Consider the following 70000-nt stretch of genomic DNA (forward strand, 5'->3'; position numbering starts at 1 on the left):
GGATGGGCAGGAGCCAGCCATCAATAAATGTATAATAATAAGAAAAAAAGAAAAATTAGATAAAAGGTGTGTCAGTCGGATGGGAGGGCGGGAAAAAGCCGGCATGCCGGATGTGAGGGTGGGCAAGAGCCAGCCGGCAATAAATGAATAATAAATACATAAAACCAAAGGCTTTTTCCCCTTTACACGGGAAGTAGCCAAAAGACAAAGGCAAAGAAACCACTCTCACCCATTCCATCCCCTACATACTCCACTCCCCTCCCTCTTATCTTGGCACCTCCTGGATGACGGGTCATCCCTGCATCTTGTCCACTGCCCTGGGTCAGAAGCGGGTAAGATCCAGCTGGTAATAAATTAATAATGATAATAAGAAGAAGAAAAATAAAATGAAATATGGGCCACTCGGATGGGAGGGCAGGAAATAGCCGACCTGCCGGATGGGAGGGTAGGCAAGAGCCAGCCGGCAATAAACGAATAATAATAATGAAAATAAATAAATAAAAGGCGGGCCAGTTGGATGGGAGGGCGGGCAAGAGCCGACCAGCTAAAATTAAATAAGTAAATAAGTTACTAGTAATAATAATAATAGAAAAAAAACGTAGGCTGGCCGGATGGGAGGGTGGTCAAAGCCCTGCTGTCCAATGATGATTAATAATATAAAAAAAAAAAATGTAGGCTTGCCAGATGGAAGGGCGGGAAAGAGCCGGTCGGCTAGGAAAAAATATATACGTATAAAAAAAAAGTAGGCAGGCTGGATGGGAATGCGGGAAAGTGCCGGCTGGCCAAAAAAAAATATAATAACAATAATAATAATAATAATAATAATAATAATAATAATAATAATAATAATAATAATAATAATAATAATAATAATGATAATAATAATAATAATAATAATAATAATAATAATAATAATAATAATAATAATAATATAATAATAATAATAATAATAATAATGATAACAATAATAATAATAATAATAATAACAAATATAATGATAATAATGATAATAATAATAATAATAATAATAATAATAATAATAATAATAATAATAATAATAATAATAATAATAATAATAATAATAATAATAATAATAATAATAATAAATAAATAAATATATAGATATATATATATATATATATATGTGTGTATATATATATATATATATATATTATACACATGTATATACAAATACATATATATACATACACATATATATATATATATATATATATATGTATATATATATGTATACATATGCACAACACTAAATGGGTCCCAGTGAACTGATATACATTTTTATCAACCTCAATACATTGTAATTCTAAGCCATCAACATCGAGAGACTCGATGAGGCCAACATGCAGAAATTGAAACGTGGTACAACCAAGGACTCGAACCTGCGCTATCACGTGACAAGTGTTAGTGACTTATCGATTGCGTCATCAAAAGAGATATAAGTTCAGCGCAACTTTTCATGTGTCCAAACTATCCCAATACTCTTTCATCAAACCTATCTCCCAACTCTCTTTCCACCCCCGTTCTCCTCCTCACCTCCTCATTTCTCACTCTATCGAGCCTAGTAACCCCTATCATACTTCTCAGACACCTCATCTCAAACACATTCAAACTCCTTATCTCTTCCTCTCTTATGTTCCATGTTTCTGCCCTGTACAGTGCTGTCGGCACAAACACTCTATTCATACAATCTCCTTTTAGCATCCATTCCCAAATGTCTATTTCTCATTACACTTTTTAATATCCCAAGGCATTTACTCGCTTCTCTCAATCTACATTCTACCTTCACCCCCACTCCTCCCTAGCCTACTACATTTGCACCTAAGTATCTAAAACTATCCACTTCCACTAATTCTCACTCCCAGCCTTCTGCCACTTTATCCCCTTGTACATCTCATCACCTTACTTTTACCCACATTTACCTTCAACTTCCTTCTTTCGCACACCTTCCCAAACTTTGTCACTAACTTCTTCAATCCCTCCTCTAATCCTGCTACAAGCGCAGTGTCGTCAGCAAACAGCAACTGGCTTATCTCCTACTTTTCTCCATTTTCTTTACAACCATCTCCACTACCCTTGCCTTCCCCTCTCGCACCACCCCATCCATGTATAAATTGAATAGCCAGGGCGACATAACACATCCCTGACGAACTCCCACCTTTACCTAATAAATAAATAAATAAATAAAATAAAATATAATTACATCAGCGCACTATCATCTGCTGACAGTCAACTTGAATATTCAAATGAAGGAATATGTGATATTTTGAATAACTATTTTAGCTCAGTATTTTAAACGAAACACCTCAAAGTGAACTCCAAACTGAAACCTGTGAAAAGTCTAGGGTGAAAGTACTCACCACACTAAATATAACAAAAGAAAAAATTAAGAAGTGTATAGAAAAACTCAAAGTTAATAAAATACCAGGGCCTGACGGTTGGCATCCAAGAACCTTAAAGGAAATAAAAAATGAGAACGTTGTTCCATTAGAAATTATTTTCAAGAAATTCATAACATCCGGAGATGTCCCAAGAGAATGGAAGCTAGCTAGTGTTACTCCCATATTAAAAAAAGGTGACAAAAAGAAACCAAATAACTACAGGCCTATAAGCTTGAATTCAATCGTAGGAAAAATTATGGAAACTATCACCAGAGACGCTATCGAATATCATTTAGAAAGTAACTGTTTAACAAAAGATAACCAGCATGGATTCAAACGGAAATATTCTTGCGTGATTAACTTGCTTGAACTCCACAACACAGTGTAGTGGTCACTTCAATTATCCTTGGTGGAAGCAGCTAGGATATTTAAAGTTAATCCCATGACTAGTTTCTGTTTATTAGTTAGAGGGCAGGAGAGATAAGATGAGGAAGAGGGAGGGAGGGGGGATTTAGGGATTTAGTGGAAGGAAAGAATGAAATGGAAGGAAGTAAGAGTCATGATAGATGTAGGGCAGACCCACTTGCTCGGTTAGTTTATAGTCTTTTGGACTTTTATTGAAAATGACGATGATACTTTGTACTAAAATGGTGACGAAAGTCTGGATTCCTTACGTTAAGTATACAATAATTTAAGATATTTTTACATATGAGAGGTACAAAGAAAAGAAATGAGAAGTAAAGCAAAAGGTAAAGGTTGCAAAGAGGAGAGCAGATGTGAAATGGGGTAAGAGTTTGACAGAAAATTTTGAAAGTAATAAAAAGATGTTTTGGAAAGAAATTAAGAGAGGAAGAGGAGGCGAATCAAATAGAGAAGAAAAGGTAAAAGGTGAAGATGGAGAGATGATAATGGAAGAGAAGGCAGTAAGGGGAAGATGGGCAGAATATTTTAGGGAGTTGCTAAATGTGAAGGAGGATAGGGAAGGAAAGATTGCTGCAGTGGGAAGTGCGAAGAAAATGAGAGTGATGAATAAGGAGAATGGAGGAGAAATAAGGAAGGATGAGGTGAAGGCAGTTGTTAAGATGATGAAAGCAGGTAAGGCACCTGGTCTGGATGGATGCCATGCGGAATGTCTGAAAAAGGGAGGTACAGTGATGGTGGACTGGTTGGTGAGGTTATTTAATGTTTGTTGGAGAGAGGGTAGAGTGCCGGAGGACTGGAGGAGTGCCTGTATAGTTCCTCTTTACAAGGGAAAAGGGGACAAGTGTGAATGTAGTAGTTTCAGAGGGATTAGCTTGTTGAGTGTAGTTGGGAAGGCGTATGGGAGGATCTTGATTGAGAGGATTAGGAGAGGAACAGAAGGAGTAATTGGTGAGGAGCAGTGTGGATTTAGGACAGGTAGGGGTTGTGTAGATCAGATCTTTGTGGTAAGACAGATATGTGAGAAAGCTATAGGAAAGGGGAAGGATGTTTTTTGGGCTTTTATGGATCTGGAAAAGGCTTATGATAGGGTAGACAGGAAGGCACTGTGGGAGGTTATGCAGATATACGGGATAGGAGGAAAGCTTCTGGGAGCTGTCAAGAGTTTTTATGAGAATAGTAGAGCTTGTGTCAGGATTGGAAATGGAGAGAGTGAGTGGTTCGAGGTAAAGGTGGGACTTCGTCAAGGATGCGTTATGTCACCCTGGCTGTTCAACTTATACATGGATGGGGTGGTGCGAGAGGTAAATGCAAGGGTAGTGGGCAAGGGATTGGAGATGGTTAAAGAAAATGGAGAAAAGTGGGAGGTGAGCCAGCTGTTGTTTGCGGACGATACTGCGCTTGTGGCAGGATCGGAGGAGGGATTGAGGAAGTTGGTGGCAGAGTTTGGGAGAGTATGTGATAGAAGAAAGCTAAAGATAAATGTGGGTAAAAGTAAGGTGATGAGATGTACAAGGGGTGAAAGTGGCAGTAGACTGGAAGTGAGCATTAAGGGAGAGCGACTGGAGGAAGTGGATAGTTTTAGATACTTGGGTGCAAATGTGGCAGGGAAAGGTGGAGTGAAAGTGGAAGTAGAATGTAGATTGAGAGAAGCGAGCAAATGCCTTGGTGGATTAAAGAGTGTAATGAGGAATAGACATTTGGGAATGGATGCTAATAGACTGTATGAAGGAGTGATTGTGCCAACAGCACTGTATGGGGCAGAAACATGGAACATAAGAGAAGAAGAGAGAAGGAGTTTGAATGTGTTTGAGATGAGGTGTCTGAGAAGTATGATGGGGGTTACTAGGCTAGATAAAGTGAGAAATGAGGAGGTGAGGAGGAGAACAGGGGTGGAAAAGGAGCTGGGAGATAGGGTTGATGAAAGAATATTAGGATGGTTTGGACACATGGATATAATGAGTGAAGAAAGACTAGTAAAAGAGGTGTGGAAGGCAGATGTGGAGGGAATGAACATGAGGGGACGTCCTAGGATGAGGTGGATGGATGGGGTGAAGGGGGCTTTGGGGAAGAGGGGGATGTCTGTTGAGGAAGGACGGGAGAGGACAGAAGACAGGGGTGAATGGAGAATGGTTGTATATGGATGATGTTGTGATAGCATGAGGTGGAATGGGCGGGTGGACGGGGGGTGAGGTAGTATGTGTGAGCAAAATTTGACGCAGCCCGAAGGGATTTCTCCCCGTCCTCTCATTTTATGCAATGGGGGGACGGAGAGGGGGGTCGCCGATTTAATGAAGCGGCCTTGCTGTGGATGTGCTGTGTCTTGCGACACTGCTTCTGACCCAGGGCAGTGGACAAGGTGCAGGGATGACCCGTCATTCAGGAGGTGCTAAGATAAGAGGGAGGGTGGAGGGTTGTGGAGTGTATTCAGGGGTGGAATGGGTGGGATTGATTTTGTGCCTTTTTCTTTTTGGCTACCCCCCTTGTAAGGGGGAAAAAGCCTTGGTATATGTATGATGTATGTATGTATGTATTTTTACAATACATAAATATCCTCTTTACAGGATGCAGAGGGATATGTTTTATTTTATTTACAAAATAAATGAAGTTGCTATAATGAACATTGTTATTTATATTAATTAAAATTAGTCGAACGCATGTTCTAAGGGGTGACTATAGTTTATCCTGTGCTCGGCGGTCACGACGGTCACGAGTCTTACAGGGGTAACTACACGTGTTGGCTACAGAACACTACAGAACTCTCCCCCTAGTGACGAGGTAGGAGGAACGATATCTGTTTTTTCTTTGTAGTGCGCTTGTGGTTTGTAGCTCGTGTGTCCGGAGATGTTCTTCCTTGAGGGACGTGCTTATGTATGCGTGTGTGCGCGCGTGCGTGCGTGTGCGTGCGTGCGTGCGCGTGTGTGTGCAGTGACATCAGTGGCTGCACTGGCTGTGGCTACGGCTGTAGCTGTGGTGGCTGCGGTGGCTGCGGTTGCAGCGGCGGCAGCGGTGGTGTCCGAAAACATCCTGTGGTTGATTGTCCGTCATGCTTACGTGGTTAGCGTGTAAGCAATGTTCGTGGGCAGCTGGGTTGGCCAGAGCAGTCCGGGTTGGCGGGGCTGGGATGAGCATGGCGGTGAAACGATGGGCTGGGCTGGGAAACCAAGCCGGGACGGTGGGGCGGGGCTGGGCACGCTGGTGCGGTGGGCTGGCCGGGGCTGACTGGGTCGGCGGGGCCGGGCTGGACGGGCAGGCAGGGGCGGTAGGGCTGGGCGAGCAGGCTGGGGGCGGCGGGGATCCGTGGCTGGCGGGCAGGCTGGGGCGGCGAGGATCCAGGGCTGGCGGGCAGGGGCGGCGAGAGTCCAGGGCTGGCAGTCACTCCAGGGTCACCAATTGTAGTGGTCATTACAATTGCCCTTGGTGGAAGCAGCTAGGATATTAGAAGTCAAATTCATGACTGATCTCTGTTTATTGTAAATGACGATGATACTTTGTGCAAAAATAGTGGTGAAAGTCTGGATTCCTTATTTAATATATTTTTACAATACATAAATATCCTCTTTACAGAATGCAGAGGGATTTGTTTTATTTTATTTACAAAATAAATGAAGTTGTTATAATGAACATTGTTATTTATATTAATTAAAATTAGTCGAACGTATGTTCTAAGGGGTGACTATAGTTTATCCTGTGCTCGGCGGTCACGACGGTCACGAGTCTTACAGGGGTAACTACACGTGTTGGCTACAGAACACTACAACAGTCATCTCGAATTATGACAAAAGAAACAATATATATTTAATATATCTAGACTTTGCAAAAGCTTTTGATACCGTCCCCCACGAAAAACTACTTACTAAATTAGCTTCACACGAAATAAGTGGTAGCCTATTAAGTTGGACTAGTAATTGGCTGAATGATCGAAAACAGAGAGTTGTTTTAAATGGAAAAACTTCTGGATTGAAAAATGTTACGGGTGGAGTTCCTAAGGGTTCCGTTCTTGGGCCACTTCTATTCATAGTATATATAAATGATATAGACCACGGACTAAAATTTATGGTTTCCAAATTTACTGATGATGCAAAACTGTGGGGAATGGCAAATGATTATTTAAAACAATTAGATATTCAAGAAGATTTAGATAAATTGTAGCAAGGTCCGAAAAGTGGCTAATGGAAGTTAACATAAGTAAGTGCAAGGTTATGCACATAAGTAAAAATAACAGTAGGTACGATTACAAGTTATTTGGAAATTCGTTAACAAAAGTGGATAGTGAAAAGGATCTCGACGTAATTAACAATAACGATCTCAAATCATCTAAGCAGTGTATTTCAGCCTCTGAGAAAACAAATAAGATTGTATGACTGATTGCATGATCTTCTGACTTCAAAATTCCATCTCTCATCAAGCTATTTAAACCGTTAGTTCGTTCACATTTGGAATATGCTGTTTCCGTATGGTCGCCTAATCTCATTAAAGACATTGACAGATTGGAAAAAGTACAACGGCGAGCCACAAAACTGATTCCAAATATCAGAAATAAATCATACGAAAATCAACTAAAACATATGAATCTGTTCTCTCTCTCTCTCTCTCTCTCTCTCTCTCTCTCTCTCTCTCTCTCTCTCTCTCTCTCTCTCTCTCTCTCTCTCTCTCTCTCTCTCTCTCTCTCTCTCTCTCTCTCTCTCTCTCTCTCTCTCTCTCTCAAAAAAAAAAAAAAAAAAAAAAAAAAAAAAAAAAAAAAAAAAAAAAAAAGGCGCAGACTCCGAGGTGACTTGATACAGGTTTTTAGGATTCTAAAGGGAATTGACAGCATCTATGAATGACAATCAGACAAGAAACAAGGGTCTCAAACTGTCAGCAAATAGATTTAATTTGAAAGTGGGTAGAAACAACTTCGCCAACCATGTAGTTAATGAATGGAATAAGGTTCTTGCAGAGGCAGTGCAATGTAGTTCAGTTCGAAGCTTTAAGAATCATTTAGATAAACGCATAAGCAAGATGCTGTAATGAATGTCATTAATTTCATATTATTTGTTTATTTGTTTCGTTATTATTTATCTATTTGTTTATTACTATTTGTTTGATTTTCATTTATTATCAGTTATCTGTCAATTTATAATCATTTACTATTTACCTGTTTGTTTATTATTTAACTATACATATACATACATACATATATATATATATATATATATATATATATATATATATATATATATATATATATATATATATATATATATATATATATATATATATATATATATACCAAAGGCTTTTCCCCCCTTATAAGAGAGGTGGCCAAAAAAACAAAGGCATAAAAACCACTCCCCCACCCCCATTCCATCCCTATCACACTCCACCCCCCCTTCACCCTTTTCCCTCCCTCTTATATTGGCACCTCCTGGATGACGGATCATCCCTGCATCTTGACCACTGCCCTGTGTCAGAAGCAGTGTCGTAAGACACAGCACATTACAGCAAGGCCGCTTCATTAAATCGGCGACCCCCCTCTCCATTCCCTCATGCAGAAAAGGAGAAGACGGGGAGAAATACCTTCGGGTTGCGTCAAATTTTTCTCACACACACTCCCTCTCCCCCCATCCCCCACCCATTCCACCTCATGCATCACAACATAAACCATATACAACCGTTTTCCATTCACCCCTATCTTCTGTCCTCTCCCATTCTTCCTCAACAGACATTCCCCTCTTCCCCAAAGCCCCCTTCACCCCATCCATCAATCTCATTCTAGGTCGCCCCCTCATGTTCACTCCTTCCACATCTGCCTTCCACACCTCTTTTACTAGTCTTTCTTCACTCATTCTTTTTATGTGTCCAAACCATCCTAATATTCTTTCATCCACCCTATCCCCGAACTCCCTTCCATCCCGTTCTCCTCCTCACCTCCTCATTTCTCGCTCTATCCAGCCTATTAACCCCCATCATACTTCTCAGACACCTCATCTCAAACACATTCAAACTCCTTATCTCTTCCTCTCTTATGTTCCATGTTTCTGCCCCCATACAGTGCTGTCGGCACAATCACTCCTTCATACAATCTCCTTTTAGCATCCATTCCCAAATGTCTATTTCTCATTAAAAAATTTAATCCCCAAGGCATTCACTCGCTTCTCTCAATCTACATTCTACCTCCACCTCCACTCCTCCCTTTCCTGCTACATTCGCACCCAAGTATCTAAACCTATCCACTCTCTCCTGTCTCTCTCCCTTAATACTCACTTCCAGTCTGCTGCGACTTAACACATCCTTGACGAAGTCCCACCTTCACCTCGAACCATTTACTCTCTCCACTTCCAATCCTGACACACGCTCTACTACTCTTGTAAAAATTCCTGACAGCTCCTAAATGCTTTCCTCCTATCCCGTATATCTGCAATACCTCCCACAGTGCCTTCCTGTCTATCCTGTCATAAGTCTTTTCTAACTCCATAAAAGCCCAAAAAACATCCTTACCTTTTCCTATATCTTTCTTACATATCTGTCTTACCACAAAAATCTGATCTACACAACCCCTACCTGTCCTAAACCCACACTGTTCCTCACCAATTACTCCCTCTGTTCCTCTCCTAATCCTCTCAATCAAGACCCTCCCATAAGCCTTCCCAACTACACTTAACAAGCTAATCCCTCTGAAACTACCACACTCACACTTGTCCCCTTTTCCCTTGTAAAGTGGAACTATACAGGTACTCTTCCAGTCCTCCGGCACTCTACCTTCTCTTAAACAAATATTGAATAACCTCACCAACCAGTCCACCACCACTGTACCTCCTTTTTTTTAGACATTCTGCATGACATCCATCCATACCAGGTGTCTTACCTGCTTTCATCATCTTAATAACTGCCTTCACTTCATCTTTCCTTATTTCTCCTCCATTTTCCTCACTCATCACGGTCATTTTCTTAGCACTTCCCACTGCAACTACATTTCCCTCCCTATTCTCCTTCACATTTAGCGACTCCCTAAAATAATCTGCCCATCTTCCCCTTACTGCCTCCTCTTCTATTATCATCTCTCCGTTTTACCTTTTCTCCTCTATTTGATTCGCCTCCTCTTCCTCTCTTAATTTCTTTCCAAAATATATTTTTAATACTCTCCTCTTTGCCTCCTTTATCTTATGCTTTACTTCTCTTCTCTTTTCTTTGTACCTCTCATATGATTCCCTCGTCCTATTTTGTAACCAATCTGTGAAAGCTCACTTCTTCTCTTCTACAACCATCTTTGCTTCCTCATCCCACCACTCACTACCCTTCCATTTCCTCCTGTCCTCCTTGCTCCACACACCATCTTTGCACACCATGTGACTCCCTCCTTGAACCATCCCCATTCCTCCTCCACTCCTAGTTCTACTCTATCCATCACTCCCTCCCACTTCTCTCTCAGCTTCTTTTTGTACTCCTTCTCCTTTTCTTTCTCATTTAAGCAGTTTACTCTAAGCACCTCCCTAACTTTTGTCTATTTCCTCTTTCTCCATCTATCCTCTACTCTCAATTTACATTCCACCAGAAAATGATCTGATATTCCCCACTCTCTCCCCTTTGAACATGTACATCCTTAAATCTTCCAATTATACTCCTATCTACCACTACACAGTCCATTAATGCTCTATCTACTACCCTTCCATCCACCACCCTCTCCCATGTGTGCTTATGCTTGACTTTCTTCCTTAACACTGTATTTGCTATCATCAACTCTCTCGACACATCTCCACCATCAACTACGACTCTTTCCTGGAATTCCACATTTCCCAACAACTCCGTTTATTGGTTCATTTCCTACCCTAGCATCAAGGTCTCCCAATACTACTACATTGACATTTCTCCCTCATCCCTCTATGCACTCATTTAAATTTATCCAAAAAGACTCCCTTTCCCCTTCACTCTTCTCACTACCAGGCCCATATGCGCTTACAAAAACCTACATCTCCTTTCCCAGTTTCACCTTCATCTACATTAACCTTGAAGAAACCTCCTTCCACTCCACTATTTAACTATACCTATTTATCTATTTACTTTATTTATATTATTATATCTTTTATTTATTTGTTTATGTATCATTATTAATATTTTCTCGTCCGACCTAGTTATGGACCAAAAGGTCTCCTGTCGGCATGCTCCGCCTTTGTAATCCTTTGTAAACTGTAGGCCACCCGAATGGGAGGTTGGGAAAGAGCAGGCCGGCCTTTGCATGTGCGACTGCGTGAACGGCAAGAGAAAGTCAGTTTTGTTATACAAATCGTTCTTAAGCCCTTCATACCATGCAGTATCAAATGCCATCTGCGCATCCTTACAATCCAAAAATGGCCTTGGCAGGACAACCGCCGTCTGGTGGTTTTTGAACCCACGGAGTGATCATGGAAGAGTGGTTCTGGGCTGTCTAAAAAAGAACACCTGATTTAGCAGAATCACATTTTTTTTTTGGGGGGGGGAGGTGAAGAACGCTCTGGTAAGAAACGAGAGTGGCATGAAAAAAAGGCTATTGCCAATAAGTGCTATGGTTACGGTTCAGGATATCTAGGGGTAGTCAGGGAGGCCCACATCGGTTCTTTTTTAGAGATATTTCTTTAACGAAAATCTCAACCAACAAAGCTAAGAAAGGGGTCGAAAGTTGAGTCGTTGGGACAGTCAGAAAGACGGAAACATTTTTAATGGCAGGGAAACTGAAATGAGAAGATGCAGTAGGAGAGAAAGAAATGAAATGAACTTCAGCAGGAGAGAGAAAGCGTATGTAGGTGTTCGTGCGTGTAGTGGTTTCTTGTTTGTGATACGTTTGTGTATGCGTGTGTCACGGAGGGAGAGTTACTGCCTCTATGCGGGTGTACTTATAACAGATTATGTTATAATGTACGAGTCATAGCCTGTTACTTGCCGACTAAACAGACCTTCTGAAGAAGCGGAGCTGTTTTGATGGCAAGAAGAAGACAAGTGTACCTAGAGCGGGTCACATGAAGAATTGTCACCCCAGAACGCCCACATGAAGAATCGTCACTTCATGAGATCCCACCTGAAGAATTGTCACCCCCAGAACGCCAACATGAAGAATCGTTAACCCATGAGATCCCACCTGAAGAATTGTCACCTCAGTACACCGAATATCAACAGTGGAATAAAGATTAGGTTAGGTTAGGTTGATCTAGAGCATGCAAAGTGAATGAGTCAATGCATTCAGCGAGGACTGATGCCTGTTACTTTTCTCCACGATTGCCGCTGGTTCCAGACGGTCTCATGTCCGTGGTACTCAGACAGGACTCGACACATTACAGCACGTTTGGTCACTGACCACACCTGCTGAAGCGGTTAATGTCACTCAGGCTTTCGTGGTTCTTTTTTCAGGAGGGAGTGACCGATATGACACTGGAATGACTACTAGTGGGCTGAAGAATCCGAATTTAACCTTCTTACAATTAACTTGGAACTATTGTAATTTCTTATGTGAAACGACTTCGATAAGTGATTGAGTTTGGATTTATTTAGTCTTGTTTTGTTACTTATCTATTCTATTCATCATTTTATAATTCTTCATTCATAACAATGCTAAACGACCTGAATTTCGAGATTATCTAAATTATTGCATTGATGTTTTCTTTTGAAATTACACTGTAACAATATATTTCTATTTTTTAGTTTTATAAATCAAAGGTCCTTTTATTTTGATAATCTAAATCTAATATGTCAAAGTATTGAGTTCAATGCGTATCGAAATGCAGTTCGAAGCAGCTTCGTCGATCTAATGCGGACAAAATCAAAACAAATCTAAGTAGCAAGTTCTCGAATGGTTCCAAGAAATGTGCCTGTGATGATTATAAACAAATTTTGCCATGACGCACGAATTGATAACTCTGCAAGTTGGACATTATGCCAATTTTGTTGGTACACACTGGTGGAACTTGCAAGTAAGGGATAATTGGTGACATTATGATAATGCTTGAATAATTAATTGATAGACCACAAGTCAAGAGATGTTGATAAGGTGCTGCAGATAATATTCTAATGATACTTTGATTTCAAATTATACTCACTGTTTTCATAACTAGAAATAGCAAAAAATGGATGTATAGGTAAGACAGATGACTAGAATAGCTAGTTCATACATAGAATTGTAGACTATAAGGTAACAAGTGCACTTGTAGAACAATGACCAATGTTATGTACATGTAGTGTGTTGACTGTTGCAGATTAAAAGTGATTTTATATTTGATTTTGACTTTACAAAGGAAATGCAAACAGCAACAGACCTAATGGTCCTCATGGGGCTGCTTGCAGAATGAAAGGGGTGTTAAGAGTGTAAACAGAACCACAGACTAAATATGAATGTATGAGATCAATGTTAGGGAATAAGTTGTACTCACGATTTCATAAACTCACCTGGTACAGCCACCGATCATTGACACATTTGGTACTGGATTATTATTCCAGCTTAAGAATTTGACATGCTGGTAAAATTCAAGAATCATGCAAACATGGATATTTGAAGTGAAATTTACATTCAACATTGTCCAGTGTATCCAAAGCTAATATATCCTAACCTAACCTAACTAATGTAACAAATCCATACAACAAATAGGTCTGTGAAATATAAAATGAAAGAAGTGAATAATGTGCATCTGTGATACTGGAATAATATTGACATACCAGCCAAATATTAGGGATAGAATTTTGGCAGTTTGACTTGGTCTTGGGGCTGGTAGTAGATCACTATGGCTGTGAGGACTGACCTCGGAACTTCTCCAAGTAAACCAAGGAAGTGTGTGTCAGATATAAAATCTTGACTCCATGTTGTATCATGGTTCTGTTATTTTTTATTTATTTATTTTTTTTTTTTTTTGTGAGTTTGGCTCAGGGAATAATAAATGTGTCATAGAGGATATTTATAAGTAGTGTCTAGAATTTTGCAAAAGAAGGGGCTTCAATGAAGTGAGGAGGTAAAGAGTTCTAAGTAAAGATGACTCGGCAGAAGAAGAACCTCCTGCGAGGTTCTGTATAAGTGTGGGACACAAATATTATATATTTGTGTCCCGTCCCATGGTATCTTGGGTTGTCGCCAAGGTGAATAGGTCATGTGGTTTCACGGAAGAGATGAAATATTTTGTAGTACTGGATAAGGTCTGTTCTTAGCATCCTGCCTTTGAGAAAAGATCCAACTGTGGTAGTCTGGCAGGGTATGGGAGATATGACACATATATAATTGGCTTTGTCCAATGCAGTTGAACTGATGCTAGTAATGCCTGGTCCCCAATGAAGTCTGTATTTCAAACAGAAGAGGCAAAATTAAGAATTGGTTTTATGTCAGTTGTGAAAATTGAGAACATGAAAGATGGTGAATGGCATATTGTCGGTCTAAGTAAATTTGTTGCAACATCTCTAGCTTTATGGGCAGTGTCAACCACATGAACTTGGAACCTCGGCTTACAATCTACTATCACTCCAAGGTCCATATGGGAAGAACATATTTTAGGTGCCAAGATAAGAGGGAGGGAGGAGGGTGGAAGGGAGTGGAATATATAGGAAAAGGAATGGGTGGGAGTGGTCTCCATGCCTTTTTCTTTTTGGCTACCCCCTGTGTAGGGGAAAAAGCCTTTAGTATATGTATGTACCATTTAGAGAGTATGTTCCAGTTTGCTGTTCTAAGCCTTGTTTAAATCTGGTTCTTAACCATTTCCACAGTTGACACCATCTTTCAATTCACAAGCAGCCCCATAAGGATCAATAGGTGTGTTGATGTTTACATCTGTGTAATTATTGGGTGTAGCGAAACATAAAGGAGAATTAGAAGTAGATGAAGAATGTCAATCATTCAATATGTTGCTCTGGTGTTCTCATAAGTGTGGCCCCCAGATAACTAGCCATTACCATCTTCTTCTTCTTCTTCTTCTTTGTCCTCGTCTTCATCTTCTTCCTCTTCTTCTTTTTCTTCTTCTTCTTCTTCCTCTTTTTCTTCTGTAAATGAGTAAAGGACAGTGTAGCATCATATTAGGTACTTTGTCTTCTATGTGGTGGCTACATCTTCAGCATTTGGTGACTATTACCAGGCTGATTCTGTGTTGGTACTCTTTTAGTGTAGGATGATGACCTGAACGTAGGTGTCCCAGTGCAGTTTTTGTCAGTCTTCATAGTGATTTCTCAATTGGTTTGATGTCTGCTGGAGTTGAACAGAATATAAAGTGTAGCACTTTGCTATGGAGTGTTTGTGTTGTGATCTGTATGTGTATTTACTTAATTGTATTTATCTTATTGTAGTATACAGGAAAGGAACAACACGTGCTTTTGTATGTGTTGGTATTGAATTTTATCTTAGTTTTTTGTGTTACCAATGTTATAATGTTTATATAGTATCGGTCAATCTTTGCTTAAAAATTTTACCATGGGAGCTACCAGGTCCATAGTCCCTCCCATAAAAACTTTCATGAAGAATTGTTGAACAGCTGTCTGTATTGTGTGACTGTAATTCCTTTTCTGTTGTTGGCAAGTTGGAAGAGAGAGAAATTATTTGTGGTTACCTCACCTTCTGTGAAAAGATTGTGGGAAAATAACAGTGAAGGAGTTTCACCAGCCAAGTGACTCTTTTTGTAGTATCTATGTCTAAGAGCCTATTGTAATTGTCGTAAACATTGATTGAATCTATACATCTTACTCATTATTTATTTTTGTTTTTCTAGGAAGCAAGCTTTGTGTATAGTCCATGTGAAACCACAGAACTCAATCATGACTATCTTTTTAAGGATGGCCTCACACAATATGTAAGTACATGCCATATGCTTATTTCTATTACAGGGATTTCTCGATTTATGTGTGTTTAGATTATGCGATTTTGGTATAACATGAGGTAAAAAACCTAGTCATTTTTCCATATTACATGGATTATTTAGAATAACATGATGTAAAAAGTCAAGTAAGCAGTAGTAAAACTTCACTGTTCATTGTATGTGATTTTTACATTATGCAATCACTTCAGGAACATATCCCTTGCATAGATTGAGAAATCCCTGTATTTATTTTATTATTATTATTATTTCAAAAGACAAAATTGACAAAGAAAAATCTTGTTTAGGGTATCATGAAAACAATTTGTAAAAGACCATATTTGTGAAGAATATACAGAAATACAGTTTTCTGTATAGATGCATAAACTACTGGAATAATGTCAATATTTTCTAAGCTGAAACCATAACTAGAATAAAGGCTATGCATCATATATGAAGAATAAGAGATAGGACCTACACAAATGAAGCTCTTTTCTTTTGTACCGTACCACAATTAGGTCAATGAGAGTGAGAACAAACAACTAGAAAACAAAATGGGGTTTAGGGATATCTGGATTTCAGTTAGAATTTTCAGTTTTGTATTCCACTTTTGTAGAATATTTTGTCATTAAAACCATATCCATAAAAGAAATGTAGGATATTATATTCAGTGTACACATACTTCTTTATGTGATTTTATTTCATTCGTATTCTCATCTGCAGAGGCAAGAGACATATACACCAAGACTTCTTTGCATCGATGCTAAGGATTGTCTTAACACACTGTCCAAGAATAGCATCTTGTACAACCCTCACAAGCCTGACATCAGCACGAGTGATGCTCTTTGGGAAGGTAATGTGGAATTGATCAAACAGGATCCAGCAGCAGAAAAGAATGAATACTTGAAGGACCTAGAGGAGGAAGACTTTGGGTATTATGAGGCCAGAGATGAAGACAAGGACATATGCACTGGTAAGTTTAGAAGTATGTTTGGAGGTATTATATAACTGTTCCTAGTTACCTGAAGGCTGTAGGTTTCTTGCAAAAGAGACCAAGGGCACTGGATTGATTGATATAAATATTCTCCTTCACAAAGTGAATAGCTGGCATTGGTAGATATAAGGTAGTGGGCAGGAGACAAGGAAGACCCTTCATCCACAAGGAGCTAAGATAGAAGAGAAACAAGTGGGTGATGGATGGGAATGGGATGGGTGAGGATGTGCTCATGTCTTGGCCGGCTACCTCTGCTATAAGAGGGAAGAGGTCTGTGGTAAATAGGTAGTATTCACATAGATATGACAAGGATTTTGCTGAAGATAGTTGCTTGACTTTTTATGTATGTAAGGGTTAAACTGTATTTGAATTGGCCCAGCAGTGTAGTACCCAATTTATTAACAGCTCCAGAACCTGAAGAAAATGCACAGCATTGCTAATTAATAGTAGCAAAAAAATCAATAAATAAAAATTAAAGAAAACTTTCAGTATGAGTGCCCTTCCCCAAACACAATGGTTTTGTGCCAATCAGAACAGTGCTTTACAGGCAGAGTTGGTTCACGCCTACTGCTGCACTATATAGCATGAAAACTGTATTTAGTCAAAGTTTTCTTTCCAGATGATTCATCTCAAAGTGGCAACCCATCTCCATGTGTACCAGCTTCTTTCCAAAAGGTTTATGATCTCACTAAAAAGATTAATGTCTGGTCCGACTTTTTGCGCCCACATCTTCATACAAAAGCCATATATGAGCTAGAAGGGATATGGCATGACAGCATTGCATCTGAGGGGTCCCAGGTGCGCTGGGGGTTTCAGGCTGGAGTCGAAGACTCAAAGAAAGATGATGTTGCTGAAGATATTGCAGACAGGATAAGGATACTGGCAGAAGGTTGTGGAAACTTGCAGGTAACTTGCTAAGGCTAGATGACTTAGATATAATATCAGAGGTTGAATTTGATAGTAAAGCTCACCCAATTAGTTTTTGAATATGATGGAGGACATAGATAACTTGTTTTTACCCAAATTGTTAATTACAGTCTCTGACAAGTTAGCTTGGCAAAAAGGTAACCTTCAAAAACTAGCTGCAAATAAGTTTATTTGTTGCTTCTGAGCCATTGCGTGCCTCTATGAACATCAGACAAATATACTCAATGACTCGTACCTCTGACAGTGATGTCTACCACAGCATTTCCATGGTAACTAGTCATCTGATAGTTGTCAAATAGGACGTACACAGTTGTTTTGTTTGACCTATTCCTGCTGGAATTTTTTTTTTTTTTTTTTTTTTTTTTCTGTTAATTACACCCAAGATGTCTAGCTCTAGAGAAGAGCTTCGATATGTCTGATGAAAGTTCGTCTGATAATTATTCTTCAAGTGAGGATAGAGAAGAGGAAGAGGAGGAGGAAGCAAGATCTTGGTGTCACCATATGTTGTCGTACACATGCCTCCACCCCCTCCACATCTCCTATTCATGGGAAATCTAGGGATTCCTCATGATGGTGACTCAACATAAACGACTTTTTTTGAGTTTTTCAGTCTGTTGACAAGAGAACTATTGATGGTGTAGTGGAAGACTCTTGACAGCTCCCAGAAGCTTTCCTCCCATCCCATATATCTGCATAACCTCTCACAGTGCCTTCCTGTCTACCCTATCATAAGCCTTTTCCAGATCCATAAAAGCCCAAAAAACATCCTTCCCCTTTCCTATAGCTTTCTCACATATCTGTCTTACCACAAAGATCTGATCTACACAACCTCTACCTGTCCTAAATCCACACTGTTCCTCACTAATTACTCCTTCTGTTCCTCTCCTAATCCTCTCAATCAAGATCCTCCCATAAGCCTTCCCAACTACACTTAACAAGCTAATCCCTCTGAAACTATTACATTCACACTTGTCCCCTTTTCCCTTGTAAAGAGGAACTATACAGGCACTCCTCCAGTCCTCTGGCACTCTACCCTCTCTCCAGCAAACATTAAATAACCTCACCAACCAGTCCACCACCACTGTACCTCCCTTTTTCAGACATTCCGCATGGCATCCATCCAGACCAGGTGCCTTACCTGCTTTCATCATCTTAACAACTGCCTTCACCTCATCCTTCCTTATTTCTCCTCCATTCTCCTCACTCCTCACTCTCATTTTCTTTGCACTTCCCACTGCAGCTATCTTTCCTTCCCTATCCTCCTTCACATTTAGCAACTCCCTAAAATATTCTGCCCATCTTCCCCTTACTGCCTTCTCCTCCATTATCATCTCTCCATCTGCACCTTTTACCTTTTCGTCTCTACTTGATTTGCCTCCTCTTCCTCTCTTAATTTCTTTCCTCTCATTTTATGCAATGGGGGGACGGAGAGGGGGGGTCGCCGTTTTAATGAAGCGGCCTTGCTGTGGATGTGCTGTGTCTTGCGACACTGCTTCTGACCCAGGGCAGTGGACAAGGTGCAGGGATGACCTGTCATTCAAGAGGTGCTAAGATAAGAGGGGTGTGGAGTGTATTCAGGGATGGAATGGGTGGGAATGATTTTATGCCTTTTTCTTTTTGGCTACCCCCCTTGTAAGGGGGAAAAAGCCTTGGTATATGTATGTATGTAGTGGAAGAAACTAATCATTTTGCTAATCAAATTGGACACCATGATTTATTGTGACCTGTCACAGAGGCTGAAATTGTTGTATTTTTGGCTCAGAAAATCCTTGGAGACAGACCAGTCTTTCGAAAATGAATGAGTTTGAAGCATTACATTACGATAAAACAGTCTCCCTTTTGTTACATACATATGTATAACCCTTACAAGGGAGGTAGCCAAAGTCAAAGGCATAAATCCACTTCCACCCATTTCATCCTCACATACTCCACTCCCATTCACCATCACTCCCTCCCTCTTTTCTTGGCTTCTCCTGAATGACGGGTCATCCCTGAATCTTGCCCAGTGCCCTGGGTCAGAAACAGGGCAGCAAGACACAGCACATCCATACCAAGGCTGCTTTATTTAACCAGCAACCCAATACCTCTGTCCCTTCATGCAGAAAAAGAGAAGATGGGGAAAAATCCCTATGGGCAGTATCAAAAATATCATTCACACATACTCCCTCATCAACTCCCATCCATCACAGCATCATCCATACACAACCATTTTCCATTCACCCCTATCTTTTCCCTTCCTCAACAGACATCCCCTTCTTTCCCAATGCCCTTTTCATCCCATCCATCCATCTCATCCTTGGTCGCCCCCTCATGTTCACTCCTCCAGTCTCTTTCCCTTTATTCACTTAATCCCTTAACCTCTTCACTCCGGGGCACATCACACGTCTGGCAGCAGCAGCTGCCCGACATGCGATGTTACGTCATAGTAATTGCATTATAAAAAATAAAGTCGGTGCTCAATCGTCCATTCTCTTTCACCCATGTATTTTGATAACCATAGAAAATATGATGAAGCCAGTTTAGAGAGAATGAAAGTTACGTAGGTACGACTATAATAAATATAATCAAGATGGCGACATCGGCATCATCGAGTACCCACTTGCTCCTCATGCCGCCTACGTAGGCGTCACTGTATGGAAGTGGTTAATCCCTTGATCCCTTTAATCCCTTATTCACTTCCATTTTGTTGCCATCCTCTCTCTTTGTATATCTCATCATCCTACTTTTACCCACATTTATCTTCAACTTTTTTCTTTTGCACACCTTCCCAAACTCTGTCATTAACTTCCTGACCACTGAATTCTGTGAACTGGCTTGATACCATTTTCTGTGAAAGAGAATGAGTAATACAACAGTGGCTTTATATCTTGTAATGCGAGTATTGTGATGCATCAATCATCATGCCTCAGGCATCCAATGCATGTGAGAATTTGACTCAAATTTAAGAGTTTAAACAACCTCATTAGCTAGTCCACCATCGCTGTACTTCCTTTTTTAGACACTCCGCATGACACCCATTTAACCCAGGTGCCTTACTTTCTCTCATCTTTTCTTATTTCACCTCCATTTCCCTCATCACTGCTATTTTCTTAGTGCTTCCCACTGCAACTACCTTCCCACCCTTTCCTCCTTCACATTGAACAACTCCCTAAAATACTCTGCCCGTCTTCCTCTTACTGCCATCTCTTCTATTATCATCTCTTCATCAGCACATTTTACCTTTTCTTCTCTACTTGATTCGTCTCCTCTCATATGCTTCCCGACTCCTACTTTGCAACCAATCCCAAAATGCTCACTTATTCTCTTCTATTACCATCTTCACTTCGTCTTCCCACCCCTCACTACCCTTCTTTCTATTCCCTCCTATCTTCTTCATTTCACAAACCATCTTTGCACACCTTGTCACTTCCTCATTGAAACACCCCCATTCCTCTTCCAGTCCCACCTCCTGCTCCTTTTCCCTCTCATTTTAAAGGTTCACTCTAAGCACATGTCTACTTTCACCATTTTCCTTTTTCTCCACCTAGCCTCCAATTTCAATTTACTTTCCACCAAAAAGTTATCTGACATTCCCCCACTCTCTCCCTTAAGAACATGGACATCCAGTACTCTATCATATTAGTTACCACTACATTGTCCATTAATGCCTTCTCAACCACCCTTCCATCCACCACCCTCTCCCATGTGTACTTATGCTTGACTTTTTTCTTAAGAAATGTGTAAGATATCATCAACTATCTAAACACATCACCATCATCTCACCATTATGATTTTTACCTGGCACTCCATACTTCCCAACCACTCCATCTATTGGTTCATCTCCTACTCTAGTATTGAGATCTCCCAAAACTACTACATTGACATTCTTCCCAAAACTCTCTAAGCACTCATTTAATTCTATCCTAAAAGCCTTTCTTTCCTCTACACTCTTCTCACTTCTACATCCTAACCTTGAAGATAATTTCTTCTGTTCCACCACACTCTTATCTCATCACTTACCAGCAGTCAACCCCTCCACCATGTCTGACACCCTCCCCACAACACTCCCAAACTTAAGACATCCTTCCCTTTCAACTTAGTTTCACTTAATGCCAACTTATCCATCATCCTTCTCACAACCATACTGGCTATCTCTTCCCTTTTACTCTCATCTGTACCACAACCACACACATTTAATGACCTAAATTATAGGGTTCTGTTTGGAAATCTCCTCCCAGACCCTCTTATGTCTTGAGTTCTCATAGGATAACTTTACAGAGTCACGGCACTCTGTCTCACTTTAACCCATTCAACTCCGATGACAAGATGTCTTGTCATTTGGTCAAATAAAACAAAAAATCATAAAACACCAAAATGTTTGATCAAACACCAGAAAAATATGACGTCAGTCCTCGCTTCGCTCGCAGCGAAGCGAGGACTGACGTCATATTTTTCTGGTGTTTGATCAAACATTTTGGTGTTTTATGATTTTTTGTTTTATTTGACCAAATGACAAGACATCTTGTCATCGGAGTTGAATGGGTTAACCATCTTTTACAACCCGCATGGGAAACTTGGTAGAATTCTTTCCTCCCCCTACCACAAGGGACAGAGGCAAAAAAGAAAATATATACTCAAGTGGTACAGAACAATCTTATGGGGAACATGTATAACAGAGGGATAGTTGCAATACAAAAAATAGTGTCATTCCTCTAGGACTAGAGGTTTTCTCTAATATAGACAAAATGATGTGTAGCTGTGTGTGCATGTGTGTAAATATACTCTGTAGAATGGCATGTACATAAAGCGTTGGGTGATCAATATTACCACATCATAAACTCTATTAAACAGACATGTATATGCCAAATGAGGGGGGATTGTGACCATTCATAAATTGAAAATGAATCTTACCATAGTAATGATATGATAATTGTTGCCTTGAGGTTCACTGATTTGAAACCCATGTCCCCATGAAAGTAGTATTTGATTTGTACTAGTATGGGACTATTTCTATACCACCAACATGGAAGGGAGTAGTTACTGTCATCAATTCTCCTTATGTGAAAAGTTGAATGGAATATAGTTACAACTAACAGAGATGTTTAGTCCAGATCAGAGACTGAGAACCAGTTTCTTGGAACTGTACCTCCAGAAGGTGATGGTGTCGATAAGGTTTGAATGAGGGTGGTAATGAGATGATTCTCCCTGCCATCCATCATCTAGGACCGTCACTTGCAGCTACTTTTTTTTTTAGGTTCCTGGTGTACCTGAATGGCTTGGCAACATACCTGTTTTGAGTTCCAATATGATTTTGTTGAAATTTGCTGAAACTTTTTTGATATTCTAATGTATTTCTGCTTGGTGGTGATGTAGTGTTAAGTTTTTCTTGAAAGTACTGATTAGAATGACTTTTGATAAATAATCATTTTGACTTCTTTCCAGGGTTTTCAGGTGCTGGCAGATATTCACAATGGTATGGGTGGTGTTACATGGAATACTCTGCAGCATTTGTATGATGAGTATGAACACAAGACTGTGTTTACTATAGCCTTGTCACCTCCACATCTAAAGATTACAGATGTACAAGATAACAGTCTTCTCCTAGCATCAACTCTACAGGTAAGTGTTATGGGTATGGCTTGTGTTGTTGTTCCGTAGACTGTCTGGCTGAGCAGTCCTTCCCTGAGGAACACCACAGCTGGAATGGTGTTTTCCCACAAATCCTTTGAAGAGTGTATATTGTATTGTTGGTGTGCATGACTGTGTACAATGCAATCTTCCATAATGTGTTGTATGGGGTGAAGTGTTACATCTTGGGCAATTGTCTGCAATACAGTCATCCAGCCTCTCCTGTGTTCGAGTGGATCAAAGGCTTTAACAAGGGTGATGCAAACAAGGTCATCATATTAAAACAACAGGGCAGGACTCCCAGTAATGGTTATAAACTGGACAAATTTAGATTTAAAAAGGAAATAGGCCAGAATTGGTTTACTATTAGGGTGGTTGACAAATGGAATAAACTTAGTAACCATGTAGTAAGCGCTGAAACTATCAGTTGTTTTAAGAAACGATTAGACAACTTTATGGATGGGGATAACAGGTGGTGATGGATACAGAGCTGCCTAGTGTAGGCCTTATGGTCTCTTGCAGTCTCCTTCATTCTTATGTTCTTATGTTTTGTTCTTAGAGGGGCTAGATGGTAGTTGTATTGCAGTCTGGCCAGGTGGACTCTGTCCTTTCAGGGGAGAGAGGATTCAGAGTGAAGGATATCAAGGGGTCTGGCGCAGTAAGTGATATAGTTATGGATATGCTTCTAGAGGCAGGTGTCTGGCTTGTTGTGTTGTACATGAGGAGCTAAGGCAATAACGTAGTCCAGAGCCCATAACTGTAAATGAAAGGGAACCCCCTAGATTCAATAGATTTATGGCATAACAGGTCATATATTGCATGAGGGAGGCTGATATGTGATAGAAAGATAACAGAGGAATTTGTATTTCATCACCAATAATATACACTTGTATTTTTGGGGACATTATTGCACTGAAGAGTGAATGATGGAAATGGTGAAGGAGATATTTAAGGATGGTAAGGAACATTCCTACCCCCAACCCATTGCCCGAGTTGAGCAGTGCAGCAAGACTTATGAAATATTGTGTTGTGGTTGTACTTGAAAGGAAGTGGTATGTATGTTTAGATTATAAGGCAATAAGTCTGTTAACTGGGTAATTATTAGAAAATGAGGAAAGTGCCAGCCCCCATGGTACACGTCCTTGACAGAGAGTAGCAGTAAAACTCCATGAAATATGAAGGAATGAAGAGGGTTTTTGGAAAGTGTTTGTTTAGACCAGATCTTTTTCCTAAAACTAATTAGTGAAAGGTATTATGAAAATGACTTGTTAAAGGATTTGAAGAAATCATTTCTTTGGGTTGACAGGAAGTCTTTTTGGAAGATGCTGATGATGTAAAACGGGAGAGGAAATTCTTCTGATTATCAAAGGTGTATGCAAAGGAAGCTCATATGTATGTGTAGAGGAATATATAGTATTCTGCTGCTGATAACCATTGCTTGTGTCCATGGGAACAGTATTGTTCTAAAGAGGTGGAGTCGTGAAGGTTGTAAAGGAGGGGAAAGTAGGGGTACTAGAAATGAAAAGGGAGCAGTATTCTTATTTTAGTCTCCAATTATGAAATGATTCTACATTACTGTGGTCTGTATAAGTGTTACTGAAATACTTAAACATTGACAGCATAAAACTTTCACATCTGATATGGGGCAATGTATAAAGGAATGGAATGGTATAGAATAAAAACAGGTTATGTGAATTCTCCATGTTTCCATGTTTGCATCTTTGTGTTCTGTGTCATGGGGGGAATTTCCTCTTGGGTTCATGTCTGAGAGTATTTGATTTGATACGGAATTTATTGGTCTTGAAAATAATGCATATTTGGAAGTGCCAAGATAAGAGGAAGGGTAGAGGGTGGAGGGGAGTGGAGTGTAGTAGGGATGGAATGTGTGGGAATGGTTTTTATGCCTTGTACATACATACATATACCAAGGCTTTTTCCCCCTTACAAGGGAGGTAGCCAAAAAGGAAAAGGCATGAAATCATTCCCACCCATTCCATCCCTGAATACACTCCACACCCCTCCACCCTCCCTCTTATCTTAGCACCTCCTGGATGACGGGTCATCCCTGCACCTTGTCCACTGCCCTGGGTCAGAAGCAGTGTCGCAAGACACAGCACATCCACAGCAAGGCCGCTTCATTAAATCGGCGACCCCCCGTCCCCCCATGCATAAAGGAGAAGACGGGGAGAAATCCCTTCGGGCTGCGTCAAGTTTTGCTCACACATACTACCTCACCCCCCCATCCCCCTGCCCATTCCACCTCATGCATCACAACATCATCCATATACAACCATTCTCCATTCACCCCTGTAATGTAGAATTATTCACCCCTGTATTCCACTCCCCTCCACCCTCTTCCCTCCCTCACATCTTGGCACCTTGTAAGGGGGAAAAATCCTTTGGTATATGTATGAATTATGTATGTTAGGTATATAAGATGAGGTGGATGGATGGGGTGAAGGGGGCTTTGGGGAAGAGGGGAATGTCTGTTGAGGAAGGAAGGGAGAGGACGGAAGACAGAGGTGAGTGGAGAATGGTTGTATATGGATGATGTTGTGACTGCATGAGGAGGAATGGGCGGGGGGGTGGGGGGTGGGGTAGTATGTGTGAGTAAATTTTGACGCAGCCCGAAGGGATTTCTCCCCGTCCTCTCCTTATATGCAAAGGGGGACGGAGAGGGGGGGTCGCCGATTAAATGAAGCGGCCTTGCTGTGGATGTACTGTGTCTTGCGACACTGCTTCTGACCCAGGGCGGTGGGCAGGGTTCAGGGATGACCCGTCATCCAGGAGGTGCTCAGATGAGAGGAAGGGTGGGAGGGGTGTGGAGTGTATTTAGGGATGAAATGGGTGGGAGTGTTTTTATGCCTTTTCCTTTTTGGCTACCTCCCTTGTAAGGGGGAAAAATCCTTTGGTATATGTATGAATTATGTATGTTAGGTATATAAGAGTATTTTTCCATTAATGAATGTATCAAATCACTTGTTTATTTAATTTTGGTTATCATGTACATTCAGGCACTCTGTTTTAGACTACTAATGCTTTCTGTATGTTTCATTATTATGACATGCTTCCAATATTTTTTCAGGCCTATGCAGAATTATCCAAGTTTTCCAGCATGTTTTTGCCCCTTCATTTGAGGCACCACCCATGGAAAACATCAGCGGATCCCATCTCCTTTCCCTTTTTAGATTTCCAGGTATGTTACTGTTCTCATTATGGGATTATTCTTTGTAGATTTTGTTGTTGTTGTTGTTGTTGTCGTTCCCTAGACTGTCTGTCCGAGCAGTCCCGTCTCCCCAAGGAATGCCATAGCCGAAACTGGGTTTTCCCACAAATCCTTTATAGAGCATATGTTGTGTTGTTTACGTACATGATTGTGTATAGTGCAGTCTTCCATTATGTGTTGTATGGTATGGGGTGAAGTGTTACATCCTGGGCAGCTGTTATTTTGTTCTTGGTAATGTATATGCCAGTGGCCTTCCACCCCCATGTAACAGGGTGGCTGAGTTGAAACATGCTTCAGGTCCTCATAGGAGAAAAATGCAGAACGGGAAATCCCCAGTCTCTTGTTCTTCACCAGTTAGTCACATGCATAGGATGTAGTGGCACCATTCTCATTTCCCTACCTCAGGAGCATGAGACAAGAAGAGGTTGATTTTTTTTTTTTTTTTAGTTATCTGTAGTAATGTTTCTTTTCCTGAAGACAATATCATGCTGAAGAATTGGAGTTTTAAAAGGTGGTATAGGAAAGACTTAAGAAAAATAGGAGAAAGGAATGATAATAGAAGTTAAAAGTTATCAGTATTCTTTTTTGGCTGGAAATTAGTCTTTAGTCATGAAATAAGAGATGGAGTCGTAGGAGTGGTAAATGAGAGATGATTATAAAACATTTTGCCATCCTGTCCTCTAAAAACATTCCAATCCAAAACTCTTCCAGTTTTCCTTTTGGACACTACTACATGAATCAGTCAACCACTCCCTTGCCCTAGTTCTCTCTTGCAGGAGACTTACAGCCCTTAGGAGGCCAGTCACAGCCACTGGGTCAGCCCAAAAGTCACTCAGTGTTACATACGTAAATATACCAAGGCTTTTTCCCCTTACACAGGGGGTAGCCAAAAAGAAAAAGGCATAGAAACCACTCCCACCCATTCCATTCCCTATGTATTCCACTCCCCTCCACCCTCTTCCCTCCCTCACATCTTGGCACCTCTTGTGCTGTCTGGAAAGGGTGAGTGTAGGACAGTGTAGCATTAGGAGCTCTATCTTCTGTATAGTGGTTTCATGTGGGGCAGTTATAGTCTGTTGTCACAGTTTATTTGAAAGGTTGGATTAAGATTATGGAATATGCTTGGAAAGATAATGGTGGTTAGCCGAGTGTAAGTGTCTGTTTTTTACCCAAGTAGTGGCAGGAGATAGGGAGAAGTGATTGAATGTATTTAGTTGATTTGTTCATGCACCTTCCATTTAATGGGCAAAAACATCTTTGTTACTTATTGTTTCAGCTTATGAATCTGTATTTCTCTTTACTCAATGGTCTGTTTAATTTTTAGTTTTGAATCTCCATTGTGCTCTTATGTAGTTATAAAATCTTTGTTTTATCTTAATTACTTTTGATATTTGGTAAGTTTTTTAATATAGAACTTACTTTGATTTGCAGCTAGACTCTGCATATCACAGTAGCGGCATTCTTGCATCCCTACTTGAGACCATATCTACCGGTTATCGCACCAAAAGGACGGCACTCCCACTTGCCCACATTGCGGGACTCCTTACTCCACTTGGGCGCAAGGTAAGACTCCACCAAAGGTACTAGTTGTTTTAAAGGACAAGGTGCTGGTGAACAGGTAACAATAATGACAAGGCTTATAGTGAGGATGATTATTTACATGATGTATTGCATTACAGGTGGTAAGCAGTCACATTGCAGCTCCACTTGGCTTGGGAGAAGACCAGTATCTTTTTGATTGGTTAATAGAAAATAAAGGCCCAAGATTGACCCCTGTACTGGGAGTTTCAGCAGATGAAGACATGTCAGTGGTAGCGGAGTTTATGGCTCTCAGAGGTGTAAGCAACAACCAATTGATGAGGTAGGCATTGTCAAGTTCATAGATGGGAGGGAATAATTGCATATGGATCAGTGATGAGCACCTGCAAAGGATGGTACCATACCATGAAGTTGCAGCCACAGGGGGCTGACACTTGGTCTCAGAACTGGGCCCAAGATCTCTCTATCAGCTTCAACTGTATTTCCTCCACTTTTTCACTTAAGGAAAGCATACTATTGAGGATTGTACCTCTCCACCTACTACTCTAAGGTACATACATGCATACATATACCAAGGCTTATCCCCCTTTCAAGGGAGGTAGCCAAAAAGAAAAAGGCGTAAAATCATTCCCACCCATTCCATTCCTAAATACACTCCACTCCCCTCCACCCTCCCTCTTATCTTAGCACCTCCTGGATGACGAGTCATCCCTGCACCTTGTCCACTGCCCTGGGTCAGAGGCAGTGTTGCAAGTCACAGCACATCCACAGCAAGGCCGCTACTCAAAGGTAGTGACAAAAAAACACTCACACAAATACAACAGAGACAACATTTGAAAGTTTCTTCTAGAGAGATCTTTGGTAGGGTCTGAGGGTCATGACTGTTGCCAGTCACTGTGGGGCTGAGTTTCCAATTCATGAAACTCCGAGTAATAGTGATTATTATAAGGATGTGCAGTCACTCATCAAGAAGAAGGTAAAGGACTCATGTGACACTGATGAGAGGCGAACCCATTTTTGGAACATAAAGTGTTACTAGGAACAGTATAAGAAGTAAGATATTTTTGTAATTTTTTGATAAAAAATCTGAAAATTACAGAAACATCTTTTTTCTAATACTGTTCCTTGTAAAACCTTATGCTCCAAAAATGGGTTTGCCTCTCATGGGAGTTGGGGGATAGGGTTGATGAAAGAGTATTGGGATGGTTTGGACACATGGAAAGAATGAGTGAACAAAGATTAGTAAAAGAGACGTGGAAGGCAGAGGTAGAAGTAGTGAACATAAAGGGGCGACCAAGGATGAGATGGATAGATGGGGTAAAAGGGGCATTGGGAAAGAGGGTAATGTCTGTTGAGGAAGGATGGGAAAAGACAGAAAATAGGGGTGAATGGAGAATGGTTGTGCATGGATGATGCTGTGATGCATGAAAAGGAGTGGATGGGGGATGCGAGGTGAGAGAGTATGTGTGAAAAAATAATTTGGTGCAGCCCGATGAGATTTCTCCTTGTCTTCTATTTTTCTGCGTGAGGGGACAGAGAGGAGGGTCATCATTTTAATGAAGTGGCTTTGCTGTGGATGTTCCATGTCTTGCGACACTGCTTCTGACCCAGGGCAGTGGGCAAGATGCAGGGATTACCCATCATCCAGGAGGAGCCAAGATAAGAGGGAGGGAGTAGGGTGAATGGGAGTGTAGTGTGTGGGGATAGAATAGGTGGGAGTGGATTTTATGCCTTTGTTTTTTGGCTACCTCCCATGTAGGGTGGAAAAAGCCTTTGGTATGTATGTATGCAGTCAAGAGTTTTTATGAGAGTAGTAGAGCATGTGTCAGGATTAGAAATGGAGAGAGTGAGTGGTTCGAGGGAAATGTGGGACTTCATCAGGGATGTTATGTCGCCTTGGCTGTTCACCTTATACATGGATGGGATGGTGCAAGAGGGAAATGCAAGGGTGGTGGGTCAGGGATTGGAGATGGTTAATCTCTTCACTCCGGGGCACATTACACGTCTGGGAACATTAGCTGCCCGACGTGCGATGTTGCATCATGATAATCGCATTATAAAAGATAAAGTCAGTGCTCAATCGTTCGTTCTCTTTCACCCGTGAATTTTGATAACCATAGAAAATATGATGAAGCCAGTTTAGAGAGAATGGAAGTTACGTAGGTACGACTACAATAAATATAATCAAGACGCCGACGTCGGCATCATCGTGTACCCACTTGCTCCTCATGACGCCTACGTAGGCGTCACCGTATGGAAGTGGTTAAAGAAAATGGAGAAAAGTGGGAGGTGAGCCAGTTGTTGTTTGCTGACAACACTGCGCTTGTAGCAGGATCGGAAGAGGGATTGAGGAAGTTAGTGACAGAGTTTGGGAGAGTGTGTGAAAGAAGGAGGTTGAAGATAAATGTGGGTAAAACTAAGGTGATGAGATGTACAAGGGGTGAAAGTGGCAGCAGACTGGAAGTGAGCATTAAGGGAGAGAGACTGGAGGAAGTGGATAGTTTTAGATACTTGGGTGCGAATGTGGCAGGAAAGGGAGGAGTGGAGGTAGAGGTAGAATGTAGATTGAGAGAAGTGACTAAGTGCCATGGTGGATTAAAAAGTGTAATGAGGAATAGGAATCTGGGAATGGATGCTAAGAGGAGACTGTATGAAGGAGTGATTGTGACAACAGCACTATATGGGGCAGAAACATGGAACATAAGAGAGGAAGAGAGAAGGAGTTTGAATGTGTTTGAGATGAGATGTCTGAGAAGTATGATAGGGGTTACTAGACTGGATAGAGTGAGAAATGAGGAGGTGAGGAGGAGAACAGGAGTGGTAAGGGAGTTGGGAGATAGGGTGGATGAAAGAGTGTTGGGATTGTTTGGACACATGGAAAGAATGAGTGAAGAAAGACTAGTAAAAGAGGTGTGGAAGGCAGATGTGGAGGGAGTGAACATGAGGGGGTGACCTAGGGTGAGATTGATGGATGGGGTAAAAGGGGCTTTGGGGAAGAGGGGAATGTCTGTAGAGGAAGGATGGGAGAGGACAAAAGACAGGGGTGAATGGAAAATGGTTGTATATGGATGAGGTGGAATGGGTGGGGGGATGGTGGGGAGGTTGTATGTGTGAGAAAAATTTGACACAGCCTGAAAGGATATCTCCCTGTCTTCTCCTTTTGTGGATGGGAGGACGGAGAGGAGGGTTGCCAATTTTATGAAGCAGCCTTGCTGTGGATATGCTGTGTCTTGCGACACTGCTTCTGACCCAGGGCAGTGGACAAGATGCAGGGATGACCATCCAGGAGGTGCCAAGATTAGAGGGTGGAGCATATTGGGGATGGAATGGGTGTGAATGGTCATTATGCCTTTGTTTTTTTGGCTACCTCCCTTGTAAGGGTGAAAAAGCTTTTGGTATATGTATGTATGTATTTCTATCCTTTGTTTCTCTCTATATTCCAAGGGTTTTTTCCCCCTTATAATGGACGTAGCCAACTCAAAAGGCATGTCCTCCCTCCCATCTCCCCCTCTTCAGGGAAGTACTTTCCTGAAGAGGGCTATAGCTATTAACCAAAATATAGAAGTTATACTTTCTTCTAACTTTCCTTTTATTCCGACTATGGGTTCTTTGTGATTAATATATATATATATATATATATATATATATATATATATATATATATATATATATATATATATATATATATATATATATATATATATATATATTTGGTTTTTTAGGTCAGGAAGTAGACATCTAAAAGGTCTGAAGTATTCTTCAGCAGTGCAGCTGTACAGAGATTATGTTGACGAGAAGAGTACAAGTTCTATAATGAATATAGTGGGAGGAGCTACAGATCTCTTAAAAACGAGCCCACCCTTCCCACATATCTTTACCAAGGAGGTCACCATAGGAGGCTTGATTGACTTGGAAGCTAAAGAGAAGGTTCCTGGTAAGTACATACTCACTTTCACCATCGACTCTCACTCATGTCATTTCACTGAAAACTATCTCTATCAAAATGGATTAGGTGTAGATAATTTTTAATTTGCACAATATGAAAAGAGTGATTACAATTCATTTGAAGAATTTACTTCTCTAAACTAAGAATTTATGTGGAATGCATACTTTACATCTCCAGTTTTGTTTAATATTTTGTAGTTGTCATCTTGTTGAATCATCTGCTAAGTTCTTTATTTGTAATTATTCTTTTATAGCTGTACGTAGCCTTCCAGCTCTAGCCAGCCTTCGTCAGACTAATGGCATTCTGCCGGTGTTGCGCCCTCTTCATGAAGATGGTTCACGGCTTGTTGTAGCCAGAGTTCCCAAACTTCTTCAGGAAGGAATAGATAGTGACAACTGGAAGACAACTCTGGAAGACCTGAAAGAGTTAATGGGTTGTTATGAGGACAAAGAAATTTCAGACAGTGATGACTGAGGAGGTTAGAGTTGAGGCAATATTTGGTTAGCTGCCACCAGGCTGATAAAAGTAGCATAACTGGAATTGTTATTGTAGAAATGCCTAAAGCAAATGCAACAGGTGTGTGGAAAGGATTTCTGGATGAGAAGTACGAAGTCAACAGTCTTTTCTTTTTTTCTTGTCTTTTTTTTTTCTTTTCTTTTCTTTCTCCCCCCAAATATTGACTGCATGGAAGTTCAGCAGTTAATACTTCATATGAGGATGGTTTTGGAGTGAGTCTGTGACTGTTCCAAGTAGTGGTTACACAGTGGAAGGTCTAGGCAGGCCCCATACCAATGGCTCCCCAATTTCGATAGTGGTAGGGGTGAGGGTTATGACCTTGAAGTCTGAGCAGTACTCTGCAGGACATGGTTTTTTTCATTTGTGCCCTGGAAGTTATTCATCAACAACTCTGTGAAACCTTGGTATCCATTCCTTCATTCACTGCAATGGGAGTAAAAATAAGAGTGCAATCTAGCTTAGTTAAGAGAAAGACAATGTTAACTCAGTTATAAGATCAGGAAAATAAGTGGTCATTAGTAAAGGAGATTAAAGTAGAGGTGGTATCCCAGTATCACAGATTACTGATAAGCCTCAACCTAGGCTCACATCTATCATCACTTTCCATATATGAAATAAACAGCCACACTAACACTTTGCACTTTTGCTTCAAGCCAACATTCGCCTTGAGCATCTTGCTTTCTTAGGGAAGAAATTATTTGCAATTTTTACATGATTTGAGCAGGAAGGAGCGAAAGGGATGCATATAATGAGAGTGAATCAAAGGAAGTTTAGATGTTCCTCTCCTATGTCTGGCTGCCTTTCTTTGTGAGTAACAGCTAATCAGTTGGAAAACAAACATTATAAATGTTTTCAGAGGTTTCCTCAAGATATATAAATGCACAGGTTTTGGGTGATGACAATGATACAGTTTGATGTCACAAATTCCTATTGGGAGGCTAGGATGGTGCCCCTTACAGAGGACTTTGTAGCATGGAATTCAATGAACTATGCCTTTAATTCAATTTTGCTGGTGGCAGGGTTCAAACCACCATCCCAGTAACAACGCCCTCACCCGCTTGGCCAGTGAGCTTCCTTGGGGTAGGATAACACTTCTCCAATGTTAGTGTGAAGGAATTGCATTTGTAATTGAAAAGTTTTCTAGAGTTGTGAAGAATAATCACTCTATCACTAATGAATATTGTTGCAGTTCCATACAAGAAAATGTTTGGGCTTTATATGTTGCATTTGGTTTGGTGACCTAACAGGAAATAAAGTACATTGTAGCAGTAGATTTGTAGTTCAGGTGCTAGTTCTTAATTTATGAGTGTCTCAAGCATAATGTGAGAATATGAATGACACTACAATATGAAGATGTGCAGGCATTTAAGATGGTTTATATATATGTTATAGAGTGGTATTCACTCTAACACCTCATTAGCACAAGTTATAGCTGAATAGAATTATTTGACATTAGCCAAAACAAAATCTGTTAAGTGTATCATTATAGTGAAGGGTTAGTTGATTCTTAATTATTTCTACGCAAGCTCTTGTCCAAAATTGAATGAAATTGTTGGGCTTCAGCCACAACAAAATCTTTAAGGAACATTATCATAATGAGGAGACAAATGACCATGGCACTCAGACTGTGCTCAGTAATCAGCCCATTTTTCATTCTATTTTCTTTTTCTATTTAGTTATTTATTCAGCCACACGCATACCCCTTTATAAGGGGTAAAGGAGGTTTTGGTATATGTATGTATGTATGTATTTATCTTTTAAGGCTATGGGGTAGTATCATATAAAGCTTAAGAATATGAAATGCAGACTACACAAAGAAGTTTGTAAGGACTTTGGTTAGATTCATGACAACAGGTAGCTGTAATTATCAACAGCAAATAAGATTAAAACAATTAAAACATTAAAACAACACCCAAAGACCTTTATTACACACAAATACTCTCTTCTCTTCCTCCACAACCACCAAATACCAGCCTCCGGAAACATATTCATAATCATATCACTCACCGCTCCATTAACACACTGAAAGACAACACACTGCTGCATGCCAGAGCCCCGATATCCACCCTTCTGAATCCTCTCTCCCACGAAAGGACAGAGTCCACTTGGCCAGATTGCGGTGCGGCCACCACCCAGCACTTCTAATCTACCAGAAGAGGCTGGATGACCGCATTGTGAACAGCTGCCCAGGATGTAACACTTCACCCCATACCATACAACACATAATGGAAGACTGCATTATACACAATCATGCACGCAAACAACACAACATACACTCTATAAAGGATTTGTGGGAAAACCCAGTTTCGGCTGTAGCATTCCTTGGGGAGACGGGACTGCTCGGACAGACAGTCTAGGGAATGACAACAACAACAACAACAGCAAATAAGATTGATATATAACTCCTGTTCCTAATAGGAGTTTTATTATTTATGGACATTTATTCAGTTTATAATGTTGGAATTATGGATAACAATGTGATGAAATGTGCATTGAAGTGTAAAATAAGTGTGTCCAGGTTTGCATTTTACTGAAGGTGACTTGGGCAACTTGAAGCAGAGAAATCAGTTTTATGATTGCAAAAGCTGTTGGAAAATTAAATAATGGAAATAAGTTTCCCACTATTGAAATTGTTCATTTGTCTTGTTCTTGTACTGAATCTAAAGTCAACCTATGTTTAAATTACACTGTAGACCAGCGTTTCTCAACCTTTTACCCTTGCGTAACCTTTAAAATAAATTGTATGTCTCAAAGAACCCCTGCGCAAAAAAAACAACAACACATATACCATTTTTTCATTTCATTTTTATTGTAATAATAGATTAGATAGGATGATGTCTATTACATTATTACGATAACCCTTTACAGAACCTTAGGGTTCCGCAGAACCCTGGTTGAGAAATGCTGCTGTAGACATTGTTCATTTGTCTCATTCTTGTACTGAATCTTTAGTCAACCTGTGTTTTAATTACACTGTAGATATTGTTTGTTTGTCTCATTCTTGTACTGAATCTTCAGTCAACCTATTAGATTACACTAGATATTGTTCATTTGTCTTGTTCTTGAACTGAGTCTTCAGTCAACCTATGTTTAAATTATACTATAGACATTGTTCATTTCTCTTGTTCTCACACCGAACCTTCAGTCAGTCTATGTTTAAATTGCACTGTTCATTTCTCTTATTCTTGTACTGAATCTTCAGTCAACCTATGTTTAAATTACACTAGACATTGTTCATCTTGTTCTCGTACTGAATCTTCAGTCAACCCATGTTAAAATTACAGTATATAACTGTTGTCTCAAGTTTCATTGACTAGAAACTTGCAGCCTCACAGTGCCCCCTTCTCCATAGATCTTTGTAGAAAGAAATATTGGACTGTTGTCTGCATTGTTCTAATTCTGTTTCTTAGTCACTGGCTGAAAGACATCAGAGGGGAGCATTTGCCACTTGCCACTTCTCCTTATGGGTGAATAAGATAAAGTTGAGATTGATAGAGAACTTGGGTCCAGTTTGGAGATAGAGTGAATAGTTTGGAGCTATACCTCCAGGTGGAGGTGAGAGGGTTGATGGGATTTGAAAATGGAGAGCAGAGAGATGAATACCTCTCTGCCATTCCTCTTGCAGGATCATGGCTAACAGATAAACCCAACCCCCCCCTTGATTTGTTTCCATGACATCATGTCTCACTCCTGTCTCAGACCAAGAGATATTCTCCATCAGTTTTATCTATTCCCTTTAATGACTAGAACAGTACTGTACAGTAGGGTTAAGGAATTTTGCACTGTATTACATACAAAGTAAAAACAATTGTGTAATAAGTAATAAATATCAATAGTTATTGTGAATGAAAAGTGAATCATGAAGTGCAGCACCAAGCAGTAAATAGTACTGCACTGTATTTTATCACTGATAACCAGTATTTCTATCCCAATTGCGATGAAAAGGCAAAGTCATAGAGTTGGTAATGGAGCAGTTTAAGGATGGGAGCAGAAAGAAGGAATAGTCGAAGGTAAAATTGATGAACACTGTTTTGAGTGGAGATTAGTCTTCAAATATAAAAGAATGATGCTTGACTGGTCTATAGTGGTATTACTAAAGTCCCCAAATCATTGACAGCATAAAACTTGTGTAGTCAGTATTCCATATTGGCTGAACAGTGAATAGTTTAAGTGAAGATAGTGTGCAGTGCACCAAGGTGTACAATACTCAGACTACTTGCTTTGTATTTTTGTGCCTTTTTTAACTCTGCCTACAACCACTGCTCAACACTTTTATGCATTACTGGTGAGAAATAAAACACCCGATTACACAGGATGTGAATAGTATTCACCCTTCCAGGGACTCCACCAAAATATCTGGAAAAAATTGTGATTCGGTTTACTTTTTGTTGTCTTCTGTTCAGATTTTTGGACCTGTATTTTATGCACATTTAATGTGGGTGCATGCTTTGCCTCAATCACATACCATATAAGGTCATGTTTTTCAGTTTGCCCCTTCATGATATTTACTACTGTATATGAATTTCATTTTAAATAATGGAAGATTTTCTTCTTGACTGAAATGACTTGGCAAGTAGTTTAGAAAAAAAAAATTCAATCATAACACTTGATATTAAATAGAGATGTGTCTTTCAGTATTGTGTGCCTAAGAATGCAGAACTTGAGATGAAAATAATTTAGTTAAATGGTTATAGCAAGTTATAGATGATAAATTGCCATGTGCAGAAGAGCTTTATTAGATTTAAGACAGTCTTTGTCATAGGTAATTGTAAGTGAGCAATTCTTTTGTTACAAGTTCGTTATTACAATCAATATTAGTATCAAGAATATTCATGAACGTCATACTATCTTGGCCTGTGATCCACCCTTTCATTTGGTCATTACCCACAAAGCAAGATGGGTAGAAATATTCTCACATATTTTCAATTTCAGCATCCACATTCCTTTCACTTTATCTTGCTTCAGCCATCCAAAGGTTGCACCTCATCACTATAGTCAGCGCAACGAGAAATGACCGCTAAGGCGTGGCTAGGAGATTTCCCGGTGTTGCCACACATGGGCATCCATGGCGAGAACGTGCGTGTGGATGTAATGTTTTCTGAATGCAGTGTGAGGGGGGCGGGGCCAGAGATTAGATGTAGCGGCAACGTCGCTCTCCCTTCCTCATATGCCATGTCTAGACTCGAGGAAACGAAACCTTTGTATAGAAAACATTGCTTTGATTTTTACTTCAGTGGTGGTGTGTGACAAAAAATTATAATATAATTATAAGTGGCAACATTATAAAATAGAATTATAAAATAAAATGAAATTATGAAATAAATATATGTGGCACCACAGGGGGACTCCCAGTGCTCCGCCCTAACGGCCATTTCTCAATGCAACGGGTATAGCCAAATATTACTGCCAGTTCTTTTCCCATGCATTCCTCAATTGTGTAAATTTTTGTTTGTTTGACATCCAAAGCATGGCTTTGTTCACCTCATGATTGGTCCTTATGTCCTTATGTTAATGATAAGATTTTGCAGTCTAACAAAATTTTGGGTCTCGGTAATTTTACATTACTCATTCAGAAAGCATTTTGTCACATTGGTGATTGGACTGATTTGATATTATGAGTAGGCTTACAAACTTCTTACAAATAAGAGAAAGTACTTGGGAGGGAAGAATTGCATACAGAAATAGGAGATAATGAAAACAGGGTTATTAGAAACAGATTTACCAATTTAGGTGGGTCTCCTCCTGAGATAGAAATATTCCTCATTATGGTGATTAAAGTTGAATTATTTTGTATTGAACCACAAGTTGAATGCCATAGAATAATTTACATTTTGGTATGGACAGTCAAAATTTCATACTACTTTAGATGAATCACAAAAACACTTGATAAGTCCAGGTACGGCAGTATTATGCTAAGGTTTTTGGGATGTTTGCTAGCCATGTGGGTTAGACCACCACTACTTAAGGTGGAGGTCAGGCAGCAAGATTATAGTAAGGGATTACTACATTAAATTCCCTGCTTCAAGAAGATTTCCATTAGGAGGCCCCTTCCTAGCCCTCAGAAAGGGGGGAAGTCATGACATTAAACAGAGTCATTATACTTTTGTAGAACCAACGATTGAGCATGCGGTGGTCCTGAAAAATAGATATTAGAGAGAGTCAACTCTTCGCTGCTTGTCTTCAAATCACATCAATACTCTAGGACAGTTGTTCTTAACCAAAGGGTCATGACAACAATTTAAGGTGATCCATACCCAGTCAACCATTAAGTACAAGAAGGGTAATTTCTCCCTGCATTTTGATTTTCATCATTTATTTGGAGGAAGAGTTGTTAGGAGGGAAAAAGGGTTTCAGGGGGCATAATGATATTCTAGATTCCTAAAAGTTGGATTGGAATGAAAAGGCTGAGAAGCGCTGTAAATAGGAGGTCCAGTTCAGAGTTGACATTCAAGTCTTTGGACTGGGCCCATGATCTCTCTTTATTCTTCAGCTATCTTTCCTTCATTTTAATTAAGAAAATCTGACAACTCACAATTACTACCCTCATTTTTCTCCTACCAGCTTGTGACAGAAACTGACTTACATTTGTACAACAGATTATCTATTTACTTAATTATGTTATTGAATTATTTTATTTTATTATATTATTATTGCGACACTGCTTCTGACCCAGGGCAGTGGACAAGGTGCAGGGATGACCCGTCATCCAGGAGGTGCTAAGATAAGAGGGAGGGTGGAGGGATGTGGAGTGTATTCAGGGATGGAATGGGTAGGAATGATTTTATGTCTTTTCCTTTTTGGCTACCTCCCATGTAAGGGGGAAAAAGCCTTGGTATATGTATATATGTATTGTTATTTTTATTTAATTTAATTAATTTATTTTTGAGACAGAGAGATCAGTGGGTGATCCCAAGGATTTTTGCTGACATCTGGATTAGGATTGGATTTTCAGTAATATAATTAAATTTCAAGTACAGGTAGTAGTTTCTTGCTGAGATAGCCTACAGCTATTGTTGACATTGATCTTAGCATAGAATCCTTCCATATGATGTCTTTCATAGTCTTTCTATGTCTATATCTATATACCAAGGGCTTTTTCTGTCTTACCAGGGAGATAGTCAAATCAAAAAGCATATACCCACTCCCACCCATTTCATTCTCATTCACTCCTCTCCCATCCATCACACTTCCCTCTCTCTTATCTTAGCTCCTCATGGATGACAGGTCATCCCTGTATCCCACCTACTGCCCTGGGTCAGAAGTAGTGCAGCAGGACACAGCAAAGCCACTTCACTTAATCTGCAACCCCCCCCCCCCTCTCCACAGTGCCGATTCTAGGGAGGGGCCTGAGAGGGCCATGCCCCCCCCCATTTTTCAGCTGGCCCCCAGGTTGCCCCCCCCCCCAATTTTTTTTTTCATATCCTATTTTTAGATTATATGTATATATATATATATATATATACACACACACCTTGGTCAATATTACTGTGGTACCGACTGCGTTATGGCGTCACACGCTGTAGTGATTCTAGGGGGGGGTCATGGGCCCCTCAGTTTTTCAGCTGGCCCTCCCACTTTCATAGTCCTAGAATCGCCACTGCCCCTCCATTCCCTCTTGCATAAAAAAAGATGAGGAGAAATCCTTTTGGGCTGCATCAAAATATCATTCACACATAACCACTCCCTAACCCTTCCCCCTATCCCTTATCCACTCCCTTCCTTGCATCACAGTATCAACTACACACAACCGTTCTTCGCTCACCCCTGTCTTCTGCCTTCCTTGTGCCCATAGTAAAAGTATATATCTTTTACTTTTTCCCTTCATTAAACCATCAAATTAAGTTTGATAGTGCATTACAGCTGTTCTTGACCTTAGGTTTAAGCAGTTTATGGTAGTTTTTATTTATTTGTATATATCATTGAAAAGCGTTCTTAATCTTAAGTGGGTCGTATTGTAACAAAGTAAGGACACATTTTCTATGAGTTTGAGTTCATTGTGTTCAATACTTGGGTTATTTCCTATACAGTTGTCACTGTGTAGAGTATAAATCAATTAAGTTGTGAGTTTGTAGCTCAGGTCTCCTTAGCCCAATCCCATAAGCTTGCATCATAGTGGTACAGTTGGCTGTATTAATGAGCACTGAGGATTTGCTGATGTATAGCTGCTTCACAAGCTTCTGCAGCTAATATATTATATGCTATTCAGTTCTAATGGCTATTCAAACCAGCTTGTTCCACAGGCATGTATACCTACAGTAGTTGTGGTATAGAGGATTAAATCAGTCTTGTAATATGCCATCTCTTTCCAATTTTCGTAGTTTTTTAAAACTCAGATCCTGTATTGTATTGTATTGATATTTACTTGAGTAGGTGACCTTGTGTTGTCTTTTTGGAAAAAAAAATGCAAATTGTAGTGTAGAGCCATGTTCTAAACTTTGGTCTGGTACATGCCTCCAAAATTGTTCTTAATTTTATGTTGAATAAAGCTGTTTAGATTTAATCTAACCAGAATAAGTTGTGGTAATAATTTCCTCAAGTTCCATTGACTGGAAATCCACAACCATACAAGCTCTGAAAATGGTCTTCGCTCTTTCCCATGGATTTCTGCAGGAAAAGAAATTTATAAAAGAAATAGAACAGATAAATGAATGTATAAAACATTTAGAGAGCTGTTTGTATTGTATAAGTGTGGGACTAATTTATAGGATTGGGAGGAGGGAAGCCGTCACAGGTTTTCAACTCTATATATGTAAAATGTTGGAGAAAATACAATTGAAGTTTCACTTCCTTGAGATGGAAGTAAGACCATTCATGGGTTTTGGAGATGGTAGCAGGAAGAAAACTTTCTTTGACATTTGTCTTGCATGTCCACCCAAATGAGACTTCATAATTGAGATTCTATATATAGTCCAACCCAAGCATTTAGTTATGGTATTGTACCATATTGATACTATGTATCTCTGAAAAGCTCATACTTGCAAACACCCATCTGCATAGCTTACCAATTCAGTTTTCAAATATTACACATTTAAAATCCACAGGTCACAGGCATCAAGCTTTATAACTTGAAGTAGTTGTAATTATTTATGAAAATTTTTTGTAGACTTTGATCTTTGATTTGCAGATCTAATGTATAAGGAAAAATCAAGGTAATTCTTCGTTACAATGTGATAAATGTTTTTATATCAATAAATAATTCATTTTCCAGGGTTAGTATGAATCTCCCACATGATTTGAAAGCATCATATTTACCACCATATAACTCACAGGGAAAGGGAAACAGTGGTTGGTGGTGGATGTGAGTGAGTGGGTGGCTTGGCTGGGTACCTGCCTTATAAGGGAAGGAAGAGGCCCATGGTATATAGAAGATATTTTGGCTAGGAATATTTAAGAAAAAAAAAATAAAAATAAATAATAATAAAATTTTCTTTAGCTTTATAGTCCTTCCTATAGTAGGGTTTTGGTTCAAGATTAAGCATTTGACTTTGGCTACCTTTCTTGTAAGGGAGAAAAAGCTGTTGGTACATGTATGGTATTCTTCTGCAGAACTACTGAAGTAGAACATTCAGCTTTCCTGACAAATGTCAGTATACCTTCACTCACTTCTAATCTATGATAACATAGTCAATTGTAGTTAGTGCAGCACCCTTAACCACTTAAGTACAAGTTAAATTCTCATGTGCAGTATTGGCTGCCATGTGTACAATTCATGGTGCCAGTATAGTATGTGGCCTACCTCTTCAAAACTGGAATAGTATGTGGACTACCCTATTTGAATGTGTCCTACCTCAGGAAAACTTTGAAATAAAGTTAGGTTAGGTACCTAACCTAACCAACCTAATGTAACTTAACCTAACCTAATTAGAAAGGTAGGCCACATACTATACTGGCACCCAATTCATCACACTATTTTCATTATGGAATATAAAGTCACTACTGTATTACTCGTTCTCTTCTACTCTGAGTAATAGTAAACACAGAAAACGTGATCAAACCTGTTCACCGAATCCGGGGGTAACTCATGTACAACTACAAAAAAATATATATATATCTATAATCAAGATGTTGATGCCGGCAGCCTCATGTACTCACGTCTCGTGATGCCTACATAGGCATCATTGCACCAAAGTGCTTATGTGTACCATAATTTTTTTTGTACAATAACAGCAGAAATATTAACTATTTTGAGGTACCAAAGAGTGGCACTACTGGGCAGCATAGAGTATTAGGATGGTTTGGACACATGGAAAGAATGATTGAAGAAATATTAGTAAAAGAAGTGTGGAAGGAGTGAATATGAGGGGGCATCCTAGGATGAGATGGATGGATGGGGTGAAAGAGGCTTTACAAAAGAGAGGAATGTCTGTAGAGGAAGGACAGGAGAGGACAGAAGATAGGGGTGAATGGAGAAGGTTTGTGTATAGATGAGACTGATGCATGAGGGGAGTGGATGGGGGATGAGGAAGTACTGTATGTATGAGAAAAAATTTGACGCAGCCCGAAGGGATTTCTCCCCGTCTTCTCCTTTCCTGCATGAGGGGACGGAGAGGGGGGGGTTGCCAAATTTATGAAGCGGCCTTGCTGTGGATGTGCTGTGTCTTGCGACACTGCTTCTGACCCAGGGCAGTGGACAGGATGCAGGGATGACTCGTCATCCAGGAGGTGCCAAGATAGGGAGGAGGGTGGAGGGGAGTGGAATTTATGTGAAATGAAATGGGTGGGAGTGATTTCTATGCCTTTTTCTTTTTGGCTACCCCCCCGTGTAAGGGGGAAAAAGCCTTTAGTATATGTATGTATGTATATATATATACATACACATATATATATATATATATATATATATATATATATATATATATATATATATATATATAGTTGGTGCTGGTAATTATTATTCAAGGATTTATCACTTGATATAGGAATAAAAGAAACAACACTATAAACAAAAGCATATATTACATATAGTTTTGTCCTTAGAATATAAGTAATTTTTTTACCTACATTTATTATATTCAGGTATATTTCACATGATTAGTAAATAGTGAGCAAATATTGATTAAATGTAATAATTGCATAGCATTTATTTCAAACTTCACTCTCGTTCATAAGAAAATGTTTACAGTAGATTTTGCTTTGCAATATTACATACTGCCAGTGAGGACTAGACAATTTCAAGAATCAATACAAAAGTATAAGAAACACCAAACAGATTGGAAGAAATGCATATATGTGTACTCATGTCTCAGTAGAAAATATCTGTGTTGATATTTCCCATAGCAGAGGATGGTCTATATTGATGTACTGTATAACTCAGGCTTTAAAGTTCACTTTTCATACATGGAGTATTAAATGACTCCTTAGCTTTGATCACTTTTTTCTGTTGAACTATCACCTTGTGTGACAGCATACATGATAAAGTTAAATACATATACACATATTCATGTATTTATCACTTATAAATTAGGCAAATTTGGTAAACCTGTTTGTATATAATTTCATTCTGTCAGTAGGAATTTGTTTCTTGTATATGGGGTAGACAACACCAGCCACAGTTAACCCATTCAACTCCGATGACAAGATTCTTGTCATTTGGTCAAATAAAACAAAAAATCATAAAACACCAAAATGTTTGATCAAACACCAGAAAAATATGACGTCAGTCCTCGCTTCGCTCGCGAGTGAAGCGAGGACTGACGTCATATTTTTCTGGTGTTTGATCAAACATTTTGGTGTTTTATGATTTTTTGTTTTATTTGACCAAATGACAAGAATCTTGTCATCGGAGTTGAATGGGTTAAGTGCCCTCTTATGAAAGCTCCTTAACTTTAGAATATGGTGATCCCTCCTATATGCAGACTAATTGGGCCAAAGTTTTTTTTAATTTTGGGAGTGTTCGGATACACATGCTAGCATTACCCCCTCCTCCCTCTGAGTCACCACTCTGCCACTTTACTGGTACTAATTGTTTAGTTCTGAAGGAATAAAATTGGTCTACAATACTTATAAGTCATATTAGGACAATGGCAGTTCAGATATGGGAGGGATTACTGTACATTTAAACCAGTGTGTACTTTATCTCACAGCAGTTCCTAAAAGTTACATGGAACAAAATCTATCATAAATCTTAGCCTAGTCGCAACCTCAATTGAGCAGTAAGATTACTTGCTTCATTGTACCACTGACTGGAAAAAAATAAGCATAGTGGATGTTTGTTTTAAGGACACAATTGTTGATCACCAGGGTAGACAAGTTTGTAACTTTGTGGGGCATCATCTGCAATCTTCCCACTTAAGCCACACTGATATGATTTTGCTTTCTGCAAGGTTATGTTATATAAATGTTTCATATATGAAGCATATGCAGATAAAATAGCAATACTGTGCACTGCAGTCCTTGCTTTTGTAAGGGAACATTCATTCTTAGAAAGAAAGGAGTCATTGTTATATTAAACATCACAGCAACTATAGTTGAATAATATAAAATTAATAAACTGTTTCATTCCCTTCAGATAATCCATGTACCACAAAGATTTTATTCTGGACACTGTCAGAATTTATTTTGTTAACCTAAACCCAGCGATAAAGTTGGTTTTGTTTGTGTTTTTGTCAAAGGGAACTTATTTAACTTTAAAGTAATCTTGGAGCCAAAGGGATTCTTCGCCTATGGAATAATTTTCAGTCACAGTTTTCTTTTGTTACTTTATCAATAACATTTTAAGATGGAATATATAATCACATATGACTTCACAAGGCTACTGGTATTAGTTTATGAATTAAGAAAAAGAATGTATATTTTGTTTTTGCACTTGGAAATATTCCAGTGTCTATATATATATACATATGTATATTTCCTTTGTGTATATTTGGAGGTAAACCCGTTTCAACTGTCAGGCCCTGTTGTGGAGGTGTTGTGTTTTGTTGCATCACTTCTGAACCAGGCAGTGGGTAAGGGGTAGGGATGGCCCTCCATCCACAAAGAGCTAAGATATTTTTAAAAGGAAAACAGATGGGTGGAGGGTGGCTGTTAGGGAAAAGAAAAATTTAGTATATACATAGCACAAGTAAACTAAAGTGCTTCAAATCCATGTGAGTGAACATGCAAAGATATATTTGGATGTGCATAAAATAAAATACAACTAGGTAAATACACACGCACACACACACATACATATATATATATATATATATATATATATATATATATATATATGTGTGTGTGTGTATGTATGTATATTGGTAAGACAGCTTAGGGAATGGATGATAGAAACTAATTTCCTTAACATGTAGAGATACTATGTGATCAATGTCCCATCTATTGGGACATGGTGATTCTGAAGTGGCAAGGAATCACTCAATATACAACAAATCAACAAAAGGAAACCAAATAGGACAGGATTCCTAAAAGGAACTCTTAGGAAAGTGTTAAGGAAGACAATGATCTTGAGGAGGACTGGAAATGAGTTGTCAAGATAACGTACCACAGTTACCCAAACAGACAACTTTGGTAATTTTGTACTTGATCAATCTAGGTGATTTTAGTCGGCTTATGAGGAGTCCTACATCCTATGAAATATATACTAATATGAGATAAGCTGAAGGAAATGAACCCTGTTCCTTCAGGACAGGGTAGAGTAGCGGAAGAGTATTTGTATTTTGTCAATGATAACCAGGGCTTCTATCCTTGGGAACTATATCACACCAAAGAAGTGGAATTGTAGAACTTGTGAAGGAGAAGTTTAAGGAGAGTAACAGAAAAGGGTCTCAGGAAGAAGAGACAGACAAGTTTGAGACTGATGCAACAGATGCTATGGTATTTTCTTAAGTTAAAAGAAAATATTGGCTGAGTGGTGGATATTTTAAAATATTTCCAGAGTAGATGGGAAATGAAGAATGTGGATGGTTGTAGTAAAGGAATTTTTTATTGTCTTATATCTGTTTAGGAGTTTTAGTGTGAGCATTGACATGTTTCTTCTTCTTTTGTTTTTTATTAAAATCTAGGAAACCCGGTCTTCATGGATGGGGGCAATTCCCATGCACAGGGAGAAGCATTGCGCCTAAAAAAACTGTCTGTTTCAGTGTGCATGGTTCTCCATGGTCTTGGATCGCAATCTGAACTCTTGATTGACAGTTCCCATACAGATGGAGCTCCTTAGTAGGGTTTCAAAATGGCACTGAGCTCAAAAGAATCAGAAAACACAAGTCATTCATTGATTGAGGGGGTAGCTGCTGGTTGAAAAAAAGTAGAGGCTGGATACCAGCTGTATAAGTAAGAGAGGTTGAGCACCAATTTTCAAAGAGATCATAGGCTCAATAGTCTAACACCACAATTTCAGTGGTATTCTTTTTCTTATCTTGAAATGAGGAGATTAGATTGTTTTAGGAAAATGGAAAATGCCTTTGTTTTACTATTGATAGGAATTCAGTGTTTGCCAATGGTACTAATCACAAACAGGTATTGAGTATACTCGACAGGTAAAGACTTTTTAAGGTGTTCAGAGGGGGACAATCACCTCAGAGCGCAGAAGAGAATGAGCAATGGGACAAGGAGGACGAAAGTAAGATAAACAGCGACCCTTGGGTCACAAGAAGTGTTCAGTTGGTAAGCCTCCTGCCAGTGAGGTGGTCCATCAACTTCGACTACTGCCTGATCCTTAGACCAGAAGCCAACAGGTAGAGAACATTCTGTCTTGTTGAGGCACAGGTCATGGAAGGGGGCTACATCGTAGACCACCTTGTCCATTGTCAGATTGAAGAGCACCTTATTGTCAGTGATCTCATTGTCACTTGAGAAGACAAAGTAGTAGGTACCAGTGACGGGGATGTCATACGTAATGGTGTTGAAGACATTTCGGCGGAAGCTGTTGCACCGGCGGTCAGGGACCAAGGGCAGTGCCAAGAGAACACCGCTGCAGCTTGCCAGGGCTTCCTCACTACTTGAGAATGAAGAACGATGCTCCTCCATAGAGCGATCATTTGCTGTCCTTTGGTCGATGGTTCCCCGGTCATCTGCAATACCTGAAGGTTGGAGCCTTCTTCCGACCCAGGGCTGATGCTGCTCAACATGGAGACCTTCAGGGAGTGAATCTCCATCAACATAATGAAAAGGTAATCGCTTCTCATATTCATCAACCTCAAAAGCCCCGTCTTCTTCATTGATTGCCTCTGCCTCCATCTGCATGAGATCCCTTCGCTCTCTGACATTCTCCAAGAACTTTAGATCTCCTTTTGCTTTCTTTTGGTTCCCTTTTTTCTTGCCCTTGTTCCCCTTCCTTCTGCCCTTCTTCAGTTTATGTTGAGTTAAGGCTTCCTTGACTGGAACAGGAGCATCACTCAAGAATGATGGTTGGCTCTGCGGTGCATTATTGAGGTCTACAGGGCTTGTCTCAACAAGATCAGCTTTGACAGGATCATCTTCAGAATCGTAGTAGGCAGGAAGGGGCTCATCAGGATCAAGCTCAACCGAAAGGCTTCCCTCCTGGCTGTAGTGTCGACTCTGCTTGTACAACATTCCAAGGATCTCCTGTTTATTTTTGCTCATCTTGACCACCTCTTGAATGAGATTTGCCATGTTCGTTCTCCTTTCGTGAGACTGATGTTTGGCCTGTGTTGATATCCGTGGGATCGGCTGTTGCTGGGTTGAGTTGCTGGAGTCTGGCACTCCTTGAGGGACCCCTCTCTGTGGGGTGAACATGAAGTCTAATTCAGCTGGTTCTTCTGATGAATCCTCTTCCCCGATCCAGGCACAGTGGTGGAGGTTGTTCACGCCTCTAAGGATCAGCACTTGAGCACCCTCCCATCTGTAATAAAATAAATGAATACATAAATGAATTGATAAACAGATATATATATATAAAGGACAGCTACAAAAGAGACCTGAAAAAGAACAGCTTCCCATACAGAGTGACAAATATCTGGAACAAATTGGATGAAAAAATAATGTGTGGAAACAATACAAGAATTTAAGAACAAACTTGATCTTGTGAGATACAAAAACGGGACACCACAAGCATAGCTCCCCTTCCCGTAAAATACAACTAGGTAAATATACACACATACACACACATACACATCAAATTTGACATATGAACAAAGATTGGAAAAATTACAGTTGTCAACATTGGAGCAGAGAAGGGAAAGAGGCAATTTGTTGACCATTTACAGAATTATGAAAGGGATGGAAGTTCTCGATAGAAATGACCTATTAAAATGTGACAAGAGAGAAACAAGAGGACACGCAAAGAAACTAAAGAAAGACAGTTACAGAAGAGACCTGTAAAAGAATAGTTTCCCGCACAGAGTGATCGATGTCTGGAACAAATTGAATAGTGAAACAGTGAATGCCAGAACTATACACGATTTCAAGAACAAACTAGATGTGGAAAGATATGAAAATGGATCACAACGAGCATAGCTCCCGTCCCGTATAATACAACCAGGTAAATACACACCAAAAGCCCTCTTCCTGCATGTAAGGAAGGTTGACAGCCACAGCATGTATCCACCATTCACTGATTCCACACTTTTCCAAAACCCATTTGTTTTCCCTTATATCTAAGCTTATCATGGGTGAAAGGCCATCCTGTCCCCTATCCACTGCCCAGGTTAGAAATAATGCAGCAAGACAATGAATGTGTAAAATGAAAAAAGTAAGATAAAAAAAGAATGAATAGGTAAGTAAAATCAATGGTTAAACCCATTAAACTCCGATGACAAGATTCTTGTCATTTGGTCAAATAAAACAAAAAATCATAAAACACCAAAATGTTTGATCAAACACCAGAAAAATATGACGTCACTCCTCGCACGAAGCGAGGACTGACGTCATATTTTTCTGGTGTTTGATCAAACATTTTGGTGTTTTAGGATTTTTTGTTTTATTTGACCAAATGACAAGGATCTTGTCATCGGAGTTTAATGGGTTAAAAGTTGTATTCTACTGTCAGGTGGACCTCAACGTATTTTGTACTTGTTAATTTTAGCAGATAAGTTTTTTCAGGAGTGAATGAGACAGCTTGGGAGTAGCAAGAATGAAAGGAAATGTGCCACCAGGTATGCAAGGAGTGAACTGGAACACCCCAGTATCAGAATATAAACTATATTTAATGTAGCCTGTAATATAGGGACTTTAGTCTCTTTGTCATAGAGTCACACATTTTCAATATTAGAGACAAATCCAACTTGCAAAGGAATGTTGTTGTTGTTGTTGTCGTTCCCTAGACTGTCTGTCCGAGCAGTCCCGTCTCCCCAAGGAAGGCCACAGCCGAAACTGGGTTTTCCCACAAATCCTTTATAGAGTGTATGTTGTGTTGTTTGCGTGCATGATTGTGTATAATGCAGTCTTCCATTATGTGTTGTATGGTATAGGGTGAAGTGTTACATCCTGGGCAGCTGTTCACAACACGGTCGTCCAGCCTCTTCTGGTAGCTTAGAAGTGCTGGGTGGTGACCGCATCGCAGTCTGGCCAAGTGGACCCTGTCCTTTCGTGGGAGAGAGGATTCAGAAGGGTGGATATCAGGGGGTCTGGCATGCAGCAGTGTGTTGTCTTTCAGTGTGTTAATGGAATGGTGAGTGATATGATTATGAATATGTTTCCGGAGGCTGGTATTTGGTGGTTGTGGAGGAAGAGAAGAGAGTATCTGTGTGTAATAAAGGTCTTTGGGTGTAGTTTTAATGTTTCTTGGTGTGTGTGGGTGTTCTGCTATGTAGTGTAGCGGGTGTGATGTGTTTGTGGTGGCTGCAGCAAGTGTTTGTGTGCCTCTCATGTCGAGGTGGTCCTTGACTTTGAGGACTTTTGTTTCATGGTGTAAATGGTCTGTAGGTGTTGTATTTGTGCAGCCTGTAATTGTTTTTAGGGCTTTGTTTTGTATGATTTGAAGGGTGTTGTGGTGTGTCTCACTGAGATTAGGAGCCCATGCAGGACTCGCATAATTCATCACTGAGCGTATGCATTGTTTGTATATTGTTATATTAGTTTCTTTGTTTTGTCCAAATGTTGTTCCAGTGATTGACTTAAGTGCGTTAAGTCTAGGTGTGCATTTGTTTTTTATGTTTGTGAGGTGTTGTTTGAAAGACATGGATGTATCGTATGTTACACCAAGAATTTTCGGTGTGTTTGTGTGTGGTATTAGAGTGTTGTTGATGTAGAGATGAGGTATGTATTTGTGTTCTTTTGTCCAGTTGGTGAGAAGTGATGCTGTAGATTTGGTTGGAGCTATTTTGAGTCTGTTTGTGATGAACCATGTGTTGAGTGTGTCAAGGTAAGGCTGGATTATTTCTGCAGCTTTGTCTGTGTTACGATGTGTGCATGTGATTGTTATGTCATCTGCGTAGGAAGAGATTTGTATTTCTGAGGTGTCTGGTGTGGGTAAGTCATGCATGTATAGATTAAATAATGTGGGGGATAGAACTGAGCCCTGTGGTACTCCGTTCTTAATGTTTCTGATGTGCGATGATTGGCCATTATATGACACATGAGCATTCCTGCCTGCCAGATAATTGGCCAGCCATCTTTTGGTGTTATTGTGCATGTCTGTGTTATATATTTTATTTGTTAGGTTGTGGCGGGGGATAGCATCAAAAGCTTTACTAATGTCCAATGTTATAAGAAGTGTTCTGTGGTGGGGCCTATCTGAATTGATGCCATCTAAAATTCTTTGTGTGAGGTTTGTCAGAAGAGTGTTTGTGGAGTGTAGTGGCCTAAAACCGTGTTGTGAGTCAGCAAGGGGAATATATGGTGTGTGACAAGTTTAAGTATTAGGCGTTCAATGACTTTAGAGGGGGTGCAGAGAAGTGTGATTGGGCGGTGCGATGTTGGGATTGTTGGGTCTTTGTTCGGTTTTGGAATGGTGATTATTTTACCATGCTTCCAGATGTCGGGTATAGTGTTGTGTGAATAGCTGTAGTTTGCAATGTTTGTGAGTGCGTGTATACCTTGTGGTCCAATGTGTTTTAGGTGGATGTTGCTTATGTTATCAGGGCCACAGGCAGATGAGTGCTTGAGATTATGCATTATGAGTTTTGTCTGACTGTCTATGAAGGGTGTATAGTCTGAGTCTGTGGGGAAGTCTTTCTTATGTCGAATGGTGCGTCGGTCGTCACGGTGAGAAGTAAGATGGCTCGTCTGTGCAAAATGACGTATGAGTGCGTTTGCTTGTTGTCTGTTTGAGGGTAGATTATCTGTTGTTGTGATTATTGCTGCGTGAGAGCGTGTAGTGTTAGTGTTGGATAGTGTGATGCTGTTGAGTGTTTTGTACAATTTGCTGGTGTTTGTTTTGTGATCAAGTGTATTGATAAAGTTTTGCCAATTTTGTGTTTTTTGTTCATGTATTTTATTGGCAATCACAGTGTTTAGTGTTTGTATTTGGTCTGCTATGTTTTGAGGGATAGGTGTGGGGGTATCGTGTTTAAGTGTGTCACGTTGTCTGATAAGGCCTTGGATTTCTGGTGTGATGTTGGGGTTGTGTGATTTTCTGTTGCCTCTAGGGATGTATCTCTTGTCTGCATTTTGTATGATTGTATTAAAAGCGTGCACAGCATTGTTTATGTTTGTGATTGGTGTACTGTTAAGTGTTTCAAAATGTTGTTCTGTCTCTTCAGTAAAAGCTTCCCAGTTAGCTCTCTTGTAATTGGTGTAAGTGTGTCTGTGGCCAGCTGGGGTGCATCTTGTTTTGGTGGTGATGATGATTGGAAGGTGGTCAGAGCCAAGGGCTCCGACCACTCTCCATGATGTTGTTGGGGTTAGGCAGGGGGAGCAAAAGGTGATATCAGGAGAGGAGGGAGTGTAGAGGGCTTGGTGTGGGATATGTGTATGATTATGCATGTTGGCATAAGGTCCTGGAGCTGCAACGTCTACGTCGTGGGACCACCCCCCAACCCCAAAAGTTGGGGGCCAATCAGCAGCAACCACCCCTGGCCATCAGCTCTACGCAGATGGCACCGATCCCCAAGGAGGAGCTACGCCTACCTGGGGGAGTACCGCAAAGGAATGTTGATGAATATTCTCATTATCGGAAGAGTGGAGGGGGAAACATGGGTCTTTATCTGAATACTGAGTTTGTTCCTGACCGGTTTTGCTTACAATCGCTTCTTCAAAGGAGTGTCAGGAATAAACTCGATATTCAGATACAGACTCGTGTTTCCCCCTCCACCTTTCCCGTAATTTGTCCCAATGTCTCTACATTCTCATTATTGTTTCTTTTTGTCACCTTTCTTCTGTCTCACCTTGTATACCATTCCTCTGATAATTCATTATCAGTTTTCCTTAATGCCATGTGGCCTTTGATAGTTATTGTCATCATCATTTGGGAACATACATTGGGGGGGGCGTGTAGCTTTAGTCACATGTTGATGCCATTCCCCATGGTCTCTGCGAGCAAGCCTCTATACAAACCCATCCATTTCTGAGCAGCTCTTGATAGGATTGGTTGATATACTCTAACCATGGTTTTCTTTGAGCATCCCCTTTGTCTCCCCCACTGAGGGATGTCGTTTGTAGAGATAGCCTTGTAAGTGGGATCAGCATCAAGAAAGTGTGTTTTATGCCCATACAACTGAGACTGGCATTCACAAATAATGCTGGTTACACTATTCAAGATTTTAAGAAAAAACTTGATGCTGAAAGATACTAAGACGGGTCACCATGAGCATAGCTCCCTTCCTGTATAATACAACTAGGAAAATACAACTAGGTAAATACAGGTCTTGACTGAGCCTCATGGATCAATAGCTGGTTCGGCACAAGTCATACCAGCGATATCCCGTATTTCTCTGAAGGCAATTGGTACCAGAGATCTTGAGATCTTGGATCCTGTAGGTCTATATCATAGTCATCTTTCATAAATATTGACGTCATATATTCTGTCTGAACACCCATAACACCAAGACCATGCCACTTCAAAAGACTTCCTGACATGACCCATGACTTATGCAATACTCTATTAAAGTATAATAAGATTTCCAAGACCTTAATGTAATTGCCAAGTTCATGGACAGACAAAACTACATCAGCCAATAAACCCCCAGGTGCCTGGACTATAGTCTTGGACAATAAGATCTGTAGTGTCAGGGTTCTTGACTGCAAGAAGTATAGTATCATCAGCAAAGCCAAGATCAGTGACCTTAATGTTGCCAATGCATGCTCTGTAATGACATTGACCAGCAAATATCTCCAATACACAGACCATGCTAATGTTGAAAAGTGTTGGGAAGAGAACATAACCCTTTCTCACTTCTGAATTAGAGGAAAGAAGCTGGACACACCTTCACACTTCATAGCATTCTCTGTTCCAGAGCATAAGCTAGACGTCAAGTCAGTAATCCTTGCATGAATCCCAATAATCTGTAGAAAACACCAGAGCACTCCACAATGCACTAAGTCAAACATCTTTATGAAATCAACACAGCTGGAAACAACCATTATTGAAACTCATGTTGGCACTGCACAAGAACATGAAGCACAAGGATCCTATCAGTTTTTTAATCCGAGCATTTGAACCCAGGCTGCCTATGCCTCTGAAAGGGCCCAAATAGAAGTGAACTCAGCAACAGATAGGCAAACACCTTGCCCAACATACAAAGCAGTGTCATACCATAGTTAGTTGTTGTTGCAGTCCTGCCAGTCCTGTATCCCCAACCAGTGGTAGACCTTGATACCTGATACTTAGATACCACAACTGATGGAATTAGGGTCTGTGTCATCCATTTGTTTCTCAGTTTTCTCCTTTATAAATATATTTCATATTTAGTGTAGAAATCTTAGATGCAGCCATAGTGTCTGCCTGACTCCCAAAGACTTATACCCATCACTGATCATGGGCATTCATCGTGGATCTACAGACCCATACTGGGGCTCTATACTTCACTCCTATTACAAGAACCATCCTCAACTGACAAAGCTCACTTCATTCACCAACCACCACCCTTAAGTTGTGGGCCCCTGTAGGCACCCTTGTCACTGTTACTTCAGTTCTTACCTGGAGCAGGACGAGAGAGTAACTTTGGAGCCCTGCAGGAGGTTGAAGCCCCAGTACTCCTTGACATCATCAGACAGCCGAAGACGCTGTAGCATTGTGTACCTCTTTCGTTCCAGCTTCACAGTTGGAATGTCTGGGAGCATGTAGGCGTTGAAGCTGCCATTCATATGGAAGGTTTGGCTCTGTGGAGGAAGAGGAAGCAAAGGCATTATGTAGCAGGAGGAAATTGAAGTACCAGTCACTGGGACAAGCATGCAAGTAACATTCTTTAATAGGAGAAAAAGAAGAAGAAACAAGAAGCATGGCATGCATGAAGTCCAATACCAGTGAGTGTTTGCATTGCAAAAGAAGAAATCACAATATCTTAGCTGTTAGCCTGAACAATATCTTTAAGTAGAACACTGAACCATTCTAGGCTGATGAGATTTGATTGCCACAACCATCTGTCAAGATAATTTATAGTGAATATTGAGATAAGATGTAGGGAATAACAGATTCTGTATCTTTGCATTTTTGACTGAGGTCCTCCATAGGCAGACACAAGGGAACCTATTAATGAAATGTAACTTGATAAGTTGATATAAGATTTCATTCTTCGGCTCACCCATCACTACAGAAATTCGTGTGTCAGAGGTGAGGCTTAACACATGAAAAAAGATGAATAACCTTCTAGCTAAATAATGATGTACAAGAAATGAATCTCCTTAAAAGTGGCAGTTTGCCGACAATCCTTTGTGGACATTTCGCCCACGGACGTTTGGGCCAGCATTCTCATCCTTTCCCAGTGTCCAATCCCCCCCCCTTCTCCTCCTCCTCCTCCTCCTCCTCCTCTTCCTCTTCCTTCCCCCCCCTTTTCTCTCCCCGTTCCCTCCTTTCCCCTTATTTAATCTCAAGCATTTGTATTTCAACTTGTACTTGAAAAAGCTGTAATAAGCGAAACGTCGTACAAATAAAGGCTCCGTCCTCATATGGTGTTTATCTCGTCAAGAAATAAATAGATGCATAAAGGATAGAATGAATCAATGATCTAAGTAAGTGTTTGTATGAAGATGCATCTCTCGCAAACGAATTCCATTTAAAGATAAGAAGACATTGACCTGGTGCTTGATTACACAAAACCAGTTTTCTGTGTGTGCATGTGATTCACCAAGGACTTTCATCATGTCTTGGACTCTTGATCGATAACTATCACCCTTCCGGATGAGAGCTCAGAGCTTATGTATGGCACAATTCCTTACTCACCAGAGTTGGAGTGCTGGCTCACAGTACAGCAATGCTGATATTTTTTCAGCCTTGGGTGGGACTCGCACTCTGATTACTGAATTAGCAGACGAGAACAATAGCACTACACAATCACCATGTGTGAAGTGGTGGTTGTGCCTACAACATTGTAGTTGACAGAAACTAGAAAAGTAAGGGGAGCAGAAAGGGGAAATTCAAATGACTAAGTGTTTCAGAAGTATGATGGGGATAACAATTAGGGATAAGGTGAGAAATAAGGTGAGGCAGAGAGCAGGGATAGAAAGGTAGCTGGCAGATAGGGCTGATCAAAGAATAATGGGGTGATCTGGGTAAAAAGAGTGTGGAAGGTAGAGTTAGATGGGGTGAACTTGAGGGAGAGATGAAAATGGGATAAATGGGAATAAAAGGACCTCGGGTAAAAGATGAATGTTGTCTTCTCTATTTGCTCAAGAGGTGATATAGAGGAAGAATTGCCATGTAAATGAAGCAGTAGGGATAAGCCAGGTTAGGCTACTGGGCCCTACTGTGGATGTGCTATGTCTTGCTGCATAGCTTCTGTCCCAAAGTATGCATCTACCCTTTACCTATTCCACTCCCCCTGTTTCCCTCTCGTCTCAGTGAGTGTTAAGTACTGTACTGAGTGCAGCAAGTCACCCCAGATGTGAGAAATACAGTCCATACAGAGGCAAACAAGTCTCTTTTGTATGGTCAACTGATCAATTGCATGGAAATTTTTCAGGTGGTATAGAATGCCTAATTACACCAAAGCTGTTTTAGTGGTAGTTGGGATACGAGTTTTCCAGTTGAGTTGACTAGTGAGGGATTGCCAAAGAATGTTTAGGTTGGCAGAAGAATGAATGTATTTACTACCAGAAAAATGAGATAGTTCTGTAAAAGATTATGTCAAATGGACAAGTGAGGGTGGCGTTGAACAATATTAGGTTATCTCTGCCCAGATGGATGTGATAGAAAGGTCAGAAAATAGGTGTTCTGTGGCAATCTTTCTTGAAAAATGGGGCTCAATTTAATGACTTAGAATTGCTGTATTATTTGCCTAAGAGTATCGATGTGTGGGTAAGTGAGTTATATATGGGTAAGAGGAAATGGAGTTGAACCCTGTGGGGCACCAGAGGATGTAGACATAGAAGAGTATTGGATGATTTCCTAAACAGCAAGAAAATAAAATGCATGGGATCCCATTTTGTCCATAGTCCAGCCCTCATCCAAATAGAATAGTTGGATATCAGAAAAAAAAAAAAAAGTAATCTGAAGTTCATAAACATCTTGAAAGTCTAGGTTAACATGTCGGCCAGTCTTAATGTTAAGATAAACTTTTATCATATTTATAAGACTCAAGATTACAATGATTTGTTATCACCAAGACCACTGTTTTCTTATACCTATCTTCAAGTATAAGAAAATAAAACTTTCTTTATTTTTTATAATAATCTTTTATAGTGAATTGTTGACCTGAAAATTCATCATCAATGATGGACCGCTCTATCCCTTAAGCGAATAGTACAGCATTTCCCATTTAGGTTAGAGCAACTCAATGTTAGGTGTTTTTTATAGTTTGTTATCAAGTGATGGTTTTGTTATTGTCAAAATATAATGTTATTTAAGTTTATTTTCCTATGTACACATTCAAGCCTTTAGAGGAAAAAGTAGAACAATATCCCTCCATTTTCATTGTGATTCTGATCCTGGTTAAAAAGATATATATATATATATATATATATATATATATATATATATATATATATATATTATATATATATATATATATATATATATATATATATATATATATATATATATATATATATATATAAAATGTTTGAAATGTCAACAGTATTCACTGTATAGGAATCCCTTGACAAAGAAGAGATAGAGAGAGAGAGAGAAACAAGGATATGAACAAAAGAGAGACCCACCTGGCACCATAGGCTTGATCCAGAGACGTGTCTTTGATCCGTTGGGGCCATTGAGAACTCGTGTGGCGGGTATAAAACCAGTCTGGCATACATAGGGATAGTCACGAGCACAACGGGGACAACCAGTGCGAAAGTACACAACCGAAATAACCGTCGCGGTCCTCGGAGAATCCCCTCCTTCCCACTATCTGAAAAATGAATAACAAGTGAATGAATTTATAGATATGCAGACAAGTAGATCAATAAATGGAATATAGGTTAATAAATGGGTTAATAAACAGATTACTGGAATAAAAACAACTAGTACTTAAAGCCGTACCGGTTGTATATTCATTTATTTTTTTTATTTTTATTTTATTTTTTTTTCATTATTGCAGCTGCTAGTCTATGCATACCACACACCCCATTCCCCAACGCGCGCGCACGCAGTAACGGGATGGAGGTACGTATTACACTTGTGGGATTTTATTCGAAGTGACGCCAAAAGATTTTATTAAACCGAAAGAGAACTCTCAGGCTCATGACCTCTGGTGACACCCCTATGGACCAGAGCCATTCGACATCCTTTTGTGATTGAGGTTGATCTACATACTAAGAATACCAATCAAACCTTTCCTTTTCGTCCAGTATGACTTCAGGTCCTTCGGCAGGATATTTATTCCAAAGATAGAAGCGCTGGTTAATGCCTGTGAGTCAGTGGCGGATCCAGGGGTGGGTGGGGCTGAGGGGACTGAAGCCCCCCACCCCCACCCCCACGAAACTTGTTCTTTCATTACTTCATTGGAGATGTCAAGAAACCTGCCTCGCGTACACTGTACAATATGTGGCAGAAAGCAGTAATACAGTGGCAGAATTTTTTCCCCAGCATTTAACAAAACAAGTCGGTGAGTATAACAAGGATATTCAACACATTCTTGGGGGGTAAATATCTAAGAATGTAAGATTAAGCATTTCCCGGTATTTTGAAAGAAACTAAATCAAATGAGAACAAATACTTCAATTTATATTCAGAATCACCGCAGTCATACTACGGAGTACATTTGTTTAAGCGTCATCTATGTTTACAAAATTCAGGTTAGCCCCCCCCCCCCTCTTAAACGTTGTGGAGGGGGAAGACCCGTTATCTTGAGTAAGTATCACCTTACGACATCCAGAAAGATGTGTAAATATGATGACTACTCTACAGATTGACTAGGCCGTGGGAATCAGCTGGTGGAAGACCTACCCAGCTGGATAAAATCGTCTGGCAATAAACAAAATATAATATCTAAAGTATGTCAATGTGTTGATTTTTACCTTTTGAGGGACCGTACCTTACAGCTGGGGGAAATATTTATAAACATGAAAAGGTTAGTATCTTAAGGTGGCGGCACATTAGGCTAGCATGCTACTTGATTTTGCTACCTTGTTTGAGTAGAAACAACTTCGGTTACAATATTCTAGACCAGTGGTTCTCAACCCCAGGGTCGCGAGGGTGTTTTTGAGGGTCGCCAGAGGGTATTTTTTAACTTTTTTTTTCATTCAAGTTTCAAATGTATTTAAATTCATTGTGCTTGTAAATATAAACTGAACTATAAAACGAAAGTTTATAAACATTATGCAAGTACATAGAAATATAACATGAAATGGTTGAATTTATTATTACAATTAGGGTCGCGACTCCAGGCTAAGAGTGGATTTAGGGTCACAGCCAAAAAAGGTTGGGAAACACTGTTCTAGACTTTCGCAAGAACATCTGAACAATGTGTCTAACATTCGTATTTTAGGTTGAACTTCTCTTAGTTGGCCATTTAGCTTCTCACTATGACGGAAGATTAATTTGACATCTGGAATTTTGAAAAACAAAAGATCGTAACCGAAGTCGGTTTTACTCAGACGAAGTTGCAAAGGCAAATAGCATGCTGGTGAGAAATGCTTAGTGTGCCGCAACCTTTAGGATTATTCCGAAAGTGTTTTGGTTGACTTTCAAAAATCTCACTACATTCAAGATTCGAACTGATGTAGTCACGATTTTACTGATTTTCGTTGCAAAGTTGTGTCGTTATGATTTTTTTTTTCAGGCAACACAAGTGAGGAAGTGAATAGGAGAAGAGGGTGGAAAGGGAACTGGCAGATAGCTTGATGAAAGATTATTGGAATGGTTTGGGCACATGGAAAGAATGAGAGAAGAAAAATTAGCAAAAAAAAGTGTGGAAAGCAGAGGTGCTAGGAGTAAATATGAGAGGAGGACTGAGGAAGAGATGGGGGTGAAGGGATTGAGCAATAGGAGAATGCTTGTTGAGCATGGAAGGGAGGGGAGAGGTGAGAGTGGGGAACGGTTGCGTTTTGATGATATTTTGGCGCAGCCCGAAGGAAGGGAGGGTCGCCGGGTAAACGAAGCGACCTTGGTGTGGATGTACTGTGTCTTGCAGCATTGCCTCTGACCCGGGCAGTGGGCAGGAGACGGGGATGGCCCTTCATCCACGAGGAGCTGAGACGAGAGGGAAACAAGGGGAGTGGAATGGGTGAAAGATAAATGCATACTTTGGCTGGATACCTCCCATAGAAGGGTGAAGAGGCCCTTGGAATATACAGTAGATAGGTAGTGTATTGCAGTCATACACTCCACAGGATTATTTTATCTATTTATTTACTTACGTACTTGTATATCTATTTATAATAATTTCGTTTATTTATTTGTTTATTTTCTTATTTAGTTATTATTTATTTGTGTATTTGTCCGAATCCGAATCGTGTTCTGAAATTTAATCGCGTCAGGATACATATTCAATGCCGACTTACTTCGTTATGACTCGAATGCAAATCGTCTAAGACTTCTTGCTATTCCTGTTGGTGCTCAGGTCTCCAGTGCATATAAATAGTTAACGTAACCCCTTGTAAGTCAAACAGTGTTCGTTAACTTAATGGTTGAAATTTTTGGAGACATATAAAAAAGGAAATAGTGCTGCGTACATACGTAATAAGTTTTAGCCTTGGTCGAACCCTCTAGAGACCGCACTGCAGCTAAACGATGAGATAGGAACTTGTCATTAGAATTACACACACATACACTATATCTATTTATATATATATATATATATATATATATATATATATATATATATATCTATTTATATATATATATATATATATATATATATCAACAACCACAATGCACTTTAATTCTAAGCCATCAAAGGCCAGCATGCAGAAATTGAAATGTGGTACTGCCCAGGTGCTGGCCTTTGATGGTTTAGAATTAAAGTGCATTGTGGTTGTTAAAATGTATCTCTAATCACTGGGATCCATTCAGTGTTGTACGTATACATACATACATATATATATATATATATATATATATATATATATCTATATATACACTTAAGATCATTGACGCCAAATGTGCAGTGACATCGATAGAAATTGCTCACGAGAAAGGCTATGCCCAAAAATTGTGTATATAAATATATATATATATGAATATATATATATATATATATATATATATATATAGACACACACACACACACATTTGCAGTCAACCGAACATCGGTGCCCAGAATTGTTTACAAAACAAAAGAATTTAGCATTTCATTGTAGAATAGTATGGGTTTGTTTTCCAATGGAAAAGTTTGTCAGTGAAGTTTACGAACGCGTATAATATATGTATTTACCTAGTTGTATGATAGGAGAAGGGAGCTATGCTCGTGGTGACCCGTCTTTGTATCTTTCAGCATCAAGTTTTTTCTTAAAATCTTGAATAGTGTTTGCACACACTGTTTCTTTGTCTAATTTGTTCCAGGTATCTATCACTCTGTGTGGGAAGCTATTTTTTTCAAATATCTTCTGTAATTATCTTTTTTGAGTTTCTTTTCTTGTCCTCTTGTTTTTCCATTGTCCCATTTCAATAAATCATTCTTATCTAAGATTTCCATTCCTTTCATAATTCTATAGATAGTTAGTAGGTCTCCTCTTTCCCTTCTTTGTTCCAGAGGTGGTAATTCTAATTTGGACAGTTTTTGTTCATATGTCATTTTGGAAAGAGTTGGTGTCAGTTTTGTTGTTGCTCTTTGTATTCATTCTAATTTTTTTATATTCTTTTTTGGTATTGGGTGTCCATAGCGTTGCTGCGTACTCGAGTTTTGGTCTTATTAGTGATGTGTGTGTGTGTATTCACCTTGGTCTTTGGATCACGTGCTGGGCTCGTGATTGACAGCTACTACCCTCCCGGAAGAGAGCTCAGAGCTCGTATGACCGATCTATGGGTAATGCTGTGACCTTATACGCACACACACAACCAACTCCCCGCCCACGAGAGTTAGAGTAACGACTTGAAGCGCAGCGATACTGAAATTATTTCAGCCCTGGGCAGGATTCGAACCCGGACCGCGGTAGTGAAAGTCGGGGACTCTACCAACCGCGCCGCTGTGTCGTGTGTGTGTGTGTGTTTTTTTTGCCTCGTCAGTGGTATTCTCTCGGAAGAAGACCAAGGTCAAAAGATTAAGAGGGAAAAAGTAGATCAGGTTCATCACGCAGCATAGCAGCATACCTGACCTCCCCTTTCCACTCCGTTGCCGCATATCTGGTCCAGTCACTGTGTTCTCGGGACTTCCAAGGTACTCTACTCTCTATCACTGAAACTTCTAGACATTCAAATTCAACGGCATTCAAGACACCTAGGAGCTTAATGTACTGTTGGTCCTAATATATAGTGTAGGATAAATGAATAGTAATAGTAGATAGTAATTTTGGGTTGAAATTATAAGTTTATTCAACATATTTTTTTTTTGTCATGTAATATAGGAGAAAGGTGTCTTATAAAACGCAAATTCATCCAACAGGTTGATTGATCATATAAAGAATATATTTCATGTATTATCATTTGCTGAATTCTAATGCACGGAGCAATTTTTCAAACGCGTTTGTCCTTAGATTGGACTTTAGTAACGTTGTCTCTTCTTGTTCTCGGTCCAAATATTAATAAGAGGTAAATATTGGACTAAAACAGTTTCTTTGTGTTTTGAGTTGGGCTTTCTTAAATTGGGTAAAGAGCTATTTTTCCCTCTCACATCCTACTTCCAACCTCCATTTGAATAACTAGAGTAGGATATCGCTTACAGAAATCTAGATTTCTATAAAAACATTTCATCATTATGTCTAATAATCGTATAGGTATACAATCCAAGTTCATTATTCAGCTTCGCTATATATAACGGAAATATAATTCGATACTTGGAGATTTGAAAGACGAGATATTGTCGTCGAAGTCGTTTTCACTCGAACGAACTCTTTACTGTCGTGAAAGCCCAGTGTGATTACCCATTTTGGAACAAACATAGGGACAACACGGGTAGCCACAAATCCTAGCGTGACATGAGTATTAATAGTTTGTCAGAAATAATTAATCGGTGCTTCTCCATTCAACATCGTACCGAAGAGATGGAATCGTTGAGGTTGTAAAAGAAATATTTCAGGAGGGCAGCGGCAGAACGAAAGGATAATATAAATTACAAGAGATCAGTATTCATTTTCTGATTGCAGATTTATATCCACACATAAAGGACTGTCACTAAGTTTTGAAAAGTATTGAATGTATGATATTTATGTAGTCCTCATACAAGGAGAGTGGTTCTCTACCTAGTGGTCATTTTAGTGGTGGTATATTGAATGAGCAAGGGGTTTCCAGGAGGTTAAAGAACAGCATCACATAAGTGTGGGGATGCATGAGAAAGGATGTAGCACAGTTCATGGAGAGGGTTGCCAAATGGGACCCCAGACCAAAAATTAGTGGGAGTTAGTACAAAGCGGTTCGACTAAATGTGTAAGGGGTTTCTCGGAGGTTAAAAAACAGTAATTCATAAGTACGGTATGCACGAGAGAAGAAGTAACACAGTTCATGAAGGAAGTTGGACGAAAGAAGTTAAGTATTTATTAGTAATACAAGCATATACACGGTAGTATCAAAACATTCCGTTTACATGTGATGTATTTGATATATATATATATATATATATATATATATATATATATATATATATATATATATATATTTATGTTGGGCAACAAAGAAATGTATTTAGTATTCAAATACATTTGATTTACGTCCCTCCACTGATACAATGAGGATATTGTAGGACGCTGCATCACTACCAAGAGTGTAACTCCCAATACCTCAGCACTCCTCAGCCCTCACCCACTCCTCCAACTCCCACCCCTCCACCCAAGCCTGATCTATCTGCGAAGTTGCTGGACGTCTTTTGGCAAATAACAACATTCCAAAGGAGGTGCACTTTATATTTTAATTTTGTATCTAAATGCATGACGACCAAGACTTGCTCCCTGCATATCAAATCACTCTTTATATAATATATATTTATATATATATATATATATATATATATATATATATATATATATATATATATATATATGTGTGTGTGTGTGTGTGTGTGTGTGTGTGTGTGTATTACATATATGTATATATATATATATATGTATATATATACATATATATGTATATATATCTTTTTTAACCACATATCACTTTTAATTTCATACAATCGCAAACGAGATAGCGTATTGGGTTACGTCAATGTAACTTTGTTACGGGTTAGCTGGGTTCGAATCCTCGGCTCGTCCACGTTTCAATTTCCAACGGATACCTCCTTCGAGCGATTCTCAGTCTCGTTTGCGATGGTATGGAATTAAAAGTGATATGTGGTTGAAAAAGATATTAATTGATCACTGGGAACCATTCAGTGTGTATATATATATATATATATATATATATATATATATATATATATATATACATATATATATATATATATATATATATATACAAGCAGCCATGGTAAACATAGAGATAAAGATATTACCTTCGACAAAACAACAAGAAAAACATAACAGCAAAAGAATAAAACTATATATGTTCGAGTTGCAAAGCTTATTATACTTGTGATGTGCGTAGCTGTCAGCTTTGCACTATGTGCTTGGAAAGCCTGGGCAAGTGGGCTGCCACCAGTGTCTTTTGGGGATTACCGAGGTCTTTCGGTTTGCGAGTTGAAGGTGAACCTAGTATCCCACCACATGTAACTAATTCTTCGAAAAATTAATATGTGAATTAATAGATTAATTAGTAAAAAATTGAATAGGTACATATATGAATAATATAAATAAATACATAAAAATATGCTCATGTGAGATATGCCCATGAACTGTATGTGTACACACACACACACACACACACACACACACACACACACACACACACACACACACACATATATATATATATATATATATATATATATGTGTGTGTGTGTGTATGTATGGCAAGAGTGGTATACAGTAGGTAAAGTCCAGGAAAGAGCAGAAGTATATATATATATATATATACATATATATATATATATGTATATATATATATATATATATACTGTATATATATATATATATATAATATATAAGTACATATATATATATATATATATATATATATATATATAAATATAATGTACATCTCCATCTGCACCTTTTACCTTTTCTTCTCTACTTGATTCGCCTCCTCTTCCTCTCTTAATTTCCTTCCAAAACAGATTTTTGGAAAGGTGTGCGAAAGAAGAATGTTGAAGATAAATGTGGGTAAAAGTAAGGTGATAAGATCTACATGGGGGAGAATATGGCAGGAAATTGATAGTGAGTGTTAAGGGAAAGAGACTATTGGAAATGGATGGTTTTAGATACTTGGGTGCGAATGTGGCGGGAAAGAGAGGAGTTGAGGTGGAGGTAGAATGTAGATTGAGAGAAGCAAGTAAATGCCATGGGGGATTAAAAAGCGTAATGAGAAATAGACATTTGGGAATGGATGCTAAGAGGAGATCATATGAAGGAGTGATTGTGCTGACAGCACTACATGGAGCAGAAACATGGAAGATAAGAGAGAAAGAAAAGGGGAGTTTGAATGTGTTTAAGATGAAATGCCTGAGAAGTATGGTAGGGGCTACTAGGCTGGATGCAATAAGAAACAAGTTGAATATGAGAGCGGGGATGGAAGGGGAGTTGGGAGATGGGGTTGATGAAAGAGTATCGGGATGGTTTGGACACATGGAAAGAATGAGTGGAGAAAGATTAGTAAAAGAAGTATGGAAGATAGAGGTGGAAGGAGTGAACATGAGGGGGCGACCAAGGATGAGATGGATGGATGAGGGTAAAAGGGGCACTGGGAAAGAGGGAAAATGTCTGTTGAAGAAGGAAAGGAGAAGACAGAGGATAGGGGTGAGTGGAGAATGGTTGTATATGGATGATGCTGTGATGCATGGAAGGGAGTGGGTGGGGTATGAGGGTGTGGGGAAGTATGAATGGTATTTTTGACGCAGCGCTAAGGGATTTCTCCCCGTCTTCCCTTTTTCTGCATGAGGGAATGGAGAAGTGTGGTCGCCGATTAAATGAAGCGGCCTTGCTGTGGATGTGCTGTGTCTTTCCACATTGCCTATGACCCAGGGCAGTGGGCGAGATGCAGGGATGACCCATCATCCAGGAGGAGCCAAGATAAGAGGGAGGGAGGGGTGACGAATGAAAGTGGAGTATGTGGGAATGAAATGGGGGGGGAGTGGATTTTATGCCTTTGTTTTTTGGCCACCCCTCTCGTAAGGGGGAAAAAGCCATTGGTATATGTATGTGTGTGTACATGATATATATGTATATGTATATATACATGCAGCTTTGGTGGTCCACTAACGGACTACCGATCTATCCAGTGGGAAACGATACATCTTCAGTATCTCACCAATGTGATCTTGCAGTTACAAGCTTTAATATACTTTTATTCTTCTTTTTAAGGTAAAATATCAAATCCTATTTTTCCTTTTTTCCAGATAGATTATTAAACTCAAAGTTGTCTAAATGAATATCATCGTTAAATGTTACGGACGTGAATGATATTGCCAGACGGCGTTCAGAATGAGAGTAAAGGTACCACACAGCATGTGCGGAGGGGTAGAAAAATGTGTCTAAACTAGAGGTGCGAGACTAGGTTTATAGAATCGTACTGAACTACATATCTAGTTATGTTTTTGAGACCATATATATTCAAGTTTATAATAACACGCTCTTTTTAATTGATTTATTCGTTTATTTTATCGACATTTAAAGATATAGATAAGCGGTGAAGTGTGTTAGATTTTCCTTTCCATGAGAATATGAATAAAATAGATTAGATGAATAAACAAGTTCACGACCTGTTTCCGACCACCTTCGACCGAAAATCAAGCGATCGGTCGGCGACACAAAACCTGTGCAAGCAATTGAAATGGAAAAAGTTAATGTGGTTGATAAGATGAAAACCTATGTACTGGGGACTATTCAGTGTTTATTGTAATCTGTCTGTCTATCGATCTATCTATTTATCTATTTTATTAACCGACTACCAGCAACTTCCAAAGGCTACCTGCAACTGTCCGGTCGCCGGTGGTCGGAAACAGGTCGTAAGCTTGATGTGACTGGGCCCTTAAGCATTGCGAAGGAGAAGATTAAAGATTAAACGTATTGTGGGCCACAAAACACGTTTGCGTCAATCCACCTTGCCACAGTGACTTTGATAACATCTCAGCACCTAGTTGCTTCGTAATAAACACCACTTCTAGAATCTAGTGTCAACAACATGTTCTTACGCTTTTCTAGTCTTTTAGTAACAACGTGTAAATCGAGAATAGTATATATGTATACACACAAATATATATACACATACATAATATACTGAAGGGTTAGAAATGAAAACGGAATCCATTTTTCTCTATGCACTTTTTTCATTCATTTTGTATTCCTATTATTGGGAATCTCTTGCAATTCGGAATTCTCCAATATCTGGAACGATACTGCACTGAACCTCTGGAATACGGATTGTGTATGTATGTATGTATATATATATATATATATATATATATATATATTATATGATATATATATATATATATATATATACACACACACAAGTATAACGCGTTTCGTTGGGAATATTGGAACGTTCGAATCTTAGATTTCTGACAGAACTATTTGCAACTTGTACATATGTCGTTTAAGGTGGCAATAACACGCAATTCATTAATCACGCAGGATGATCTTTATATAAATTATTATTATCATACTGAATGGCTAAATGATATATATATATATATATATATATATATATATATATATATATATATATATATATATATATATATATATATATATATAAAGAATAGTCTCTATTACGATAAGTCCGACTTTTATCATAAGTAGATAACACATAATATCATGGAATATTATCAAAACATTGGGATGATCAAATGGAGGTATTCAAATGGGACAAGGGCTTAAACAAGGGTGATGCAGACAAGGTTACCATATTAAGAAAAGAGGGCAGGACTCGTAGTAATGGATTTGAATTAGACAAATTCAGATTTGAGAAGGAAATAGACAAGAGCTGGTTAATCAAGAGTGATTAACGTATGTAACCTTGTAGTGACCGCTGAAACTGTTGGTTGTTTCAAGAAAAGGTTAGATAACTTCATAGATGGGGATGGTAGGTGGTAATGGACATAGAACTGCCTAGTGTAGGCCTTATGGTCTCATGCACTCTCCTTCATTCTTATGTTATTATGTATCAGTTTTGTCTATCAACTGGCTGGTATGCGACCATCATTACGGTGTTTGTAAACAAACCAGCTCACTGGTCTAAACGACCCCACCTTTTTTTTTTTTTTTTTTTTTTATCATTTTTGTTTTTGTTTATTTATTCATTTATTTTTTGTCTGGGGTTTAGGGGTATGGGGGAGGGTCTGGTGGTTATGGGGGTTGGGGGGTTAAACCCTAATCTGGACGAGGTAATTTGGACGACGCGCTGATACCTGGTTGGGGTTTTATGTACGGCGGCTCAATCTTATTTGCATTTTTTGTCTTCTTTTTTTTTTTTCTTTCTCCCTCTCTTTATTCTTTAACAGTTTTTTTTTTCATTTATATTCTTTTTATTTTATTTTATTGTATTTTGTGTTTATCTTATTTAATTTTTATTGTGTTTATTTTATTTGTTTTATTACATTCTCGTTTAATTCCGTCTTATTTTATTTTAATTTTATTTCTAATCTTATTCTATTCCAATTATGGAACAATGATTCCACTTTTTTTTTTTCTTTTTTTTTTTCTTTTTTTTTTTTTTTTTGCGAACGTGGCGAGATGTCTAGACTCTAGTGGATCCTGGAACGGCTCAAGTATTTGTTTTTGTAACTGAAGTTCAGTGTCATGAACTTTGTCTTCGCCAGATCGTCCTCCCAACGTAACGTTTGTAGAGGACTGCATAGGATTTTCATTACAAGAAGGTACTTGCTCTAGTGTTTTTTGTCAGCGCTTTATAGAGGGACGCAAAAGAAATATGTTTTGTTTTTTCAGGTTAGGTAAGGTAATAAAACTTGTAAAAAGTAGGGGGAATGGTTGCCACAGACAAGGATAGCCTGCATGATCAGGATACATAACTAAAAAACATCAAGTAAATAATAATAATAATAATAATAATAATAATAATAATAATAATAATAATAATAATAATAATAATAATAATGATAATAATAATAATAATAATAATAATAATAAAATAATAATAATAATAAAATAATAGTAATAATGATGATAATAGTAATAATAATAATAGTAATGATAATAATTATTGTTGTTGTTATTATTATTATTATTATTATTATTATTATTATTATTATTATTATTATTATTATTATTATTATTAATATTGAAAACAAAATTTAGAGTCATGGTAGATTAAAGATGGGGCGGCATACTAGGCTAGCATGCTGCTTGGTTTGCTACTTCGTTTGAGTAGAAACGACTTCGGTTTCAGTATTCTAAACTTCCTTAAGAACATCTCAACAATGTGTCAAACATTCGTATTTTAGGTTTAACTTCTCTTAGTTCGTCATTCAGCTTCTCACTCTATGACGCAAAAGTAATTTGACATTTGGAAATTTGAAAAACAAAAGATCGTTACCAAAGTCGTTTCTGCTCAAACGCAGTAGCAAAAGCAAGTAGCATGCTAGCCAGAAAGGCCTAGTGTGCCGCTACCTTGGCATTTAGCGCTCTAGAATCGGTCCATGTCTAACTTGGCGCAGATTCCACAAAATAACAGAAATTACATTAGCAGATGAAGAAAGAAAATGATCAAATGTAAATAATAATATAAAAAAACAGAGTGATGATAAGGCCCAAATACAAAGAAACTTGAGAATGCCGAACCAACAATATGTCAACATTAAAGAAGAAAATCTTCTCACACACACACATACACACACACACACACACACACACACACACACACACACACACACACACACACACACACACACACACACACACACACACACACACACACACACACACACAGGGCTGAAATAATTTCAGTATCGCTGCGCTGCGAGTCGTTAATCCAACTCTTGTGGGCGGAGAGTGTGTGTGTGTGTGTGTGTGTGTGTGTGTGTGTGTGTGTGTGTG

At 39.3% G+C, this 70000-nt stretch overlaps 2 protein-coding genes across 4 annotated transcripts in view; one reads left to right on the plus strand and one right to left on the minus strand.

Moving 5' to 3' along the window:
- Nucleotides 1–12571: 12571 nt before the first annotated feature.
- On the plus strand, nucleotides 12572–39729 carry mst (misato mitochondrial distribution and morphology regulator). Its single transcript, XM_076174136.1, has 10 exons — nucleotides 12572–12739; nucleotides 15503–15583; nucleotides 16310–16559; nucleotides 17200–17486; nucleotides 22929–23105; nucleotides 26200–26310; nucleotides 27772–27903; nucleotides 28020–28201; nucleotides 31602–31813; nucleotides 32079–39729. The coding sequence occupies exons 1-10, from the start codon at nucleotides 12665–12667 to the stop codon at nucleotides 32297–32299; spliced, it is 1728 nt and encodes a 575-aa protein (XP_076030251.1). The 5' UTR covers nucleotides 12572–12664; the 3' UTR covers nucleotides 32300–39729.
- Nucleotides 39730–43280: 3551 nt separating this feature from the next.
- The window catches only part of LOC143018616 (uncharacterized), a 124802-nt gene continuing 98082 nt past the window's right edge, over nucleotides 43281–70000 (minus strand). For all 3 annotated transcript variants that reach the window (XM_076174137.1, XM_076174138.1, XM_076174139.1), the window contains 3 exons: nucleotides 57488–57675; nucleotides 54312–54493; nucleotides 43281–48137 (listed from right to left, as the gene is read on the minus strand). In XM_076174137.1, the coding sequence (XP_076030252.1) occupies nucleotides 46847–48137; nucleotides 54312–54493; nucleotides 57488–57675 (1661 nt within the window). In that variant the 3' untranslated portion in view covers nucleotides 43281–46846. The remainder of the gene's footprint in view (nucleotides 48138–54311; nucleotides 54494–57487; nucleotides 57676–70000) is intronic.

The sequence above is a fragment of the Oratosquilla oratoria genome, chromosome 35 (genome assembly GCF_046742065.1).
Source record: "Oratosquilla oratoria isolate Oo_2021 chromosome 35, ASM4674206v1, whole genome shotgun sequence".
In the NCBI taxonomy this organism is placed as follows: domain Eukaryota; kingdom Metazoa; phylum Arthropoda; class Malacostraca; order Stomatopoda; family Squillidae; genus Oratosquilla; species Oratosquilla oratoria.

What these genes read in the sequence shown, in the direction of transcription:
- mst (XM_076174136.1), top strand. Translation starts at nt 12,665, where the DNA reads ATGACGCACGAATTGATAACTCTGCAAGTTGGACATTATGCCAATTTT. An exon ending in AGGATGGCCTCACACAATAT is followed by an intron (nt 15,584 to 16,309) that starts GTAAGTACATGC and finishes TCTCATCTGCAG; the next exon opens with AGGCAAGAGACATATACACC. An exon ending in AGACAAGGACATATGCACTG is followed by an intron (nt 16,560 to 17,199) that starts GTAAGTTTAGAA and finishes TTTTCTTTCCAG; the next exon opens with ATGATTCATCTCAAAGTGGC.